The sequence below is a fragment of the Leptodactylus fuscus genome, chromosome 2 (genome assembly GCF_031893055.1).
Source record: "Leptodactylus fuscus isolate aLepFus1 chromosome 2, aLepFus1.hap2, whole genome shotgun sequence".
Taxonomy (NCBI): Eukaryota; Metazoa; Chordata; class Amphibia; order Anura; family Leptodactylidae; genus Leptodactylus; species Leptodactylus fuscus.
The window spans coordinates 240,003,132-240,075,220 of NC_134266.1; the positions used below are offsets into that span (position 1 = coordinate 240,003,132).

Here is a 72,089-nt window from a genome sequence, read left to right on the forward strand (position 1 = left end):
ATAGGATGTAAACAGTTTCAATGATTTTTTTATTTTTATTTTATGGCTATTATGGTCCTCACACTCTGTATAATCTACAGTACAAGGAGCTCAGTTATACAGGGTCAGAATTTGGAGAAGAAGAAGACCACTTCAAATTCTTCTTCAAGTTCCGTCTACCCATCTATGAGCACCGATCAAGGGTAGAACCTATTGATTGACTAAGGCTAAGTTCACATCTGCGCTGGGCTCTCTGTCGTTCAGATCCACCATGATGCCCCGAACAACAGAGAGCCTGACCACAAAAATAGTGCTTACCCGTGGACATGGCAAAACCCATAGACTGTATCCATTGGTTGTCCACCAATTTAATACTAAAACCGATGGAGACTCCGGAGCAGATGTGAACTTAGTCTTATCAGTAATATGATTGTTTTTCATGTTTTCTGTTTACAAGTGCTACAGTACAGATGGAGGGAATTGGAGGATAGGCGTAGTAATGGCGGATGGCGTGCCACCAGCTAGGCCGAGCACACTCAACCACTCTCCCCAGCTCTGTTCCTAGGCCACACAGCGATGAAGGGAGTCCTGCAGAAATACTCGATGTTGGTGGTAGTAGTTTCCCCCAGGGTGCTTCCACTTGGAGAGGGGTCCTCTTTACTTTGAGCCGGTGTGATGAAGGGATCTGATGGTAAAGCAGGAAAAACTCAGGCAGCCAGTTGTGCAGTTGAATCAGGATAACTATTTATTCAGCAACTGAACAGGTAATACAACAAGCAGCTTCCAAATGGGGGTTGTAGTTCTCCAGTGTCCAACTCCCCAGCTTTGGTCTGAGCAGGATGCCCAGGGATGTTAAGGCTCTAAGGATAAACTCCAATCCAACTATAACTCCTATCCTCCACCTCTTCCAGCATCGGGTACTGAGGTCTGTAGTGCACAGTAGTTCTGACAAGGATCTGGTTACCTTGTATAAGGTGCCAGACCAACTCCTCCTGTCATAGGACTCCACTGTTTCTCCTGGCACAAAGTCCAGTCTTTAGACAGCTGAACTCTCTAGCTCAGAGCTGTCTCTTGAAGAGCTTTCTTCCTCCTAGGGGCTGTCTGGAAAGCCATTGTATCTCAGTTCACAGTGCTGGCTTGCTCTACCTCCTCTCTGCAAACTGCTACTTCCACTTCTCAACTGTCAACTAGGAACTGACTGAGCTCCAACAGTTCCCCAAGAGACAAAAGTCTCCTCAGACCCCGGCCAGTGGCCTAGGATAGGCCAGGGCTGTCCCAAGTCTAGGGTTTAGAACACAGGGGGGAAATTCAGGGAACACAACATGGGATAGCTGCAGAACAATATGTACAGTATACAGAACACGGAATATAGAACAACAGGACATACAAACAGAACCCAGAGGCAGAAGAGACAAACAATAAAAACAGGAGCACTCTGAGACACTGCCAACCTGATAGTGTGTTTATACCTACCGATACACACAACTGACAAATTTCAATGAGCTTCTGCTCCTTTGTCAGGTGATCGGAGGTATGTTTACAAGTTTAAAAGTGTAAAGCAAGACTTGCCCAAAGTGGAGAACACTTTTCACTATTAGTTTTATAGTAGTTATACTTGTTAATATATTAGCAACAAGCCATTAAATGTGTAAATGTATATGCGCCTGAACAATTGAAGCAATAGGGTGTCTCTGCCTCACAGCTTGGCACTCATGCATCTTCCTAAATTACAACTTTACTTTGTACAGTGCTGCAATAGGAAACCCATAGAGGTAAACAATGCCTACACTGCACCTCGGCAAGCCTCCAATTTCATATGCTCTAAATGTGGCACCTTCTTCAGTGCCATGAGCAGCTAGCACACATGTATTTGGACAGATAGGGTGTTGCGGAGATGTATGCTGACCATCTATCTGCACAGTAGCTGAAGTCTGTCTGCATTCACAGAATACAAGTCCTTTTTCTACTGCTGGTATCTGGAGAATAGCAATGACTTGGATCTCCTGCAGCTGCTCTCCTCTATTATTTATACTCGGCTTAAATTGTCTTCTTTAGAGAATGAACAACAATTTGTTTTGCTATTGTTCATCTATGTTTTTATGTTCTTCTCTGAAAACTCTTAATTTATTACTTATAATTTATTGTATGGGCTGCAGCAATATCTTATTTACATTTTATTAATATATTTTTTTGTTTTATTTTTTATTAACATATCCCTTCCTCCGGGACCCCTCTGTGGTCTTCTGTTGGTGAAAGTACCCACCACACGCGAACCAAGGAACCAAGACATCACCCACATACGTCACCTGTGACGACCCGTGTCCTTTCAAAAGTCATGTGCGGTAGGGGTTTTGCGGTCAAAACAAGACCTGGGAGCAGCAGGACAGGACTATCGTAGGAGACACTGGGGACAGGTGAGTATGGGTTTTTTTCATTAGTTTTCAATGTTCCTGCATCTCCCATAAAAGTGAATGGGAGCTATGGAAACAATATATGACACCTGAGATACACTGTTTCTGTAGCTTCACAGTTACAGAAACAGAGTAGCTCATGTACTAAGTTATTTCTGTATCCCATTCCCATTTTGCTGAGATGGGAATAATCCTTTTGGGAGGACCATCCATCCTATTAATATTATAAATGTGAAAGTTTGTGGGTTTGTGTGTTTGGATGTTTGCATGTTCGGATGTTTGTTCCTCAATCACGGAAAAACCGCTCGACCGATTCAGCTGAAATTTCCACAAACGTAGTTAATACACCCAATTAAACAATAGGCTACTTTTCGTCACAATAGCGCACATACGTTTGTGCCAGGACCCCCACAAAACCCAAACTCACACCACCATCTCTGCAATCTCACACACTTTGGACCATAGCAAGCCACAAAATTCTTATTGCCCTCTGCAGCCTCGCCCCTAACCCCACACAATCTCATATACATATACTTTACCACTTTGCCCCTCACCTTACCAATACTCCAGGAGGCTCTCTTTAACGCTCCGGAGCAGCCATTTTTGCCGACCCCCACCGCTCTGACAATCCGCGACACCGCCCACCCATGTCAATACCCCTAGGCGGTCTAAAAAATGCAAAAAAATTTTTTAAAAAAAAGTAAAAAAAATATAAAAAAAAATAAAAAGGATTAAAAATTCAAATCACCCCCTTTTCTCTAGAACACATATAAAAGTACTTAAAAACTGTGAAACACATACATATTAGGTATCCCCACGTCCGAAATCACCCGCTCTACAAAGCTATACAAATATTTTCCCTGTTCGGTAAACGCTGTAGCGGGAAAAATGGTCAAAAGTGCCAAACTGCTGTTTTTTCACTGTTTTGATTCTGATAAAAATTTGAATAAAAAGTGATCAAAGCAAGAACATTTCACAAGTACACCCGGTCACGCAAAAAAAGACGCCCTATACATCCCCGTACACGCACGTATAAAAAAGTTACGGCTGTCGGAATATGGCGACTTTTCAAAAAAAAATTTTTTTTAAACAGTTTTGGATTTTTTTTAAGGGGTCAAAATGTAAATAAAACCATATAAATTTGGTATCCCCGGAATCGTAACGAAACACAGAATACACGGGACATGTCATTTTGGTTGCACAGTGAATGCCGTAAAACCAAAGCCCGTAAGAAAGTCGCAGAAATGCATTTTTTCTTCAAATCCACCCCATTCTGAATTTTTTCCCTGCTTCCCAGTACATTATATAGAATAAATAATGGTGGCATCATGAAGAAAAATTTGTCCCAGGAAAAATGAAGACCTCATATGGCTCTGGGAGCGGAGAAATAAAAAAGTTATGGGGTTTAGAGGGAGGGGAGTCAAAAACGAAAATCAAAAAATGCCATCGGCGGGAACTTCAAATACTTCTGTCCCAAAGTCACTAAGTAAAGTTTCTCACAACACCGTATAGCAGCTCAAATACAAATGAACTTCAACACAAAAGTCTCATGTATTGTCTGAATTACAGCAAAAACAAGATACAAAGTTACATTTCATATCCCATACCTTATACACAGTACGAAAACCTTACCCACGCCTGTATATACCCACTTCTACAATCACCGCAGACGAAGTCACGGGTACCAGCTAGTAGTCAATATAGCAATACACTGTAGATAATAGATACAGTTCTGTTATACCAATGCCACTGCTATAGTATATAGCCCATGCAGGGCCGCTTTAACCATAGGACTAACAGTGCACTTGCAGTGCACCAGGGAGAATTGTAATTTGTACAGGTCAGTTATTTCTAGGTGGTGGTGATGGGGGGTCCACTTATAAAATCCTTGCACAGGGCAATCCAATGTGTTACAACAGCCATGGGCCCATGAGCTGTAGAAGTATGTTTGCCTGTAATGTTGACAGTATACTGTAACACATGACATCCTTAAGTGAGATTGGTGGATCTTGTACGCTCACTCTGTAGATTCTGCAGAACCAGCTTCATGTCCTTGCTCTGTGATGCTCCATTTCCCCAACTGTTAAAGTTCCTCCAGCAGATACTTTACATTTGCTCTAATTCTGAAAAACAGATTAAATATATCATTTGTCTTGATGGAGAGCAGGTACTGTGTAAGCCTAGATATCGCTACATCCAAAAATGCCTGAACTATTAAACTATAAAACTATTTATCCCATACGATGAACACCTTAATGCAGAAAAAATCTAAATAATCGAGTTGCTATTTTTTGGGGGGCGCTTTACCTCCCCCCCAAAAAATGTAATAAAAATGCTAAAAACATCTCAGGCCCGATTCACATCTGCCTTCAGGCCATTCTGTTTCTCTCTCTGCATTTTTCATGCGAAAACCAAGCAGAAACCACAAAGACTCCATTATAGTCTATGAGGTCCGCAGGTTTCCTAAGGTAACAGCTTTTTGATACAGATTAGGTTTCCATTAGGGAGGGTCCCCAAGTGGACTCTCCGAACGGAAACCCATGCACAGATGTGAATCAGGCCTCACATTTCCCTAAATGGTATCAAGAAAAACTACAACTAGCTCAGGAAAAAAATAGCTTTTTTAAATTTGTAATTTTATTTTAATGGGATCCTATCATTGAGAATGATAGGATCCCATGGCCTAAGTAAGTGGTCATTTTCTTGTGGCCTGTGGGCATGCGCAGACGACTCTGCCCGAGGCCTACAAGTTTCAAAGCCTGCGCCGGAAGAAGACACACAAAGATGACGTTCCTGACGAAGATGGAGGTGGCGCTGTAGAGTTCTCTGGCAGCATTGGGATTTAACCTGTCAGTTTCCACTGTGAGGAACATAGTAAGGAAATGGAAGACCACAGGGACAGTTCTTGTTAAGCCCAGAAGTGGCAGGCCAAGAAAAATATCAGAAAGGCAGAGAAGAAGAATGGTGAGAACAGTCAAGGACAATCCACAGACCACCTCCAAAGAGCTGCAGCATCATCTTGCTGCAGATGGTGTTACTGTGCATCGGTCAGCAATACAGCGCACTTTGCACAAGGAGAAGCTGTATGGGAGAGTGATGAGAAAGAAGCCGTTTCTGCAAGCACACCACAAACAGAGTCGCCTGAGGTATGCAAAAGCACATTTGGACAAGCCAGTTTCATTTTGGAAGAAGGTCCTGTGGACTGATGAAACAAAGATTGAGTTGTTTGGTCATACAAAAAGGCGTTATGCATGGCGTCCAAAAAAACCAACATTCCAAGAAAAACACTTGCTACCCACTGTAAAATTTGGTGGAGGTTCCATCATGCTTTGGGGCTGTGTGGCCAATGTCGGCATCGGGAATCTTGTTAAAGTTGAGGGACGCATGGATTCCACTCAGTATCAGCAGATTCTTGAGAATAATGTTCAAGAATCAGTGACGAAGTTGAAGTTACACCGGGGATGGATATTTCAGCAAGACAATTATCCAAAACACCGCTCCAAATCGACTCAGGCATTCATGCAGAGGAACAATTACAATGTTCTGGAATGGCCATCCCAGTCCCCAGACCTGAATATCATTGAACATCTGTGGGATGATTTGAAGCGGGCTGTCCATGCTCGGCGACCATCAAACTTAACTGAACTTGAATTGTTTTGTGAAGAGGAATGGTCCAAAATCCCTTCATCCAGGATCCAGGAACTGATTAAAAGCTACAGGAAGCGACTAGAGGCAAAAGGAGGATCTACTAAATATTAATGTCACTTTTCTGCTGAGGTGCCCATACTTTTGCACCGGTCAAATTTTGGTTGAATGCATATTGCACATTTTCTGTTAGTACAATAAACCTCATTTCAATCCTGAAATATTACTGTGTCCATCAGTTATTACATATAGCAAACTGAAATGGCTGTTGCAAAGACCAAAATATTTAGAACTACACATTATTAAGATTAATAGGGGTGTCCAAACATTTTTATAGGACTGTACATCCGCATACAGCTGCAGGGTCACCTATTGATGTGGCCTTGCAGCCGTTGCAAAACTACAACTCCCATACATTAAATATTTTACCATTTTTTGCATGAAAAATTTTTTCCTTATGTTTTTCCTCTAAAACCTAGGTGCGTCTTATAGTCCAGTGCGTCTTCTAGTCCGAAAAATACGGTAGTCATTTTACCATATAGAGACAGTATTAAAAAACCCACAAGTATTGTATACAGTATAGTCCTATTAATATTATAAAGGTGAAAGTTTGTGAGTTTGGATGTTTGTGGGTTTGTGTGTTTGGATGTTTGAATGTTTGGATGTTTAGATGTTTGTTCCTCAATCACGCAAAACCTGCTCCACCGATTTGGCTGAAATTTTCCACAAACATAGTCACTACACTTGATTGCGCAATAGGCTACTTTTCGTCACAATAGCGCACATACGTTTTTTCCCAGGACCCCCACAAAACCCAAACTCACATCACTATTTCTGCAATCTCACACACTTTGGACCATAGCAGGTCACAAAATTCATATTACCCTCTACAGCAGAGGTCAGCATGCCAAGAGTGGCACTCCTGCCATATTTCACTGGCACACCAGCAGCCCAGGACTTGCAAGAGTTAAATGAAGTCCGAGTCTCTTCAGTGGGCTGCTAGAGCTCAAGCATAAGGACACTCCCCTTTGAGAGGGGTGCAGGAAACCCAGGGGGTGGAGCTTAATCGCTCAGGTCTGTGCCTGCTATAGTGGTCTGCATCCTGCTAACATTCCCCGAGGAGAAGAAGAAGTTGCTAGCAAAGTGACACTGAAAAACACACAGGTACATAGGATTACTGTTCTCATTAATGTCAGGCATGGGGTTATTAGTTTAGTGTTAGTAACTCCATGTGCCTCACATTAATAGGAATAACCCCCATCATGTCCCTCATATTAACCCCTGTGTGCCTCATATTAATAGGAATAAACCCCATCATGTCCCTCATATTAACCCCTGTGTGCCTCACATTATTAGGAATAAACCCCATCATGTCCCTCATATTAACCCCTGTGTGCCTCATATTAATAGGAATAAACCCCATCATGTCCCTCATATTAACCCCTGTGGGCCTCATATAAAGGTTACTAATAAACCTCAATAATGAAGATACTTAACTATTACCTCCAAGTCTCTCACATATCAGTAACTCTTACACAGGGGTTAATGTGAGGGACATGATGGGGTTAATTGCTATTAATAAGCGGCGCATGGAGTTACTAAACTGTCATGCACAGGGCCAGACTTTATGTGGCTGCTCGAGAGTATCCTGTGCCCAAAACTGACATGTACTGGCGGAAAATAACAAATCATACAATGTCGTATATCGAAGTATATTAACCTGAAATACCTCTGTCCCAAAGACACTATGTACAGTTTATACCAACACCGTATAGCAGCTGAAATACAAATTACATTCAACACAAAAGTCTCATGTGCTCTCAGAATTACAGCAAAAACAAGATACACAGTTAAATTTCATATCCCATACCTTATACACAGTACGAAAAGCTTACCCGCGCCTGTATATACCCACTTCTACAATCACCGCAGACGAAGTCGCGGGTACCAGCTAGTAAAGATATAGTGTTGTATACTAATCAAGACTAACCTAAGACTGTCTGCTCTTTCCATGTGTAATACAGTGGCCTCCATTTCTCCATCCATGTTTCATCTTGTATCTGCCGATCACTTCACTCCTCCTATCTAAGAAGTAAACAAGGAATAACTTTAGAAAGTAAAACCCCAGACCAGAGGTAAAACTAGAAGCCCCTGGGACCTCCACCTACCATGTGCCATGTATAATACTGGTGTCTACTTAGGATATTGAATTGTCTTTAAGCCGAGGCACCAGGGCCCTGACATGACAGCTACCTCTGAATCATTAGTTTTGCTGTGCTGTTCCATGTTCTTGTCATCTGTATACACAACCTGGGATCCTTCTGTGGCCAAGGCTGGCCTACAAACATAACAGTACCATAATCTACCCCATAAAGACAGTGAATGCCCAGATAGCTTAAGTGGCTCAGTGAGCAGCGCCATGAGATGGAACCTATAAAGAAGAAGAGTGTCCCTTTAAAAAGAGCCAGCAAACTGCCCCCTGAAACAATACTACAAGCAGAGTTCTCCTTTGATAAAAGTATCAGTAGAGTTCCTCTCTTGGGTGAGATTTCAATTAAAGGGAGATAAAAATTTCACAATAAATGCATAATGTATAGTTAAAATGGCTGGAGTCCTCACACTTGGTGTGATACCCACATATTCCACTCCCCTAATTCAAGGGGATGGTGGAATCTGGACAGAAAGATTGCACATTACATTATATTGAAGTGTCTACAACTTTATATGTGATGACCACATAAGTCGGAGGTGTGAACGTATTTTAAAGGGTTGTCCTTCACCAGAACCCAGCATTTTCAAAGAGCTAATTTTCATATTGAAAAAATCAGTGATATTTTGGCAATTCATGAGGAAAAAACACATGTTCAGATGACCCATCCTATCTATCAGCGCGGAATGGGTTGATATGCTGGGTTCTGGTGATGGACAACCCATTAAAATACGTTCACACCTCCGACTTATGTCTCTGGTCTTTTTTCCGGGAGACGGTTTGTTCTGGCTCCCGGAAAAAGAAGCGAGATGCTCATTCTTCAGGCAAGTTTGCCTCGCAACATCCGCCCGAAGACACTCTCTCCTCCGGACTAGGCCCATTCATGCAGTGCACCAGCTTTCAGTCGCGACTCCCCGGTTTTTGGTCCGGAACCTGAGGTGGCCTCCACCTCAGGTTCTGAACCAAAAAAAACCCCATATGAACTTACCCTAATACCTCTGCTAATTAATCATTCTCCTGTATATTCCCTTAATCTGTTGTAATGTGCAAATTATCAGCCGCAGGCTATTCTACCTATCAGTTTTAAGGCGCACTTCTGAGCTTAATAGAAGGGATATATTAATAAAAAAAAATATTAATAGTGTCATAAAATCTAAATAAAAGATATGATTGTAGCCCATACAATAAATTAAATGCAATTAATTAAGAGTGTTCAGAGAACAACATAAAACATAAATGAACAATAGCAAAACAAATTGTTGTTCATTCTATAAAAAAAAGCCAATTTAAGTCGAGTATAAATAATAGAGGAGAGCAGCTGCAGGAGATCCAAGTCCTTATTGCTATTCTCCAGATACCAGCAGTAGAAAAAAAGACTTGTGAATGCAGACAGATTTTGGTGTAGATAGATGGTCAGAATTCAGCGTCTCAACATTATCTGCCTAAATATGTGTGCTAGCTGCTCATGACACTAGAGAAGAAGCTGCATTTTTGCCCTCGGCCATCTGCGACCAGATGCTGATGCATCGGCATTCCATGGCGGCATCCCACTGCTGTTCAAGCCCAGATAAATGGGCCTAGTCAGCAGGGAGTCTTGAGCGGCAGAATCCAGAATCTGCGGCAAGATCAAGCAGGATGCTTCTTTTTTCCGTGTCTTGCTGCGATCTCTGCTCCCATTGAAAACAATAGGAGGTGGACAGGGGTGAACCTAGTCTTTGTGCCACCTGAGGTGGACGTCAGAAAGCCCCCCCCCGGGAGGAGGGGCGGAGCGGAGGGTGAGGAGCGGGTGGCATTAGCAGGCAGAGAGCAGGCAGGGAGAGGACCTGCTCTCTGCTAAGCGTGAGGGGCGGCCGCTGGAGCAGCGCTGCGTCCACAGGGCTGCCCCAATCCATCGCTCGGTGACGGTGACGCTAAGCCAGTCCAGGACAGATTGTCCTGGACTGGCTTAGGACAGCAAAAATGCCGCCCTACCCCGGAGCCTCGGTATAGCACCGCCTGAAGCGGTCGCTTCAGGTTGCCTCATGGGAGGTGCGGCGCTGCCAGGGCCCCAGGGAGGGTGGCATTTTTGCTTACCTAAGCCAGTTCAGGACAAGCTGTCCTGGACTGGCTTAGCACCGAGCAGTGGTTTGGGGAGGCCACTGGAGCAGCGCTGCTCCAGCAGCCTCCCCTCATGCTCAGGCAGAGAGCAGGTCCTCTCCGTGCCTGCTCTCTGCCAGTGAACGGTGCTAAGCCCCACCTCCTTCGTTTCACCACGCCCCCTCCACTTCACCACCCCCACTCCGCTCCGCCCCCTCCTCCCGGCGGGGGTGGGGGGCGGCTTTCTGTAGTTCGCCTCGGGCGGCGAAAGGGGTAGGTTCACCCCTGGGCCCTGGCATAGCGCCGCCTGAAGCGGTCGCTTCAGGTCGCCTCATGGGAGGTGTGGCGCTGGCGCAAGGACCTCCGGAGAGGTGAGGGGAGTTAAGTAGCAATGTTTATTATGTTGCTGCACTCCCCTTAAGACTCCATTTATAATACACTCTTATAATAATATCAAGGCAAACTCTTGAAACAAATCTTTATGTGTTCATTCATTTCTATGTGTTACATCACATGACCACTGGCAAACTAAATATTAAAATTCACTTCAGAACTATTCCTTAACTTTTAATTTATTCTAATTTATGTTATGCATCGAATAATAATTCCAGCAATATACAGCCCGGTTCTCCTGTCAATTGTCAATTCATTACCTAACCAGGGCTGCCTTTTGTATCCATCCAACTGCCTGTGAGAGGCGTCAGCCGGGTGCATGGTGATTGGCCTCAAGGAAGAAAATCCTTTCAATATACTTGTCATGTTCTTTTTATTTCTAAGACAATGGCGCTGTTATGATGAAGGATTGTTTATTCATATTCAGTCACAGGGCTGCTGCCACTTGTAATGATTTCTTTTTGATCCTTTATATTTGCATTGATATTCTATAAAGGCCATTAATGAAAAAACATATCCCCGAGCTCACAATGCAAATTACAGCTATTTCAGAATGTTTGTATCAGAAAAAATGTAATAAAAGCACAGATAAAAAAAAAGTTGACTGAAAGTGTTGCAATGGTGTTTTGATATTTGCTTTTAAATATTAAAAAATTGTTTCAGAATAGCAACTAGATAAGGACAGGAAGAAACAGCTATGCCCTATGTAGGGGTGTGATGAAAGAAGTCCACTTGTGTATATATTATTACTGAATCATATTGCTATAAGGGACAGGGACTGGTCAAGAGTGGGATATTTCCTTCCTATGTACATAGGGCCAGACTCCCTGTGGTTTTAGGACACAGTCTGGCAACAAGCTCTTTCAATAATAAAGACTAGGCCAGGTTCATGGCTACAATTAAGCTCAGAATCCAGCAAGGATTCAGTTTTCCAAGATAGAACTAGAACAACTCATCCCCCAACTTTCCCAGGTACTGATGAATTAGCTCATCATCCACCTTAGGGAGTAGGAGAGGAAGGGGCACCCTGGCAGGAGGCATGGCTAAGCACAAGCCAGGAGCTTTGCTTTACAAAGGTAATCCTTGGAACCTTTGTCTCATCTTGGAGCCAGCAAGGAAATTGAATGTACCCAATCCATTTTAGAGATCCTACATGATCTATGGAACTTTAAGGACTATAGTTTATCAAGTTTATGTTTTTCTCCTTTTATTTCAAAAACTGTTTTGTGTGTTAGATATCTTGTTGTTTGGTCTTTTTCATATACAGCACTGAACCCTTAGGGTGTTAACTCATTAAATTTGATATGTGTAGGGATACAGTAGTTGTTCCAAATTGTGAACCTATCTTGAAAATCAGAGATGAACTTCATACTAGGTAGGAGAATGAAGACAATCCGAGGCTCAGCCCGTATATCCCAGTTTGCCTCAAGGGAAACCAGACCAGGCCCGCAAAAAAAGGAAAAAGAATACACTAGGTGTCCGTATACAAGTGCTATGATCATGCGTGTGGCAAAGGGAAGGCGGGCCTGGTCTGGAGGCAGGGATATAGCAGGCATAGCCTCGGATTGTCATCATCCTCCTACATTTAACAGAGTCTGAGGAAGGTCTCAGGACCGAAAACGTTTACTTGACTTTACAATAAAATGGTGATTTATTAACACTACCTAGTGTGACGTTCATCTCTGACTCATTAAATTTGATGGGTGCGCTATGAACCTTTTTGAGGTGTGTTTGCATCTTACTGCTGGGAGCAGTAGCTTTTGTCTAGGACTCCTATTGATCCGGATTCTGAATATAATAGGTGCTGGTGACGTGTATTTGGGGTGCGTGTACTGTATTAGGTGCAATTTCTGCTCAATTTCAACCTGAGTGTAGGGGGAGTGTTAGGACAGTCCATATGTGATAAGGGAACAATAATTATGCTAAAAATATGCACAATATATACAAACAGACAAACGCACAGTATGAATAATGTACCTTTATCCTATGGATTGTTACAATTGTGGCAATACCAAATTTTTATACATGCAGATGTGCCATTGGGACAGATAACCTTAGCTAGAATATACCCTTAAAATAGTGAGACTCATGTACCTCAATGCATCTATGAAATGTATATAAATAATTATATATATATATAAATATATGGGCAAAGGTTTTGAACCCAGTAAGTCATCTTTAAGGAGAAGTAAACTTACTTTAGGCAAAACTTCCTGGGAAAATAGGCAAGAGGAAGAAAACCTTTTGGACTTCTGGCATGTCCACTTATGATCCCCTGCTCCTGGGTCTCCTGTTGGTATCTGTTTCAGCAGTACAGCTGAGAGTTTGTTACAGTGTATCAGTACAGTTTTAATACAGTACAGTATTAGTTGCTCTTTGATTGACAACTTGCCTTCCAGTCTTGTTTGGGGCGGATTCTGGGCTTCCTATATACAGCCCATTAGTCCACTCAATGGTGCTTGCTATTAGTCTCTCGGAGCGTGCTAGTGTTATACTGCTTCCCTTATTATTTTGTTCGGCCCTTTGCTTTTCTCTTTGACTGTTCTTTTGGTTTTGATTTTGTACTGCACTGCCCGATTTGTTCTGAAATTTGGCTCTCTTGATTACCTGTACCTGTTTGTCTGTCTTGTAGGCGTTTTGTGTATTCACTTGTATTATAGGAAGGGACCGTCTCCCAGTTGTCCTGTTGTAGTTGAGGCAAGTAGGTAGGGACTGGGGTGAGTTAAGCATTAGGATTGACTGTCTCTATCGTTACCCTTCCTGCCAGGTTTGAGCAGTAGTTACTGGGGAATTGCTTAACGGGCAATTCCCTAACACCCTAGTCTTCTAACTCCTGTACTAGTCATCCAGAGATGGCTAGAGTTAACAGAGAAGACAGAGTTGTTCAATATCAGACTAGGGTTCCTTGGCTCACCAAATAACCTGAATGGCATCTGCCAGTTATTCACAATATGTACATGTCCACTTTAAGTGCTTGTGATCTTTGTTGCTATCATTGTACACTTAGGACATGTCGCCAATAACTTTTGTCAGGTTAGTTAGAAATTATTCCATACAAAAAAGATCCTACTGGCAAGTTTTGGACTCCAAAGTCAATGCCACATGGCGTAGCCTTCTGCTGGATTATTGGAGCTTAATATTGTGGTAGAGCCAGTGCCCACTGGGGGATCCCTAGTAATACTTCTTATTCTACAATATGAAAGGTTAATTCCTTTGATAAGAAATGATATCTTCTATGCGGATAGCCTTAGTGACATGAAGAACTTAGCAGGAAAGTTTGTAGTCTTGGCTCCATTACCTCATCTAGATATTTTCAGCCTGAATGTTTTAGCAATGTCATGTGAAGTAATAAATAAAATAATACAGAATATTTATGAATCCTCTATTATAATGTGCAAATTGATTTTTTTCTTTATTAAAAATTTGACACTGAATTGTCAACATAATTTTATTACACTATGGATTTTGCAATATGTATGACAATTTCAAGGTTGGAGCAATGTATGACTTTTGGAAGTATTAACCCTTTAAAATGAATGAACAACCTTGGACATCATTTTAGTTACTTTTAACCTAACAAGGTCCATTTCACTTACTTCCTCCGGAGATTTATTCATCCTTGACCTGGTGGTTTCAGACTGGATTATGTGATTGAAAGCGGGACCCCGGTCCATCTATCTTCTCCCTCCAATCCCATTTTAACTCCTAGTTACCTGTGACATGGGGGCTGGCTTTATTATAGTCTACCAGTCCCCATATCACACTTATCTAAGAAGGGGAGGAAGGAGGCAGAACGATACAGGGAATGGGTGCTAGTTTTGAGCACATTACCCAAGGTTGAAACTAGACCAGAACCCCCAGGTGCAGGTTGAATAAATACCCAGAAGTTGAAAAGTTAAAAACAATTTTTTTTGGCAGGAACCATTTAAAAAAAAAAAAATACCTGTTTGGATATTGTTGTTACATACTTTTCATTGACACCCCCCCCCTCCAATGTTACTTTGATTCCCTCTAAGAATGTCTACCTTATGTGTCCATCTTATTAGAAGAAGCCATTAGTAGTGCAATGATTCTTACTAGCTAGGTTGCACAAAGGTAGACCTGTGTACAAGTGGATATAAGAAGGTGGCAATGGGCAAGGGCAAAACTAAATATTTATGGGATTTATATTTCTTTTTTTCTTAATTCTCTCCATATTGTTTATTGACAAGAATAAGGTAGTAGACATGTCCAAATGTGTCCTGTGTTCAAATTTCCCCATGCCCGGCAGCACTGTTGCCTTTAGGGGGCCTTACCGTATCCCCACTGACTTTTTAATAGACAGTGGAGGTCTGGTAATGACCCCTATTAACTTACCTATCCCCACTCCTGCTTGCGGTCTCCTCTTCCCTCTTCAGCCACCAGGGGGCTCCCATTCGCCACACATTACATCATCACGACTAGAGATGAGCGAGTAGTATTCGATCGAGTACCACTTGCTATTCGAATGGAAAAGTTCGATGCAGAACCAGCATTGATTGGCCGAATGCTATACAGTCGGCCAATCAACGCTGGTTCTTCTCCTACCTTTAGAAGTCTTCTCCGTGCAGCTTCCCCGCGGCGTCTTCCGATTCTGAATTCACTCTGCCAGGCATCGGGCCTGGGCAAAGCCGACTGTGCATGCCCGCGCTACAAGAAAATGGCCGTTTTGACTGTAAGCAGCCATTTTCTTGTAGTGCGGGCATGCGCAGTCGGCTCTGCCCAGGCCCGATGCCTGGCAGAGTGAATTCAGAGCCAGAAGATGCCGCAGGGATGCTGCACGGAGAAGACTTCTCGGAGGATCCAGCCCGACCCTCACTCGTGGACTTGGTAAGTGTAATTTGATCGAATGTTGCCTACCCCTGAAACGAGCATTTTCCCCCCATAGAGTATAATAGGATTCGATATTCGATTCGAGTACTCGAATATTGAGCGGCTACTCAAAACGAATATCGAACATTTTACTGTTCGCTCATCTCTAATCACGACCTGATATGTGGAGCACAGGTCACATTGAAGGCTGAAGTGGGGAGAGGAGGCAGTGAGCAGGAGCAGGGAATAGTAAATGAATGAATCCTGGTTCTATCCAGTTGCTGATACGGTTGTTAAAACTGGATCAGCAGAATCGGGGAGAAGTGGCGCCACCGACCTGGTTCTGCTACTAGTAAAGCTTGTGGGCTACAGGCCACATTAAGCCAGTGGCCTACAAACTGAGTCCCAATGGTCAACTGTCTGCTCTCCAGCGCCTCCTGCTTCTTCCTCCTCTGGGTGCACATGACATCACAACAGTGCACCCTGAGTCGGGAGACAAAGCATGATCGGGGAGCAAACAAGTGAGTAATGACCTTATGTTGCTTTAGGGGACCAGTGAAGGGGCCACTGTATGGCCCATATAGTGACTCCTTCACTATTCCCTCACACTGCCACTTCATTAGTCTAAGCATTCTGTATGCATGGGGACCAGGGATGGGGCCATTTTATTGTGTGGGGGCAGTGATTGGTGAAGAAATTAAAAGTATACCATTTGCAATCAAAAAGTCATAAAGTACTTCATTTGCATTTAATGTTAAAGAGGACCTTTCATGTCCTCATAGATGTGCGGTATTATATACCGCTAGAAAGCCGACCAAATTTGGCTCTGCCTGGAAATCACCTGGACACCCACGTATTAATACTTCATCTGCTGAAAGCATTTGAACAGTACTATGTATAGACCTTAAGATATTAAGAATACATGTATCACTGTACAGTACATGACAAATACATGGATATATATGAAACCTACTATTATATAACATAGTGGATTCTTGTAACTGCATCGCTCATGAACAAATCACACAGGAAAACAAGGATTCTTGACATTGTTCAGTGAAATGTGAGCTGTGTCAAGCAGGATCCCCATGGATGAACAATTTGATCAGGCCAGACCTCATTACAGATACATTCAAGGAGCAGGTGGTAAAGGTGGCAATGTAACAAAAGTTAATGAGCAAAGATCAAGCAATTGAGTGGAAAGCACAGGCAGTGTCAGAGAAGATTGCAGATCATCTACCGGAGATAATCAATGCCATGCTCAACTGTGGCATGAATTAGAAAAAGATAAGGACATAGCGACTAGATGTTGAAGTACAGAAACACATGAGTCAGTCCAGTCCCTGATGATGTAGCTGAGTAGATTGAGCATTGTGCACACTTCTATATCAATGCTAAAAATACATCAACATTCGTATAATACACAACTTAAGGCTAAACTGAAGTAGGTACAAAGAAGACCAACCAAGGTTATCAATAGATAAGTGGATTATACAAAGACTGGTTGTCAAAATTGGGGGTTGTACAGTTTGGAAAAAAAGATATCTATGGGGGGATGATCTTATTACAATGTACAAATATATTCAATGGCTCATAGTCAGATCGGTACTATTCCGTTATCGGGCCAGCAGCAGCGCATTTCAGCACCAGCTTTCGGGACAGCAGTTCAGTTCAGCAGCGGGAATTACAATGACATCCGAGGACTGCTGGCCCGATGCTTGTGCCCAGTAGCCAGTACATCAATGACCCCCCCTCCATCTCCTCCTCCTTCCAGTGCTGCCCCCCAGCTCTCCTTACATCTACCCCGTACCCTCTCCCCGCCACATGACTAAGCCGATGCTGGCCCGATGATAGAGGCCGTGCTTGTGTGTAGTAGGCAGTACATCGATCGATGCCCTCATCCTCCTCTTCCTTCCAGTGCTGCCCCCCAGCTCTTCTTACATCTGCCCCGTACCCTCTCCCTGTAATAGGCCTCACCGTAAATCTTGAGCAATGAATGCTACTAGATAGCCGCCGGACGCTGCAGAAAGTTTGTCCCTCCGGCTCGCTGTAGCTCACCGTTCCTATAGTCGGCGTGTTTCTTGTCAGGGCCTGGATTGAGCCCCGGTGTCTTTCCTTTCGGTCTCGGTACTAGCGCTGAGGTGAGGCCTAGTCGTGTGGCGGGGAGAGGGTACGGGGAAGATGTAAGGAGAGCTGGGGGGCAGCACTGGCAGGAGGAGAAGGATGGGGGAGGGGGGTCATCGATGTACTGGTTACTGGGCACAAGCATCGGGCCAGCAGTCCTCGGATGTCATTGTAATTCCCGCTGCTGAACTGCTGTCCCGAAAGCTGCTGCTGAACTGCGCTGCTGCTGGCCCGATAACGGAATAGTACCGCAATTTTTCCTTTAACCCCTTGTGAAGATGAAAAATTTGGGGCTACAGTGACATTTTATTATAAAAAAAAGTAATTTTTCATTTTCACATCTCAATGGTAAAAAAATCTGTGAAACACCTGTAGGGTCCAAGGGCTCACTATACCCCTTGATAAATTCCTTGAGGGGTCTAGTTTCCAAAATGGGGTGACATTTTGGGGGTTTCCACTGTTTTGGCACCTTGGGGGCTTTGCAAACGGGACATGGCGCCTGAAAAGTATTGTAGCAAAATCTGGCCTACAAAATCCAATTAGCGCTCCATCCGTTCTGAGAGCGATCGTGTGCCCGTACATTAGGGTACCAGCACATATGGGGTATTATCGTGTTCGGGAGAAATTGTGTAACAAAATGTGGGGTGCAGTTTCTCCTTTAACCCTTAGTAAATGTGTAAATTCTAGGGCTAAATGAATATATTAGTGACAGAAATTGAAAAATGTAAATTTGACCTCCATTTTGTTGTAATTGTTGTGAAATGCTGAAAGGGTTAAGAAACTTTCTAACTGCTGTTTTGGATTCTTTCAAGAGTGCAGTTTTTAGAATGGAGTGATTTTCGGGGGGTTTTATTAGAGAGGCCTTTCAAGTACCCTTCAGAACTGAACTGGTCCCTTGAAAAATGTGTTTTGGAAATTTTCTTGAAAATTTGGAAAATTACTGCTTGACTTGTAAGCCTTATAATATCTGAAAAAAATGAAAGGGTGATTAAAATTTGATTGCTACATAAATCAGAGACATGGTTAATTATATTTATGAAAAAATTTGGGTAGTATGGATTTCTATTTGAAAGGCTTGCAATTTCAAAGTTTGAAAACTGCATTTTTTTCAAAATTTTCACCAAATTTCCTATTTTTTCATAATGAAAGACAAAACATATTGACAAAAATTTACTACTGACATGAAGTACAATGTGTTCCGAAAAAACAATCTCAGAATCACTTGTGTAAGTTAAAGCGTCTCAAAGTTATTGCCATTTAAAGTGACACATGTCAGTTTTGAAAAAAGAGGCCTGGTCCTCAAGTCACTTTTGAGCTGTGTCTCTATAGGGTTAAACAGGATATATTAGGGAGTGTTTTGTATTGGTGAATCCTGTTATTTGGCCCATATTTTTTTAAGAAAACTGTACAACCCATTTAAAGAGATACCATGCTGGGGACCTGGATTGAGAAAGGGAGCCATGCTGGTAACTAGGAGTGACAGGAAAGCCATACTGGGTGTTAGAGAGATGGTATGCTGGGCATCAAGAATGAAGAGGCCATGTTAACTAGGAAATGTGTAGATCTCCAGGGGCCTCCTGTGGTTATGTGTGTGGGTTGCACCAACTTGAGTTGGAGTACAGTAATACTGCCGTTTTATTGGTCCCTGGCAAACCCAAGTCTGTGTAGTACACTAATGTAATACCAAGCATAAAGTATATGTTTTTTCCTCTACAAAAGGTCTATTTCTGTGCAAATTGTGGTCTTTAAATCAAAAAGTTTACTGCATATCTCTATATACCAGAGCAGCAGAATATCCACTACATGGGAATGCTGGAACTGGAAGGAATCACATTTCGCTTTATTGTATATTGCACCTGTAAATAACATATAGTCATGATAGGAAAATAATTCTCACTAGTGTTCAGCTCCATGTACCAAGGACAACCATCTCTAGCAAAGAAGATTCCCCCAACGGGTCGGCTGTCATCACGTCAGTGATCATACAGTTCGGCCACTTTGTCCAATGAAGTTATAGAGGTCTTCCTATAATGGACAGTAAGTACTGACCCTCGGGATAGGGGGATCAATGATTTATTATTGGGGATGTCACTGCTTACAGTCTCTAGAAACATAGTCTTGAGCCCCTTTTCCGTTGACTGCAGTCAGGATTTAAGTGGAGCAGAGGACACGCACGTCTTAGATTCAATGTCTATGGGGCTGACTGAAACTGTACTCTGAAGCAAGCAGCCCCACACATGCAACACCACTACTCTATTCAGCCATGTCATGAAGAACATGGACCCCCCCCCCCCCCAACTCTAGTGATTGGTAAGGGCCCCAGTGATAACATGTATTTATATCTACCTATCTATCTATCTATCTATCTATCTATCTATTCTGTGGATAGGTGATAAATATCTATTGTAGGAAAGTCCCTTTAAAAGGCGTTGTGTTGTTGAAGCCAAAAGGACACCCTAGACTACCACCATGAATGGAGAGCTGCTAACAATCATTGGCCCACGCTAGCACACCTGGCCTATGAATTACAAAGGACGGCCATTTGTTTGAATAGTTGCCACGTAAAACTATATTTCTTTTCCTACATGGCGGACTACAGGTGAATGTTTTGCCAGTTATGGCCTTTTCCAGTGAGAAGAGGTGACCATTGGGATAAAGAGAAGCCAGTACCACCAACTCTAACAAAATGTGCAAGGAGTACAAGTACCGCAGCAATGGTGGTCATCAGAATATAGCAGTGTACCAAACATTTGGTCCTAAGGACATGAGAGGGAGGACCAGTAAGAGTTTGTTCATCATGTATACACAGGACAGGTTAGAAATGGGCCCCATTGGTTTTGCCATTGATGAGACCCTTATAATAGGGTTAGGTCCTAATCCTCCAAGTTTGTGCAAAGGCAATGAAGTAGCAATGACCAAACGTGCCAGTCCCATACACCCTATATACAGTATACATGGTAAATGTATTTTAGGAAAACCCATTTATCCATAAGAAAGTAAGGGAAAAAAAAGAAACAAGTACAAAGTCCATGAAAAAGTCATCCAACGATTAAACTCTGTCATTTAATATGTAACACAAAACATCTCTTTAATAATAGTTATTTCTCTGCAAAAATTAACAATAATTTGATAATTGTTGTATTCTTGATTGAAGCCATAATATCTTTAAAGGGGCTTCCCGAACTAAAAATATTGCTAATGATAGGTTATCAATATCAGATCAATGGGGATCTGACACCTGGCATCCCCAATGATCAGCTGTTCTCAGCGGCGAATACACAGGAAGCAGACAGCTCCGTTCTCTATGTAGTGGCTAAACGGAGTTACTACAGCTTAAATCACATTCAAGTGAATGAAGGCTAATATGTAACACCCTGGTCTGGTCACTATGCAGAGATGTTGGCTTCCTACTTCATTTGCTGTGTGTCATGGGGCTGTCACGTATCAGAAACCCATCGAATTGATGATCTATCAATATTTTTAGCCAAAAAATCCCTTTAACGTATCATAGGACTCAGGCACGTGGCTCTACACAACCTTCTTTGTACGTACTGTAGCGGTTTAGAGCACCTATAATAGTCTATAGGGCATCTCTATACACATTTTTATGCAAGGGACAAAATATAAAAAATGGTGTCATGCCCCTTATCTTGCCGAGATGTTTTCCTGCAGAATTATTAAGAATCTCTCCATAATATGGAGCTGAACAATGGTATCAATCAGGGACAAACCATAGTCGTATAGCTTTCTAGTACAGAGTTGTGGGGACTGTCTCCATATAGGCTTAGTAACCTTCCTTAAAGGGGTGATGTTTGTGCCTGCATATAGGGTTAGTAACATTCCTTAAAGGGGTGAATGTGTGAGGATGTTATAATATTAATGGATATATTCTGCTTTGCACTTATATGGCTGTACATGAATGACCAGGAGATATTACAAAGTAGATAGGAATTTTTTTATATTGCAATATGTAAAATATAATGTTGAGTACACACATACATGATGAACTCGGCTCTTCGAAGGTGACAACTATATCGATGAAGCTGTAAGAGCAATATGGTTTTATAACCAGGAGAAGCGATAGTTAAACCTTACAAATCTTTAATCTTCAAAGTCACTTTGATTTTAAAGGGAAACGGGCCCAACCGAATTAAATCTTAAAACCGACTTAAAATTCAGAGTCTGATCTTTCTTTAAAGCCCGGAATAAATTAAGTTTTAAGTGTTTCCAAAAGAAAATCATGTCCGGATATTAACAGCTGCCCACTCGGTCTCTGGGAATGAGTCTAAGTTCTGATCCGTGTTTAAGGAATACATTTCCTAAAAAGGAAGCAAAAGAAAAACATCAATGTGAATAAAGTGCAAATATACTGAAGGAATAAAGCTAGCCCTTTAAGATGGGATGAACAATTTGGAAATGGAATAAAGTAATATTTGCCAAGATCAATTTTTCTCTGGGTAACAATGACAACGCTAATGTCTGCAGTTCTTAGAGCAGCCGCCTCATTTACCACCGAGATTGGAAGAGAAGCCGAACACCTCTGTTAACCATTTGATCACTGCGGGCCGGGACTGTAGCGTGATCAAAAGGAGACTGCCCCTTTGATCAGGTTACAGGGATACAACGCATAATGTAACAGTATAAAGCAATGTAAGATTAATATGTAAAATAGTAATACCGTAATAGTGTAATGTCTTAAGAAATGAAAGATCATAATAAAGCCAAAAAAGTCTTACTTAGTATAAAAATAAATTTTGTTTTGCATACAGTACAATTACATACATTGCAGATCAGACTTGTGGTTTGGGGATTTGACCACTCAGACCTACAAATGAATGCACATGTGTGCATGCTCCAAACACTTCTATGAGGCTGCCAGGAATAGCCAAGTCCAGGTCCCAGTGGTCGAACCCCCACTGATCAGCGGGCTATTTACAGTACTATCCTAAGGATGGGGCGGTAACATGAAATAACCGGAATACCCCTTCAATAGAAGTCCATCAGGGTGAAGAGTGGGAAAAAAAAAAGAAGAAAATACTGGGCTTTTCTGTAAATTTATTTTATAAATATTCATTTTTATATAATATATATATATATATATATATATATATATAAAATTATAAGTCCACTGAATAGCGCAAAAAAATAAAACTAGGTTCATATAACCATGTCAATTATATAAAAAACTCTAACTGCTAAAAGGCAGAGAGGTAAAAACAGAAAAAACTGTGACTGAAGACACCTAGACTACTCTATACTTAATGGGGTTAAAATTTCTGCGTGCAAGGCTGAGTTTACACTACGCTATTTCCATCTTTTTTTTTTTTTTTTTGCAATGTAGATTGTGAGCCCCATATAGAGCTTCCAATCTACGTTTTCCCTACCACTATGTCTTTTGGAGTATGGGAGGAAATCCATGCAAACACAGGGAGAACATACAAACTCCTTGCAGATGTTGTCCTTGGCAGGATTCGAACTCAGGACTCCAGCTCTGCAAGGCTGCAGTGCTGACCACTGAGCCACCGTGTTGCCCCATACCACGTTATTTCCCTGATGAACTGCTTGCATTTTTTAACTGCAGTAATACATAGTAAATACTACTATACACTCCACCCATATACGAACAGCCAGTATCAGAGCAGGGGCGTAGCTATAAGGGGTGCAAAGGTAGCAATCGCTACTGGGCCCTGGAGCCTGAGGGGGGCCAAAGGCTGGTCTATAATGCAAGACGAAACCTGTATTATGGATAGCACTTGGTAAGTCGGGGCGCTGCTACAGATGTTGTATTGGGGGTCGATGAATTTCAAGTTAGTTGCTAACTACAGCTTGCGCATGCGCCGTACCTCAGGCACTTGTGCAGTGTACGTCCTCAGCCTCACTGAAAAACTGTGCAGGCGGTGGGCTGGGAGCACCAGAGAGGAGTCCAATGAGAGTCATCGGACCCATCTTTAGGTAAGTATAAAGGTTTTTTATTTGTATTAAATGTGGATTTAAAATAGTGACCCTGCACCCCCATTCTGGTAGTTTAGTGTCCAAAATCGGACTAACAGGTTCCCTTTAAGTTTTAGGAATATTATAAAAATTGACTTTGGATCTACAGAAGACGCATGAACTTATTTTAGTATTTTACAGAGCAAATACAGGCGCTGGGTTCCAGCCCATTTAATGCTGGAGAGGTTCATTACACAAGCCAATGACAGGTATATTAATTACACAGTAAGGAACCTCAATTAATTGGTTCATGCGTGTAGAAATTACATCTTCATCTAAATCTGATCTTGTGAAGCTCCGTGCCCACTGTTGCTAAGTTGCACCCTGTTGCTGCTGGTACTAAATTTTTAATGGCAATGTGGAAAAACCATCAGGATGAATTCTAAATTACCCAGGATCAAAAGGTCTGGAATTCATTTCGAAACTCGCATGAACACAGAGATAGTGTCGGCTGAAGTCAATTACCGGATCATCCGACAAGCAAATAAAAGTACACAACGCCGCATACAGTAAATGAGGACGCGGACACGTCCGGGTGCCGGGAAACTGTAAAATATCATCTAAACTGTAAGCTCAAAATCATGGAGAAAAAACTGCGCTAAAGATACCGTCTGGTAGTTCACAAAGAGTCAACGTGATAACAATTTCATATGGAAATGAGAACAAAACCATAGAAACAAGAAAGGAATATGTAACACATAGCACTGGCTCATATTCCCTTTGTTCTCTGATATCGCCTTTGTCACTATTAGGCTGTTTTTTAATGGTGTTTTTGGTGTTCTTTAAATGCCTTTTTCACAGCGAAAAACACGGCGACCAGATGTTACCGGTTATTCTAGAACAAAATTATAAATAACCTTTAAAAAGCAAGGAAAAAGATCAAAAAAGCCATAGAAATGAGGATGTTCACACAGAATTCTTTGCATGGGGATTTTCAGATTATTTTTTTTTTAGACAGAAAAAACCAAACACCTGTAACCCCCCCCCCCCCAAAAAAAAAATAAAATAAAAAAAAATCCTTAACAAAAAAACACCACCCAACTTGCGAATGTATTTCAAATGGGGGGAGGGGGTGTCAGGCAGATTTTTTTTTCCTGATCCCTTCATCTACCAAAAAAATTAAATAAATACCAATCTATCTTCAGACGGATTCCACCTTGCAAGGCCCATTGAAGTAAATGAATTGATGCTCTTTGTAGCCACCTCCTAAACTAATAACTTATTTATAAACAGGCACGTTTGGACTTAAAGGGATCCTATCATTAAAATGCTATTTTTTCTGGCTAACACATACAGCCAACTGCACATGCCCACGGCCATTTTTTTGTGGCCGCTTACGCTCTGTACTCCGTTGAACTACAGGAGTGTACTGCGCATGCGCAGTACGCTCGCATAAGCGGCCCAAAAAAAAATGGCTGTGGGCATGTGCAGTCGGCTCTGCCCAAGGCCCAATGGCAGAGCCGACTGCACATGCGTAGAAGTTTGACCCTAGCGCCACTGGAAGAAGACGCAGGGAGAGGCCATTCCAGACGAAGATGGAGGCGGTGCTGGAGAGTTCTCTCGCAGCATTGGGGACGCCCCCAGTGCTGTTTGAGCGCTAGGGACTGCCCCCAGTGGTGCGAGAGAATTCATTTGCATACCGAAGTAAACCGTGATTTCTACGGAACAGCGGCGCAGAGAAGACATCTAAAGGAAGGAGAAGAAAAGCCTTTCTTAAGGCTATTACTATGTGTTAGTCAGAAAAAAATTGCATTTTAATGATAGGATCCCTTTAAGTATAATTTTTTTTGTGTGTCTGCGTGTTTCCTGCATCGCCTTTCAAGGGCCATAATTTTAATGTTCTGGACTTGTTTATTTGTGGGACGATGTATTTTTCAATGTTTTCAGGAGCACATAACTTTCTGAAATAAAAAGGAAAACAAAACCAAAAACTCCAATTCCGTTTGTTCGTTTTTCCATTATAAATTTTGTGTTTATTGTGTAGCAAAGGAGCCATTGTTATCCCATGATGGGGGATGAAGGAGGAAAACCCTTCCATGGCATTCAATGGGTTATGTGTTTAGAATTGTTATCTCGGATCCCAAGCATTGCAGGGGGAACAGGTTCAAGCCAGCCATAGCTCGGCTTCCGCAAAAATCTTACAGACACAGGTCCTGTGACGTCAATGACGTAAGTTATTTTGTGTTAAGGTGTTCTCCAGGGGTACTTACTTCATTGCAGATGAATCATGGATATCCAGTTTGGTTCTGACCCTGGGTTATGAGATTGGAACCAGCACCCAACCCTATAGACGCTCTGCTTCCTCTCTCCTCGCCCATGTTCTCAATGTACCATAGGGGCTCCCATTATATTACTATTATAGTGACGTATTCCACCAACCATGAAAATAGATCACAAAGTAATTTTCAGTCTGCATGTTCCGTGTGGGCAGCACGCGGAGAGCATACGGACCCCATTATAGTCTATGGGGTCTGTGTGTTTTCACTGCACATCGCTTGCCAATGCGTTTGGTATTCCGTTGGGGGCTCCCATGTGGACTCCCCGAGTGGATTACCAAACACAGATGTGAACGAGGGGTAACATGGGAGAGGAGATAAGCAGCTAAGTTCTGGATTCGATTCCTTGACCTGGGACTGGAGCCAGGTCAGAAACCCATGGTTTGCCACAAATAGATTCCGGGGGAGTAAACAGGTAAGTGTACTGTATTTTTCGGACTATAAGATGCACCGGACCATAAGACGCATCAAGGTTTGAGAGGAGGAAAATAGGGAAAAAAATTTTGAAGCAAAAAATGTAGTAAAATATTTAATATATGGGATATGCTTTGTAATAGCTGCAAGGCTGTCACATTGACAGGAGACTCTGCAGCTGTACAGGGATGCATAGGGCATCTTTTTTTTTTTGCGGGGTCAGATGTACTTTTTAGTTATGCCATCTTGGGGAATGTCTATTGCTTTGATCACGTTTTATTCAAATCTGAGGCAAAACACTGAAAAAAACGGCAGTTCGGCACTTTAGATTCTTTTCACCACTACTACGTTCTCCGTGCAGGAAAAATATTGTATAAGTTTGTAGACCAGGCATTTCCGGACATAGGGATACCTACGGTATATATGTTTCACAGTAATTTTCTACTCTTATATGTATTCTAGGAAAAGGAGGTGATTTACAGCTTTTTGATTTTTTTTTAACTATTTTATTAGCCCCCCTAATACAACTGTATTGCGGTCTATAGGAGCTTCTATATATTACTATTGAAGCTGGTCATAGGACCAGCCGCAATGGTAATATTACTATGACAGGGCTGGGAGCCTTTATTAGGCTCCTGGCTGTCACAGATAAAGGTTGGTTCCTGTGATCTCGCCACGCAGGAGCAGGCCTGCCACTTTAGAAGTAACCACTGGCCATGGGGGACAGTTTGGGTGGGCTTACTGGTAGTAATGCGTGGACTCCTAGTAGTGACCGCTCTGCAGAGTGGCTGCCATTTTCTTTACAGCTGTTGCTATGACGGTGGATGCCAGGATGGGTTCGCAGCGCTGTGACACCTGCTCCTCGCGCACAGGGCCCGCAGCATAAGCCCACTCCTGTCGTTGCAGGAAGCCAGCGGCAGGAGTACGGCAATACATGCGGAGTATAAGAAGCACCCCCCATTTTCCTCCCAAAATTTTTTGGAAAAAAAAGTGTGTCTTATACTTCAAAAAATACGGTATATTCTTTTATTGTTTTCCACAATTACCCCCACTCAGACAGTTTTCTTTTGAAACCAGAACAAGGGTACAAAAAAATAATGTTTGAAGCAGCAAAGAGTCACTTTAGAGGTTAATTCAGTATATTTTGGATCTCCAGCCCAGGGCAAGCAGCCCAATGCTATCCGATCGCACTTACCGGCAGTCTGCGCTGGATTTAATCCTACTCCATCTGCAGAACAAAACAGGAATTAATGAGTGAATAAATCAGAATAATATCAACTGGTGATAATGTGAGAAAAGAGATGTAGTTCAGGGTTCACACCGAAAAGGAGCATTCACTGCAGCTGGGCCAACACCATTACTGTAACAGCAAATACTGTCTGGAATGGAGTCCGTGCACCCCTGAACCTACATTGCATTAATTCCATTTAACAGGGCTTTCCCATCACAGAAAGTGACTGCGTGTTGCTGGGATCATCACTGTCTTATCGATGGCAATGAAGGGACTGCAACACTGGTACAAAACATTGCTCTGATCGATGGACATGTGGGCAGTACTAAGAATGGAGGGACCATAGCATTGGTACAAGGCATTGCTTCTGGATACCAGTTGTGTAGTGACCAATGGGCCACACTATTAAACCAGTATTATGCCCATTCATTCTCATAATAGTGGGGGTCCCAGCAGACAGAATTATACTAATCAGAAAGTGATGGCATATAATGTAAGAAAATGTGAAAAACCCTTTAAAGGGGTTGTCCCACAACAGACATTTCTAACCTATCAACAGGAGAGGTGACCAATGTCTGATCACCAGGGGGTGCTAGTCACGGGAATAGAAGGTCCAAGAGCCCGATTCCTTCTCACTGTGCAACTGCAGTGAATGGGAGTTTAAAGAAGGTTCCCTCCTGCTTTATTCAGTATGGTGGTGGGGCAGCAAAGAGTTGACTCTGTACCCTCTGCCAGTTCCAAAGGGGCAGCACTACAAACGCTTGACCACGTGAGGCTGTATAGTGTGGATGAGAGGGGTGCTTGGGACTCCTAATCTAGTGAGCAGTAGTTCTTCTATATACAAGCAATAAAGGCTCACTGTGGGACAACCCCTTTAAGCCTACTGAACCCTTAAAGAGGACCTTTCATGTTCTCTGACATCGGAGGTATTACATACCCCTAAAAAGCTGTCAGTTGCCAAAACAAAGTTTTCCCTCCACTATCAAAAGGGTGGGCCATTGGGTTGTGAGGAACGACCCCCCCATTCTTAGGCTACTCTTCCATAGCATTGTACTGTCGGGGAGATGGACGTTCTCATAACAGCACAGCTTTCTAGTGGTATATAGCATCACCAATGTCAGAGGATCTTGCATGTGCCATGTTACATAACCCTGCCAATCTGACCGTGTGCTGAATTTGTGCAGTTTTCCAGGTATGTGCGCCAGTGCCAGAGACATCGGTGCCATTAGTTTTGGTACTGATATCACTCCACTGTCACAGAGGCTTGTCCATGACATTGGGAGATTTTTGATACTATTGCTGGAGCTACTGAAACGAATAGGGAAAAAGACTGGAGACCACCGCAGCCGAGGAGGGGGTAATAGTTTTTTATTTTACACTATTCCCTGCTCTTATCCTCTCTTTTTCACCTAGCGGTTAAGGCAACACTGCGTTACCTAGATTTTGCAGTTTCAGGCCTCAGTCTGAATGGACCACTTCCTACTTCTAGATACCATCCACTATTATGGCTTCTACCTTATTGTTAACTGTCTGTGTAACTAGAGATGAGCGAACACTGTTCGGATCAGCCGTTCCAAACAGCACGCTCCCATAGAAATGAATGGAAGCACCTGGCACGGCGACCGGCCACCGGCAAAGTGTACATGCCAGGTGCTTCCATTCATTTCTATGGGAGCGTGCTGTTCGGAACGGCTGATCCGATCAGTGTTCGCTCATCTCTATGTGTAACGGTTTTGACCCCATCACTACGTTCTAGTAATGTTATGATATTCCTGGGGTATCCGGCACCAGCAGATGGGAGCTTATTAGAGATGAGCAAATAGTATTCAATCGAATACTACTATTCAATCAAATACTCGTATTGGTCGAATACCACGCAGGAAAATTCCATTGAATTCAATTCAAAAACCTCCTTGTTCTCCTTGTCCTGCTAATTCCTGAATTTGGAGGATCCAATGTGTTGAACTTTGATTTCCATGGAAACCGGAACAACATTCCCATGGTATTCGATATTCGAACGATTACTACTCGCTCATCTCTAGAGATTATATGTGGGCACTAGAGCAATCGGCTGGGGAACACGGACCTATGGGATGATAAGTGACCGTGGTAAAACTGTACAAATGCAACTGAGATTTTATCTACTATGAACTGAATACTGAAGCTCATGGCAGATATTTTCTTTGCCATCTCACTAAGCAATGTGATAAGTTGCACAAAAGCGGCGCGGGCGAATACCTGATGTTGTTTTCTTACGATTATTATCTTTGCAGTAAATGAGCAAGAACAATGACTTACCATTTGTTATGATGGCGGTGGTTTCCGCAGGGACCTTAAACTAACGGAAAAGAAATAACAGAGCGTTTTATCATCTAATAACCATTTACGACTGCAACGCTACGCTACTGTACTACTCCTCATAGCTGCACTTTTCGTTTCTTTCAGTACCAATGGGACTTCACAACATTAAATAAGTAGGGATAAGTTCATAAATGTGAAGAGAACAAGGAAACAAATATGGATTGTTTTTCACTGCTTGGGCAATTATAGGGGTAGAATTCAACAAATGCAACTAATTACTTAAAGGGAAACAGTCACATTATATACAGTATCTACAATGATACAAATTTCCAATATACTTTCTGTATTATTTCCTTATGGTTTTCTAGATCTCTGCTTGCTGCCATTCATTCTGCTTACTTCCAGTGGATAAAATAATAAGTCAAGGTCATGTGATGTACAGTCCGTGGTCATGTGATCTACAGTTGCACAGATCATTACTAGGCAGATGTCAAATTACTATGCTGTGAGTGTAACGAGCTGTGCACCTGTGTGCCCATCACATGACCATGGACTGTATATCACATGACCATGGACTGTACATCACATGACCATGGACTGTACATCACATGACCATGGACTGTACATCACATGACCATGGACTGTACATCACATGACCATGGACTGATTCTTATGTGAGTCGCCCCAGCTCGGCCTATGTAGATTCACGGTGCGAGCAGGCCCGACACCGGGGGCGGCAGCGCCTTGAAAAAGGGGAGTTTTAAGCAAAAATGGATTAAAGAAAAATAAAAGTTTGTCGTGACGCCAGCTGGGGTTTCGGCTTGAGGTGAAGCCGGGCACTGTAGATAGGGCCTCAGGGAATAGGTGGTGATGCAGTGCCAGATGTTATACCCTCCCCAACCAGGGCAGGTCCCAGGGCCAGATGATATAGGTGAGGAAGGGATGATTTCCAGGAGGAGTAACAGAGGATCGATGGAAGAATACAGTCCAGACAGGGGTTAACCAAACACTTACAGTTTACTTCTGTAGTCAGCAGGAGATAACAGATGTTACAGGAGGATTCACCCTGCTTCAGTATAGTGAGATGCCAGGCCTCCCTTTTACCACTAGTATGATTCAGCCTTCCATTGCTGCTCAAACTCTCTAATAGATTTCCTCTGGTCCTGGGTTCCAGGAGCTCAAAGGTTAATTACAACTGGGTAGATCCCCCTTCTGGACAGCAGGTAACGCAAGTTCTTTGGGATGCTGGATACACTCACCCCAACTCTGTATGTTACTGAGCCTCCAGGAATACTGCATTCACTAGGCCTCAGTCCAGTGAATCTCTCAATTTTCTAAGTGTTTCTCACACTAGTTAGGAATTGATGGTCCTATAACTGCAGCTCCGTCCCTGTGAGGTCTCATCTCACCTCTGCAGGTCTCCGGCCTCCTGTGCTGTTCTATCACACCATGAGGCTTGCAGCACGCACTGCACCTCCACACAACTGCTCCTCTCTCCTACACACTCCTGCACTTGAACTGAAAGAGAGAGACCCTCTTCCAGTCTGTAGCTCCACCCCTTTTCTTAAAGAGATAATGGCTGTGGAACTTTGTGTATGCTGACAGGTTGACTGGATCTCACTATACCTTCACAGTACACAGTATAGATCACATAAGATGACATTTGTAGTGACCCACTCTGTGGGGCGCTACATTCCCCCCTTGTTAAAAGTAGCACGTCTCGGGCTACCCTTCCGGTGAACTAAGAAGAGGGTTAGTAGACGGTAACATGAACATCATAGTGTTTGAAGGACATTACATACAAGTGTAAACTTCATATGTAAGTAAATTCCCTAAGGAGAAAAGTGCAACTTACTCAAGATCAATTTGAACTTTTACAAAAACATTCAAGTAAACACAATTTTTGTAACGCATTAAAGTCTCTGGTTGTGTATTCCTTACAACCCAGCAACATTCACGGTTGCTTTCCTTGCGGATTACAGCCCCAAACCGCTTAGTCCACCTCCTTAACTCCGAGTGCAGCTGCGGAGTATTTTGGAACATTCAAAATTCTTCACTGCACAGGCTGTTTTGATGGCTCCTATCCGACAGGCCGCCATATTTGAAACATCCCCCAACCCCCGGGAGCGTTGGTGCACCTGCATAAATTGCATTCCATGCACTTGAAGAGGTTGGTAGGCAAATGGAAGTTTTAAAAGTTTCAGTACCACAAGAAAGTTATTGTGGCAGGAACCCTGAAAAACTAAACATGTTAAACACTGGCACAGTTCCTTTAGTCCATTCTCTCTTGGTAATGCCATGCTCAGGAGAGTAAGTAGTAATGCACAGGTCGTATGTCTGACTGCACTGTAATTAAACCTTTAACGTCGCATAAACTGAATTGAACATATACAAATACAACTCAACTATCTGTAAACACATTGGGTTAGTACACCTTTACTGACTGTCCCTGTAACGTATGGGGAGTTGTCCCTGTGTATTGCGCTGAGATCTACACAGAAATGGGATTCCTGGCAGTCTTCTCCTACTTACTGGAGTCACCAGGGAAACGGTAGACATACTTTCACTAGGAATCGGGCTTACTGGAATTTGCGCTGGTACATCATCAGGAACTGGGATTGGCTGTTCTTGAGAATCCGTTATCTCCTGAGAGGATGTTTGTGGGAACCGCATTACTGGTACTACTAAAGCACCTTCAATTTGCGGCCAAGAACTAGGAAACGGCCCAAGTATGGTCTGAACTTCTGTCTCAGATTTTCCTGATTGTTGAGGATTTTCTTCCACTTTGCTTCCTGCTTCCTCACGTAATTGAGACGGACATAGTTTCAGATTGTCTCTGGATACAGTTATACAAGTCTTTCCGCCATCTTTGGAAATCTTACATACTTTGCTGTTATCGCTATTAGATGGTTGGACAGTATAGGGTTCAGATTCCCATTGATCATCTAGTTTGTGGTGCCTTCTCTTTCTTTTCAATACTTGCTCACCAACTGGTAAAGGGGAAGCTGGGGCATGTTGGTTGTAGCTTTTCTCTTGTCTTTGCCTAGCTTGGTCAAGGCTTTGCTCTACACACTGCTGAACCTTTGTATACTGCAACTGTCTTTCAGCAATCCAATCAAGATGAGGTGAGTTGGGCACTTCCTCAGGATTTAGGACTCCCATCTCCAAGTCAATAGGAAGTTTACCTGGTCTGGCACGCATTAGGTATGCTGGAGAATACCCTGTGGAGCTAGTCGGGACATGGTTGTACATTTCAATTAAGTCAGGCAATTTTTCAGGCCATTGGTTTCTCTCTTCCAAAGGCAAGGTCTGCAACAAACTGATGACCAGGTGATTCATTTTCTCACAAAGTCCGTTCCCTTGAGGGTGGTATGGGGTTGTTCTGATCTTCTTACATCCATAGAGGAAGCAGAACTCTTTGAATACCTCCGCTTCAAATGCTGGACCTCTGTCAGTCAAGACTTGGTCAGGATAACCATGGGGCCGACAGAAATGCTCTTGGAATGCTTTTGCAGCTGTTTTTGCAGTCTGGTCCTTAACTGGAACAACAACCAGGAAGCGGGAGTAATGATCCACAATGGTAAGAGCATAGGTGTATCCTGATCTACTGGGAGTCAGCTGCACGTGGTCTAAGGCCACTATCTCCAAGGGTTGCTTTGTCTGGATAGGTTGCAGGGGGGCCTTTTGAGTAGTAGTGTCTTTTCTCCTGAGATTGCACGTACCACATTCTCTGCACCACTGCTCAATGGATTTTCTCATACCCGTCCAGAAGAAACGGTCTCGGATCACCACTTCTAGTTTTTTCCACCCGAAGTGTCCTGCTTGGTTGTGATAAGCTCCTAGCACCATAGGTATGTCCTTTTGGGGTACTACGATCTGCCAAAGTAGTTCATGGGTTCTTGGATTGATAGCTCTTCGAACCAACTTCCCTTCAAAAACAAAGAGCTTCTTCCTCTCTTTCCAGAGCTGTTGAGCTTCTGGTGGTGCATCCACAGGTAAAGAGGTGTTTTCTACTCCAAGAAGTTCTTTGACAAGGTGCACAGCTGGATCACTCTCTTGTGTTTCGGCCCAGCCATGATGAGGTAATGGATTCAGGGAGATCTCTTGAGTTGCTAGACTTCTTCCAGTCATACAGCCAGAGTTATGGACCATTCGATTGTTGTAGAAGGCTGGCATTTCTACCTCCTCTAAGTCATCAGATTCCTCTGGATCAGGAGGGTTGGGCATGCGGGACAAGGCATCTGCATTCAGGTTCTTCTTGCCAGCTCGGTACTTGATGACAAATTCAAAATTGGATAGGCGGGCAAGCCATCTCTGCTCCAGAGCTCCAAGCTTAGCAGTGTCCAGGTGTGTCAAGGGATTGTTATCGGTGTAGATTGTGAATCTTGAAGAAGCCAGGTAATGCTTGAACCTCTCTGTCACTGCCCATACTATTGCTAGAAGTTCCAACTTGAAGGAGCTATAGTTGACTGGATTCCTCTCAGAAGGACGAAGCTTCCTACTTGCATAAGCAATGACTTTCTCTTTGCCTTGCTGTTCTTGAGAGAGGACAGCTCCAAGTCCATTGTTGCTTGCATCTGTGTACAGTATGAAGGGCTGACTGTAGTCAGGATAGGCTAGGATCTCTTCTCCAGTGAGGGCTTGCTTTAGCTTCTGGAAAGAGTCTTCCAATTGGGGGTTCCACTCCACTAGGGGGCTCTTGCCTTTAGACTTGTTGGATTGGCCGACAAGGAGATCCTGCAAGGGGGCTGCTAGGGTAGTGAAGTCCTTGATAAATCGTCTGTAGTAGCCAACTAACCCTAGAAATTGGCGGATCTCTCTGATGGTAGTTGGGGCTTTCCAGTCCTTGATCACAGTCACCTTGTCTGGGTCTGGGGCAACTCCTTCTGCACTGACCACATGTCCTAGGTACTGTACCTTTGGTTTCAGGAGGTGGCATTTGGAAGGCTTGACCTTCAGGCCAAAGTTGGACAAGGCCTCAAAGACTTCAGCCAGGTGTTGCAAGTGATCCTCATATGTTCCGGAATAAACAATCACATCGTCTAGGTACAATAAGACTGTCTCAAAATTCTTGTGTCCTAGGCAGCACTCCATCAGCCTTTGAAAGGTTCCTGGCGCATTGCATAGGCCGAAGGGCATGACATTAAATTCGTAAACACCCATGGGAGTCGTAAAGGCAGTCTTCTCCTTATCAGCCTCTGCTACAGGAACCTGCCAATACCCGCTGGTTAGGTCCAGGGTAGAAAAGTACTTAGCCGTCCTGAGCGCTGCTAGTGACTCCTCTATGCGCGGCAAAGGGTAAGCATCCTTGTGCGTGATATTATTAATTTTTCTATAATCCACACACATGCGCATTGTCCCATCTTTCTTGCGAACTAACACTAAGGGTGCTGCCCAGGGGCTATGGCTTTCCCTGATTACCCCAGCACTCTTCATGTCCTTAATCATGTCCTTAGTACACTGATAATGTGCGGGTGGAATGGGCCTATACCTTTCTTTAATTGGTGGATGGTCTCCTGTGGGGATGGTATGTTGTATTACCTTCACCTGCCCAAAGTCCAAGGGAGTCTTACTGAATACCCTTGCATACTCTTGTGCTAACCGCACAACCCCATTCCTTTGGTATTGAGGAGTGCTGTCAGTGCCAATGTGTATTGCTTGACACCAGTCCTCTAACTGTTTTGGGGAATCATTAACATCTGTCTGATCAGAGGAAGTCAAGGGCTCTGTTGGCTGGATGTCATTGTTACTGACAGTGAACAGTTTAGCCACTGTGGCATACCTGGGTAAGCAAGCCTCCTCCTCCCCACAGTTCAATATGCGCACTGGTACTCTGCCCTTCTTCACATTAACTATCCCTCTAGCTATCATAACAGTGGGTCTACAGTCAGAATAGACAGGTTCCATCAGGGCCTGGTAGTCTTGCCCTTTGATGCCTATTGCTGCTCTGCACCAGACAATGATTTCACTCCTGGGGGGAAGCATGATGGAATTGGGGTCACTTACCCTCACACTGCCAATCTCTCCACCTGCTAACTCCACTTGTTGACGCTGGATAAGGGCTTTAATCTCCTTATTCAGAGCATATCTTTCTTGGTAGGGGGTAGATCTCAATGCGTCCTGTAAGATGGCAATTACCTCATCTAGACAATTCTCCAACACATTAGTCCCCAATGTTAACACATTAGCAAATTCCCCTTCATCCACATCAACAATTATTAGACCTTGGGATTTAAGATCCGTGCCACCCACTCTCATGGTGACCTCTTTATATCCCACCTGGGCCAGGGGCTGACCATTACTAGCAATTAGTACTAAGTCCCCATTTGGATGCTGGGTAATATCAGCATCAGTCCAGTACCTGCGAAACAAAGTCTGAGGAATAGTGGTTACCTGTGAACCAGTGTCCAGTAGCGCTGTGAAAGGGACACCATCAATTGTAACTGGAATTATAGGACGTCCACCTACATACCTGCTTTTCCAGCTAGTTGGACCAAATCGTCTTACTCCTGAAGGTTGGTCCTCTACTCCAGGAGTTGCCCATTTAAAGGGCACTCTCTCTCAACATGACCAACCTTATCACACCGTCTGCAGATGGGTCGGCCAGAGGGGTCAAACTTGTCAGTGGTCCTCCTGCCGTTGCGAGTCAGTCGCTGTTGAGGAAACAATGTTCTTCTTGAACGTCTCCAAGGTAGATCCTCTGGGCTGGAAGCAAGCTGGATCTTTGCTGGAGAAGAAACTTGGAGATCTTGAACAGTTTTGGTTAATGCAGCTACATGTTTAGTTAGCTCAGTCATTTGTAACCGCAGCTCTGCAGCATCATCAGATTGGATCTGTGCACACTGTACAGTAGATGGAAAAGGTGCAGCATTTGCAGGGCTCACAGGTGTTTGCCTGTGGAGAGCAACTTGTTGCTCCTCCGTCTGTCCGCATGGATAGACAGGTTCCCTCAGGATACGGATGGATCTGTCCTTGAATTCAATAAAGCTCATATCAGGATTCTGCAGGGCCATCATGCGCAGTTGGGCCTTACCGGATTCTGACAATAGGCCTTCTACAAACTGTTCTTTTAGCATCCTATCCTCATCCTGAATACTATCTGGATCTACTTGTTTAATAACCCACAAGGCTTCTTGCAGATTAAGGGCAAAATCTCTCACAGTGTCCTGCGGTTTTTGCTTACAGCTGAAAAACCGCATCTTTATCTCTGATGTGGTGCGGGTGTCAAAGGTGATCCTGAGTTTGGTAAAAATGTCCTTTACAGATCTTTTATCATTCAATGGCCAGGATTTCACTTCCCTTTGTGCTGCACCACCAAGTTGACTTATTAATATTGCGACCTTTTGCTCCTCTGTCATAGGGTATAGGTCAAACAGGCTACTCAGCTTTTCTTTAAAGTCTCTGAGGCTATGGGACTCGCCTGTATACTGGGGCAGCCAGGATGCACCTGGAATGTATGGCATTGTTAAGGGTAATATAGGTGCCATAGTTACTTGGTTGTGACCATGGTTAGAGTCTATGGGGGAATCAGAGGGGCCTGGGGATGAAGATGAGGATCCACTTACTTGATACATCACCCCCCCCTTGTTAACCCCAGCAAGGCCACACTCACCGCACTTGATACTGTGAAGCGTTGATCCGGATGGATGGATGGATGGATTGATGCTGGTCTGGCTGCTACAGAGACTTCTACAGTTGGCAGGGGTAGACTGCAATTGGGGATGATGCAATCTGTATCTTTCACTGCTTCTTGCACAGGCATGTCACATGTTCTGCACTCAGTGTGGCTTGCAAGAAAGAGACACCAACCCTGCAGCTCAGTGTAACTTGAATCATACAACTGCTGTTCATTGCTATTTTGGAAAGCAGGGAAAATTTTGAAAAATGCAACAGTCTTTTGAACAAAAATAAAAGTTTTGCGCACTTTCGCTATCCTGTTCGTGACGCCAAAAAGGTGAGTCGCCCCAGCTCGGCCTATGTAGATTCACGGTGCGAGCAGGCCCGACACCGGGGGCGGCAGCGCCTTGAAAAAGGGGAGTTTTAAGCAAAAATGGATTAAAGAAAAATAAAAGTTTGTCGTGACGCCAGCTGGGGTTTCGGCTTGAGGTGAAGCCGGGCACTGTAGATAGGGCCTCAGGGAATAGGTGGTGATGCAGTGCCAGATGTTATACCCTCCCCAACCAGGGCAGGTCCCAGGGCCAGATGATATAGGTGAGGAAGGGATGATTTCCAGGAGGAGTAACAGAGGATCGATGGAAGAATACAGTCCAGACAGGGGTTAACCAAACACTTACAGTTTACTTCTGTAGTCAGCAGGAGATACCAGATGTTACAGGAGGATTCACCCTGCTTCAGTATAGTGAGATGCCAGGCCTCCCTTTTACCACTAGTATGATTCAGCCTTCCATTGCTGCTCAAACTCTCTAATAGATTTCCTCTGGTCCTGGGTTCCAGGAGCTCAAAGGTTAATTACAACTGGGTAGATCCCCCTTCTGGACAGCAGGTAACGCAAGTTCTTTGGGATGCTGGATACACTCACCCCAACTCTGTATGTTACTGAGCCTCCAGGAATACTGCATTCACTAGGCCTCAGTCCAGTGAATCTCTCAATTTTCTAAGTGTTTCTCACACTAGTTAGGAATTGATGGTCCTATAACTGCAGCTCCGTCCCTGTGAGGTCTCATCTCACCTCTGCAGGTCTCCGGCCTCCTGTGCTGTTCTATCACACCATGAGGCTTGCAGCACGCACTGCACCTCCACACAACTGCTCCTCTCTCCTACACACTCCTGCACTTGAACTGAAAGAGAGAGACCCTCTTCCAGTCTGTAGCTCCACCCCTTTTCTTAAAGAGATAATGGCTGTGGAACTTTGTGTATGCTGACAGGTTGACTGGATCTCACTATACCTTCACAGTACACAGTATAGATCACATAAGATGACATTTGTAGTGACCCACTCTGTGGGGCGCTACATATACATTAGGAGTAAGCAGAATGAATCACGGCAAGCAGAGATCTAGAAAACCTTGAGGAATTGATACAGAAAGTATATTGGAAAATTGTAGAACTTTTTATTATACAAACAATAACATTGGTCTCTTAATATTGGTATGAAACTGGCCAACCCCTTTAATCCCATAAAACTATATATCAATCTGCCAACTCCTCCTGCTCTAGGAGTAAACCAGGTATAGCCAGTCCTCTTATCATAATCATGCCTTGCTCTGGTATTGTATTTTATGGGCAATACTGGTATTTAAAATTGACAAGAGGGGAGACAGGTGATCTTTAAGGTTCAGAGTTATATGCTTGGATAGGTCATGAATATCTAATCAGCGATGGTCAACACAGGTCAGTTAAGAGACAGCAGAATTTGGGATACTGCTGTGGCCTCTTCACTGTATACCATGCACAGCCTTGTATATTGTGAACCAAAAGTAGCGCTCCACCTACCTACTGCTGCTTCAAGAAGCTGATTTATGGAGGTCCTGGGTTTTAGACCCTCACCAATAAGGACTTTACATAGAATATATATATATATATATATATATATATATATATATATATATATATATATATATATGTGCACGCGCATGTGCAGAGATATATATGTATTAGGCTTAAATATGGCTCAGACAACTCTACTGTCATTACAATTACTATCGCTCTATAGTTATGTAACCATAGCATGACCAGGACTTATTCATTATATATACTACATGTAACAAAAGCAAAATATATTAGAAAACTGCATAAACTTTTCATTACACAATGAGTAAGCTTTGACTGCTGAAACCAGAGTAACCCTTTAAGAGGATTTTCTATAAAATAATGACGCTGGGTTCACACCTGCGTTTGGGGTCTCCGTTCTATGGTTTCCGTCTTCTGCATGCCAGAAGACGGAAACCATAGACCGGGTCTGGCCGTGCGCGGCGGTGAGCGTTTTAGGCTCTCCGCCGCGAAACCGGATTTTTTTATCCGGACACAGAGTACTGCATGTCCGACTCTGTGTCCGGATTATAAAACCCGGAGTCGCGGCGGAGAGCCTAAAACGCTCACCGCCGCGCACAGCCGGACATCTCTCTCACCCATTCAAATGAATGGGTGAGAGAGACTCCTGCAGGTTTCCGTCTCCTGCCTGTGTTTTAGGCAGGAAACGGAAACCTAAGTACGGAGACCGGGCCGCAGATGTGAACGAGCCCTGACTGATACAAATCACCCTGGTCCAACAAATACTTCCTCCAAATCCCTACGTGCGAAATAAACCTACAATTTAGAATTATACATAATTCAGAATCTGTAGATGACAACATCTGGGGGCCACATCTGTGTCTGACAACACCTAGGGGGCCACATTTTTGTCTGACAACACCTAAGGGGACACGTCTGTGTCTGACAACACCTAGGGGGCCACGTTTGTCTCTGACAACACCTGGGGGCCACATCTCGGTCTGAGAACACCTAGGGGGGGGGGGGCACTTTAGTAGATAAAACATGGCCACACCAAGTATTAGTTGGGAGAAATAGCTGTCACATTAGCATGTATGTCCAGTAGAAATGAGCGAGTAGTATTCGATCGAGTAGTCGAATATTGAGGTCTACTCGAATCGAATATTTCACTACTCGCTCATCTCTACTGTATACGTTTTTCTCCAATGCCTACGTTGTCCTAGTTCCTGTCCCACCTCCCCTACATAGTTATTGGTGTAAAAAAAAGCGCCAGGGAAGGTGGGAGGGGAATCGAATTTTTACTGCGTTTACCGCGTGGTATTCGACTAAGTATTTCGAATACTGTAGTATTAGATCGAATAACTACTTCATCGAATACTACTCGTTCATCTCTAATGTCCAGCTTTAATCTCTGTAACACGGCATATACTTATAATAGTGTCGTTATTTAATACATTTCTTTTCTGGATATTTTTATTATTATTATATTCCTTTGGATTGGCCCCATATCTGATACCAAGATCTACCTGGTGACTAGCATGGGATGGGTAGGGGAGATAGCCTGTCAGGGTCCTCCCGCCATCATCACAATAAGGATTGCTATGGCAATCGGCTACTACACGGACATTTTAATCAGCCGACAAAACGGAGCAGGAAACAATCTTTTCCAGCTGACTTCCCTCATTTTACTTCTTCCATCTCATACAACCGCATTGTGGAGGATTCAGAAATGCAACAGGAGAAAATCCACAAATTGGAAAGAGTGTCAGAAATGCAACGGAGCGATGAGTTCATCTCTATAATATTCAGAAATTCGAGGGACTGGCAAGTGAATGTGACCAGACAATCACCGAGGTTTTACTATCCTGGGGTGTCATATGCAACGGTTCCCTAAACATGAGCAAGGGACCTACCTCCTCCGCTGCGAACTTCAAAACCGCCGTGAACGGTGTACACTCCGGAACACACAGCCTGTAAATAGGATTTTAAGACAACCTTAAAGTTGCATGTATTTTATATCTTCCTAATAATACATACTTGCATGAAATAAGAAAAAGTGGAGTAAATGAATATTTTTCTAGTAAAGGGATTGTAAGAGAAATTCAGTGTCATTGATCGCTGGGTACGATTCAGTCTTATTCTGCTGAGCTGTAATTAATACAAGACATAATGCACAGACAAAATAAAACATATAAAATAGAAAACACCTTTTCTCATTTCGCCTATAGATCACTTAATGGGATTAGGAATACTGGGAATAAGAACATTAGATTATTCAGTTGCCTGGTCCAGTACAGATATTCTGCAATGGTCCCAATTCTGTGCGTTTCTAGTCTCAAAGGGAGTTGGTCAGGGTCTCACAAATAGGTCTAGGTGATTATGAGGGCAAAATTGGTTCTAGCCCAGGCCCAGCTGGGTGTAGGGGACAAGAGTATTTGTTGGGTGAACCTCATGAGGCTCACCCGGTGGTTTCTTTCAGACCAAACACATCTGAAATGGACCTCAGGGAAGGTGAGCTCTGTCTCAGGTCACCGTCCTCTTCCAGCCCTCTGAATGAAATCAGGGGCCAAAACACAGGAGACTGGAAAGGCCCAATGAAGAGCACAGGGGAGGTGAGTAAGGCTGTGTCTTATGTTTTCGCACTTACCTTGGGCCTCCGTTTATTATACTCAGATGTCTATAGCGACCCCATAATATAATAATAGCTGTTCTGGCTCGGATCAAATATGTTCAAACCAAAAGCGCTCTAGGTTCTGGACCTTGTGAATACTGTCGAACCAAAATAAGCCAACAAGCACAAAATCAATTGTTTTCCCAGCCGTATTCCCAAGCCAATATTAGTAGGGGTCTTTAAAAGGAGTAGGAATCTACCACTGTGGCTGCAAAGCAATGAAGCAATGCAGAGATAATCATCTTTCAATGGATATGCAAATCAGAATACAAGTTCTTTGGGGGTGGGTCCTGATTTATTGCATTTGCAAGTCCCTTTGCTCTCCTCTGGATATGATGCCCAATTTCTCCTCTTTAGACATAATAATAAATTTTATTTATATAGCGCCAACATATTCCGCAGCACTGTACAATTTGTAGGGTTCAAATACAGACAGATACATAACAAAGAACGTCATTTCACACAATGGGACTGAGGGCCCTGCTCGCAAGAGCTTGCAATCTATGAGGTAGAGGGGGTGACATGATTGACATTTTCAGCCTTTGACCGCATCATTGAATTAATTGTAGTCAAATCAGTTAAATCATGCTCCGCCCACAATGCACTTGCAGATATTCATTTGTATATCCATAAAAAGATGATTACTTCTGTATTACTACATAGGTTTGTGGCCACTAAGGTATATTCCTGCTCTTACTAAAGTCCCTACACAACACAATAGTTAGTTTAGGAGGCATTTTGGACCTGACAGACTCCCTTTTTAGACTAAGGCCCCACGTTGCGAAAAAGCTGCTTTTTTTGTTGCAGTTTTTTTTGCGATTGTTTGAGCCAAAACCAGGAGTAGATTGAACAGAAGGGAGCAGTACAGTGGGGCAAAAAAGTATTTAGTCAGATACCAATAGCGCAAGTTCCATCACTTAAAAAGATGAGAGGCGTCTGTAATTTACATCATAGGTAGACCTCAACTATGAGAGACAAAATGAGAAAAATCCAGAAAATCACATTGTCTGATTTTGTAAGAATTTATTTGCAAATTATGGTGGAAAATAAGTATTTGGTCACCTACAAACAATCAAGATTTCTGGCTCTCACAGACCTGTAACTTCTTCTTTAAGGGTCTCCTCTTTCCTCCACTCATTACCTGTAGTAATGGCACCTGTTTAAACTTATCAGTATAAAAAGACACCTGTGCACACCCTCAAACAGTCAGACTCCAAACTCCACTATGGTGAAGACCAAAGAGCTGTCAAAGGACACCAGAAACAAAATTGTAGCCCTGCACCAGGCTGGGAAGACTGAATCTGCAATAGGCAACCAGCTTGGATGAAGAAATCAACTGTGGGAGCAATAATTAGAAAATGGAAGACATACAAGACCACTGATAATCTCCCTCGATCTGGGGCTCCACGCAAAATCTCACCCCGTGGGGTCAAAATGATCACAAGAACGGTGAGCAAAAATCCCAGAACCATGCGGGGGGACCTAGTGATTGAACTGCAGAGAGCTGGGACCAATGTAACAAAGCCTACCATCAGTAACACACTACGCCGCCAGGGACTCAGATCCTGCAGTGCCAGACGTGTCCCACTGCTTAAGCCAGCACATGTCCGGGCCCGTCTGAAGTTTGCTAGAGAGCATTTGGATGATCCAGAAGAGTATTGGGAGAATGTCCTATGGTCTGATGAAACCAAACTGGAACTGTTTGGTAGAAACACAACTTTTCGTGTTTGGAGGAAAAAGAATACTGAGTTGCATCCATCAAACACCATACCTACTGTAAAGCATGGGGGTGGAAACATCATGCTTTGGGGCTGTTTCTCTGCAAAGGGGCCAGGACGACTGATCCGGGTACATGAAAGAATGAATGGGGCCATGTATCGTGAGATTTTGAGTGCAAACCTCCTTCCATCAGCAAGGGCATTGAAGATGAAACGTGGCTGGGTCTTTCAACATGACAATGATCCAAAGCACACCGCCAGGGCAACGAAGGAGTGGCTTTGTAAGAAGCATTTCAAGGTCCTGGAGTGGCCTAGCCAGTCTCCAGATCTCAACCCTATAGAAAACCTTTGGAGGGAGTTGAAAGTCCTTGTTGCCCAGTGACAGCCCCAAAACATCACTGCTCTAGAGGAGATCTGCATGGAGGAATGGGCCAACATACCAACAACAGTGTGTGCCAACCTTGTGAAGACTTACAGAAAACGTTTGACCTCTGTCATTGCCAACAAAGGATATAGAACAAAGTATTGAGATGAAATTTTGTTACTGACCAAATACTTATTTTCCACCATAATTTGCAAATAAATTCTTACAAAATCAGACAATGTGATTTTCTGGATTTGTTTTCGCATTTTGTCTCTCATAGTTGAGGTCTACCTATGATGTAAATTACAGGCGCCTCATCTTTTTAAGTGGTGGAACTTGCACTATTGGTAACTGACTAAATACTTTTTTGCCCCACTGTATAAGAGCTTCCTAGATATTTCCCATTACTTCTGTATCCACTACTAGGTTTGGCTCAAAGAAACACAGCATGTATGGCCATCAAATATGGGATGTTAAATAATGGGCTAATGGAACAAGAGGCACTACAAATGGTTCGGCACTCAGTATAATCAATGGAGGTGCTCTGAACAAGACTGTATCCATAAATTCATACAAAGAAAATTCCGGCACACTGAGATATCACAAAAATGAAATTTATTTGAAGTTTAGATACAAATTGATGTTTGTACCTTATTGACCAAAGTGTAAATTTTATTTTTTTTTTTTCATGATATTTGAGAGTATTGGAATCTTCTTTGCAGTCATATGAGGGAAGTAGGTTATAAAATAAATAAATAAATAAAAACCATCTAAAAAAATTATTTCCACTTACACTTTGTAAGGAAGCCGGGGGTCCGACGTAAGCGTAATTTTGAATGTTACCTTTGACCTAACATAAGAAGAGCATTACAATAATTACTGCAGTGACATTTCATTTCCATCTACAAATTCCTATACTTGCATTAAAAGCGGCTGACATTTAACGAGCATCTGACAACATCGCCCAACGTATAATAACATTTCACCGGGAATAGTTCATATACAAGGGAAACTACTTTCATACACAGTGGAATTTGCACTAATAAAATCCCTAAAACAGCCAGCCTAGTATAGGGACTGCACTGAATATAATCATCCATACATACAAACATAAAAAATTATACCTATAGATAAAATTCTTTTATGTGTCCATATTGCCCCCACTATTCACTAGCAACAATGCAGTGGTCTAAAGCAACCTTTTCAAGTAAAATACCCTATAGTGCGAAAAAAGTCCCAATCGAGTACCCCTAAAGTCACAATCACTTAGAAATGTTAACAAAATAAGGCTTTACTTGAAGCCTTCATCAACACTTATATAATGGCATCCTCAGTGCCCCCACATGTAGCAAAATGGTTCCCTTAGTGTTCGCACATGTAATTAAATGACACCTAACGGCTCCCACATGTAGTATAATGGCGCCCTTCAGTGCCTCCATATGTACTAAATTGATCTCTTCAATACCCCTACATGTGGTTAAATGGCTCATTACTGCTCCCACATGTAGTATAATGGCCCCTTCAGTGCCTCCATATGTATTAAAATGAACCCCTCCAAGCCCAACATGTAATATAATGGTCTCCACACCCAGTGATTTCTCAGGAGCGAGCGGTGAGCTGCATTCAATACTCTGCTCCATGCTTCTTGGCACCCGCAGCCGATAGGAAAAGGGGAGCAGAATGGAGAGTAATACATTTAGCCCACCACCCATTCCCCAAGATGTCTATAAGCGCGATGAGCACTAGAGATGAGCGAGTATATTCGATGGAATACCTCCCCTGCATAGATATTGGAGTTTAAAAAAAAAAAAAAAAAAAAAAAAAAAAGGGGAAGGTTGGAGGGTAGAGATGAGCGAACACTGTTCGGAACAGCCGTTCCGAACAGCACGGAAGAACATCAGTCCTCTGTTTGGAGGCCTCCACCAGTGATGTCATGTCAATCCTACATGACTGCAGCAGCCAATCACAAGCCTCAGCGGTGACCTCTTCATGAACAGCACATCACAGTAGTCACCTGCCATTTGTGAAGAGGTTACCACTGAAACCTGTGATTGGCTGCAGCCAACACCTAGCACAGATGGGACTTCACTGCTGACTTCAGCTGCGGAGCATGTAAATAGAAGACCGGACCTGGCGTGGCTGAAAAAGAAAGGTTAGAAAGAGGGGAGTGTTTTTTTTTTTTTTTATATTGACGCCATCAGCAGCAATAATACAACTTAATAAATAAAAAAATAAGTCAGACAACCCCTTTAATGTAGTCTCCTATACATGGGATAGGGTATAATATTCTTACAGCTGGGACCCCTACCAATCACGAAAAGAGGGGTCCAGTTGCCCCATCTGAATGGTGCGGCAGGCCAGGCATGAGCAGTAAAACTCATTCATTCCCTAAGGCACTGCCAGAGATCGCCAAACAGTACGACTGTCCCATAATCAGTGAGTAGAGTGTGAGTGTCCCTACTTGTGCATTCAGATGGACCCAGAGGTCGGACCTCCACCCATCAACATATTATCTCCCATCCTATGGATACGGAATAACATAAAAACTCTGTGAAAACCCAAGCAGTCACCCCTCAAAGCCGTTGCCACTCCCCAAGTATCCATCACAACCAATCACCGACCGTACCAATGAGGCGTCCATGACACTGAGGTCGTCACTGGAGCAAGAACAGAAAGTGGTTACATGGGCGAAACACAGAATGGTTGGCACTGGCGTGGATGGGGATTGGTAAGGAATCTTTTAGTATTTTACAATGTTCTAAACATCTTATGGGCCCCTTTGTTATTGGATTAACCACTTCCTAACCTCAATATATACCATATATAATAAATTATATATATATATATATATTGTATATATCTACAAAATGTGGATAAGAGGTCACTCCTGTGAACCATTGGAAACCTATGGCAAGATGGCAGCAACGCCTGCAACAACCTGCTTAGAGTATGGGGTCCCAATGAACTAAACAGGGCTGTCTCCTTTAAGGACTCCACATCATGGCACCCCAAGGAAGGAAATATGTAAAGCACCATGGAATTAATGGTGCTATATAAATAAATAATAATAAATACCTACCCCAGCACCACTAGGTACATAACCATGGTCAGCACACAGCTGATACCAGGGAGCTGCTAAGCCAGCTGAGCCTACATGATCTTAGTCTGCACTGTGTATACAGCTCCCAGCAGCATATGTCACCACCATGCCTGTATTACTTACATGTTGTACGTCCCTGTCCAGCTCCCTGCAAAGTATCGATCACTGAGCCCAGCACAGCAGCAGCCACACCGAGGTCTACGTCACCTACACACAGGGCTGCCTATATGAATGCCTGTACGAAGATGCTGCACCATTTCATCCACAGAAAAAAACTATCACAACACATATATTCTTTATTACAGGTAGTCACCAAGCTAACACAATTGATAACATATTTCGAGAGAAAAAAAGATTACACTTCATATGTGTCTGGACAGGCACCGATGGCGTCCCGCTCTGAGGGGCTTGAGGTGTAATTACGTGTTCATTGGATTATGAGTCAGGACGTGAATGACGTCACTGCTTGTGAGTCACCCGGCAGCCATGTTAAGTGAGGGCAGCACAGTGTATTGAGCGAATTACAGGTATAAATGGCTGGAATGTCTATAAAATGTAATTCTAAGTATTGTAGTAAAAGGGATAGGCTGACAAGGATGGAGTAAGATTCGGTACTATTCCGTTATCGGGCCAGCAGCAGCGCAGTTCAGCACCAGCTTTCGGGACAGCAGTTCAGCAGCGGGAATTACAATGACATCCGAGGACTGCTGGCCCGATGCTTGTGCCCAGTAACCAGTACATCGATGACCCCCCTCCCCCATCCTTCTCCTCCTGCCAGTGCTGCCCCCCAGCTCTCCTTACATCTTCCCCGTACCCTCTCCCCGCCACACGACTAGGCCTCACCTCAGCGCTAGTACCGAGACCGAAAGGAAAGACACCGGGGCTCAATCCAGGCCCTGACAAGAAACACGCCGACTATAGGAACGGTGAGCTACAGCGAGCCGGAGGGACAAACTTTCTGCAGCGTCCGGCGGCTATCTAGTAGCATTCATTGCTCAAGATTTACGGTGAGGCCTATTACAGGGAGAGGGTACGGGGCAGATGTAAGAAGAGCTGGGGGGCAGCACTGGAAGGAAGAGGAGGATGAGGGCATCGATCGATGTACTGCCTACTACACACAAGCACGGCCTCTATCATCGGGCCAGCATCGGCTTAGTCATGTGGCGGGGAGAGGGTACGGGGTAGATGTAAGGAGAGCTGGGGGGCAGCACTGGAAGGAGGAGGAGATGGAGGGGGGGTCATTGATGTACTGGCTACTGGGCACAAGCATCGGGCCAGCAGTCCTCGGATGTCATTGTAATTCCCGCTGCTGAACTGAACTGCTGTCCCGAAAGCTGGTGCTGAAATGCGCTGCTGCTGGCCCGATAACGGAATAGTACCTAAGATTCTTCATTTACTGATAATGCTGTAACCTGAAGATTTATTACATGCTAAAGCTATGAAAGATTTAAAATATGTACAAAATATCATTGTAATAAAATATAATTACTGTATACAATACAAATATTAATGAACAGTGAATCTGGAATGAGATCCATGTCTTTCATGACCACATTTAGGGTATCACCACAACCCTCAACTTTCAAAGAACAGGAGAAGAGACAGAATGTGTGAAGAGCTCTGCGCCCCAGCAAATACAGCCCTGTCCACTTCTATGTGACTCCGCCCATTCCCAACCATTGCTCTTGTGCCCCCACACAGTATAATGCCCCTACAGTCACCCAAGCATTATAATGTCATCTTTGCGCTTTCACAATTTACTGTTCCCCTTCAGCTACCCCTACAGTTTACTGTCTCCCTCCATCTGCCCCAGTTTAATGTCCCCCTTCATCTTCCCCAAGTTTAATGTCCCCCTCTTCTGCCCAGCAGCTTCATTTCCCCCTCCATCTTCCCCCACAGTTTATTGTCCTCATCTGCCCCCCCAGTTTAATTTTTCCCGCCATCTGCCCCCACAAATTATTGTCCTCATCTGCCCCCCCCAGTTTAATGTTCCCCTCATCTAGCCCTCCAGTTTAATGTTCCCCGCCATCTGCCCCCACAAATTATTGTCCTCATCTGCCCCCCCCCCCAGTTTAATGTTCCCCTCCATCTGCTCCCACAGTTTATTGCTCCCCTCATCTGGCCCTCCAATTTAATGTTCCCCTCATCTGCTCCAACAGTTTAATATCTTCCTTCATCTGGCCCCACAGTCTAATGGCCCCCACATCTGACCCCCCAGTTTAATGTCCCCCTCATTTGCGCCTGCAGTTTAATGTCCCCCTCATCTGGCCCCCCCAGCTTAATGTTCCCCTCATCTGTCCCTCAGGTTCAATGCTCCTATACATCAGACCCCCAGTTTAATACCCTGCTCATCTGACCCCCCCCGTTTAATGTGGCACTCGTCTGCCCCCGCAGTTTAATGTCCCCTCTTTTTTCTCTGCAGTTTGATGTCCCCCTTATCTGCTCCCTTCCCCCGAGTTCAATATTCCCCTCATTTGCCCACACAGTTTAATGCCTTTCTCCTTCTAACAAAACACTGATACTTACCCCTCCTCGTTTCCCTGCTACTCTGTCTGCAGTCTCTTCTCCCAGAGTCTTCAAGAAGATGCAGGCTCGATGGTTGACGCCATTACATCGCGCTTACATCATCCAGGGCTGGAGCACACAGACTCTACGCTGATTATGCCCACTAAATGCATTCAGTGCTTGCAGGGCTTTTCTCTCTGCATTTTTCAAGCAGAGAGGGCTATGGAATCCCTGTATGGAGAGCCAGCGCTGGTGTGAACACAGCCTCAGCGGCGTTGGCTCCGGGTTTTAGTGAACCCCTTTTGGAGTAACCCATGTGCAATTTAGTGGGTTTTTTTTTGCTGAGGCAGACCTACTGGAGTAGGTGGATAAAACCTGTTCAGACATCAGAAAGTAAAGAGGAATTTTAAGCAGACATCTGCCCAGATTCCTCTTTATTTTCTGCTCACGGTGGTGGATACTGAGCATCAGCAGGCCTTTGCGGCTTTCCACCACTGATTAGGCCCAAATAAATGGGTATAATCAGTGCAGAGTCTCAAGCCACGGCCTCCAAAATAGCTGCAGAATCTGCAGCAAGATCTTTTTTTCAGTGTCCTGCACTAATTTTTTTCAATGGGAGTCAGAATGAGGGAAGAATCTGGCGCTGATTTGGGGGCGAAATCCACTGCAAAACCAGCACCAGATTCCATCAAGTGAACAGAGCCTGATTCTGTTAACTGTGCAATGAATGCTTTCATCTGTATTAATGCTACAGATACACAGATACATATACAAATATACACACAGGCAGGGTATAATAAATATATACAGGGATGTGGCGTCCTGCAGCAAAAAAGCGCTGTGTGAAAAACAGCGGCGGTGACGCATCACATTTCTTCCTGCAACCCTTTGCACAGAAAGTTTGCAGAGGTTTCCTCTGTGTACCTTCTGCTTCAATTATATCTAAACCGCTGGCGTTTCCATAGATATGTTGCGATTTCTAAAATGTTTTGGAAATTACAGCATGTCAATTATACCTACGAAAATACTGGCAGTTTCCCTATAGGTATAATGGAAGCAGAAAGTCCGCAGAGGAAACCTCTACGGACCTTCAGTGAATTGTGCTGTGGGAATAACCCACAATGTGTTTCCGCTGCCGTTTTTCCTGCAGCGCTATTTTGTTTCAGCCTGCTACGTGGACCTTAGTCTTAATAAAGCCCAAGTGTCACCTTAATTAAATTGCTCCCTTATATTATGCCACTGATTCCTCCTGACATAAGTACTGCGCTTCTAATGACCCCTTATATCAATGACCACCCCACCCTCTTATGTTCATAATGCCCCCTAATATAAATAACTCCCCCCCTTATATTCATAATGCCCCCTCCCTTATAGTTATAATTCCCCCTCCTTACAACCTCTTATACTATTAAAATACCCATAACTAAGCTAAAAAAATTAGCTCATTTGCATAGTGACAAAGACTATGACATCTTGGTATTTCGCAAGGGGAAAGCACATTGTCATTCAGGTGTCCCTAACCTATCTATCTATCTATCTATCTATCTATCTATCTATCTATCTATCTATCTATCTATCTTCCGATTTAGGTAGATATATCGAGTTCTGGTGACAGACTTCCTTTAAGAACAGCCAGAATTGATATTGGCAGGTTTTGGACACTAGATCCTGGCTACATAAGGACATGCTGGTGTTTTAGTGACCCCAAATCTTAGGACAGGTTCCTTTAATTGGAAAAGTAAATTCTAATGTGGTTCTTTGGGGATTGGAGCAAGTAAATGGTGGTAATTAGGGTTGAGCGATCGGGATCGGAACAGATTGGATTCTGATCGGGGATCGAGTAAATTTCACGATTGCGATCAGAATTCCGATCCCGATCTTTTCCAGCAGGATCAAGGTCGGAGGTTTTCTCAAGATCGGCTCACCCCCAAAAGTGACTTTTCCCATAGAGAAGCATTGACTAGAATTGAGCGATCGGGATCGAAAAAGATTGGATTCCAATCGGCGATCGAGCAAATTTCACAATCGGGATCGGCTGGAAAATTATCGGAAATCGGATTTTAAAATCGATCCTGAAATCTCAAGATGGGCTCAACCCTAGTGGCAGTTTTTGTACTGCACTGCAGAGTGTGTTGGTGCTATGAGCAAAGGCAATTGAACACAACTAGTTAATGAGGTTTCTCCAGATATCATCTTCTTACATTACCCTGATAGGAATAAGAACACAAAGTATATTAATATCCATAACACATTGAAGGAAACTCCACACAGCAATATCAATCTCTAATAAATGGATTAACTACTGTTAAATATCAAGCTCAGCCTGTATCTCCCTCCTGAAACCGCCATGATATAGTGTCAGTAATGCATTCTGGCTCCTCGCTTGGAAGACTTAGAAATCATTCGGGTGTTCTTAGCAATGACATTTCTTTGAAATTGAAGAAGTTTAGAAATTGTTTCCAGCTCGGGTTCATCGCAGGAATTAAATATGCAAAACCTGGAGCGACGAAACATCAGCGAGTGCTGATAAGAGAATTAATATACCATATGTCTCCATATTTCATGAAAAGCAAACATGCAGTAGAGGATTAATTAAAAGCAAGGTTTTATTATAAGATAGTCACAGGGCATATAAATTATATTTAAGGAGCCGGCCCAGTGACAGAGTAAATATGAGGAAGAGATATCGCTCTGGCTGGATCCATTCTGAGAAGAGGCACGTGTTGTATATTCTACATGCGGATTATTGCGTTCGGAATAACTCAAGTGTGGAAAGCTGGTTCTTCTCTGCACTATCTTCTCATAAAATACATTGCATTTGCATTGTTAGCTAGAGGTGCATATGCTCAGATTCTTTTACATAGATGTATACGTTGTCTAAAAGCTCAATGGAAGCTCACAAGTGTTTATAGTGTTATAGGCCTTTATGGTATAGCCATAGAAGATGCCATAAATGTCTGATAGCTGCAAGTTTAACATCTAAGGCTTGGTTCACACCTGCATTCAGGTTTACATTCAGGGGGTCTGCTAGGGACCCCCTGAACGGAAACCTAAAAGCAGTTACCTTAGGAAACCCGCGAACTGCATAGACTATAATAGGTTCTGTGTGGTTTCCGTTCAGTATCAGCCCAAAAAGGGCAAAAAATGCGGAGAGGGGAACAGAAGCATAGATGTGAACCGGGCCTTAGACCTTTACCTAGGTGGAAAATGGTGGTCAACAAAACCCAATGTGCCTGATGACAGCAGAGAATGGATGAAGAGGTGGCTGTGCACTTCATGTGGTAGCGGCTGCCACAGGGCCCGGGACATTAAGGGGCCTGGAGGACCCCTGATGTTTTTATTTTTTTTTAATAAGCCGTTACCTGCTGGATTAACCCTGCAGGTAACGGGCCCTATTTACTTACTGATCCCCGCTCCTGCTCATGGCCACCTGTGCATTCCCTTCTGCAGAGGTGGCAGGGATCAGTAAGTGAGGCCACGGGCCTGCAAACCCCACCAAACACAGCTATCATTATACTCTGGAGTCTTTTCAGACCCCAGAGTATAATGATCGGAGGGCCAGAGGAGACGAGGAAACATAAAAAAACAGTGTCACTTACCTCTCGTGCGCTCCGGCAGGCTTTGGGCCTAGTTGGTGACATCCCAAATGTCACCTGGGCCAGGCCAGCGTCATTATGCATTGCGATGAAGGCCTGGCTCACATGACACCTGGTCGAACATTGAAGATGGCCAAAAGTATCTGGGAGTGAACCAGAGCCAGGGAAAAGTAAGTAACATTGTTTTTATGTTTGTATGTAAAGACCCCAGAGTAAATCTGCCCCCAAATATGTGGCAAATTGAACACACCCTTATCTGGATTGGCTTGACTGACAGGACTCTTTCCTATTACAGGGTCAATGCTGCAATAATATCAGGACATAGTTTGCTAGCAGATGTCCTACTATATTCGGTATTCAGCTTGTATATGGTAAAATATTCCAGTTATTTAAGCTTTATGGTACTCCTTTATAAATCTAAGCTTCCACTCTTTGGGAAGGCTTTCTACAAGATTTTGGAGGGTGTTGTTGGGTTTTGTTGCCCATTTACTCAGAAGAACATAGTGAGGTCAGATGCTGATGTGGGATGAGGTCCTGGCTTGCAATCTCCATTCTAGTTCATCCCAAAGATGTCCAGTAGAGTTGAGGTCAGGCTGAACTGTTGCCACAAAGTTGGAAGCAAACAGTTACTCAAAGTGTCTTGATATGCTGAAGACTGAACTAAGGGGTCTAGGACAACACCTTAAAATGAATTTCATAGCAATATCTCTCCTCCACCAAACTTTATAGTTGACACAATGCAGTCAGACAGGTAACATTCTCGTGCTATTCACCAATCTAGAAATGTATAATTTGTCACTCCACAGAACACATTTCCACTGCTTCAGAGTCCAGTGGTGGCATTGTTCTGAGTGATCTAAGACCTGTATTCAGTTGCGCAGATGTGGAAACCCATGTCACGACGCTTCCGATGTCAGAGGAAGTTTTTTACTCTGCAGTTATTGAGTTAGCAGACTGTTATACCCTATGTGCCTCCACACTTGGTGACCCCGCTCTGAAATCTTACATGTTCTGCCATGTCGTGGCTCATTTGCTGTGGTTCCTAAGCACCTTTACTTTCCAATAATAGTTGGTTGACTGTGGAATTTCTAAGAGGGAAAACATTTTATCAAGAATAGGTGCTGGATTTTATACACCTGTGACAATAGGACTGAATAAAACACCTGAATTCAATGATTAAGATGTGAGTCCTACTCAGGCTAAGTTCATACGTGGTTTTTTTGGTCCGGAACCCGAGGCGGAGGCTGCCTCAGGTTCCGATCCAAAAACCGGGTAGCCGCGACTGAAAGCCAGTGCACTGCACCAGCATCCAGCCGCGCGATCTGCTCCGGATTAGGCCCAATGAATGGGCCTAGTCCGGAGGAGGGTGTGTCTTCAGGCCAAATCGTGAGGTGACTCCACCTGAAGAATGAGCACCTTGCTTCATTTTTTCCTGAGCCAGAAAAAACTCCTGAGCGGCTCCCATTGATTTCAATGGGAACCGTCTTTTTGGTCAGGAATTTGAGGCGGATATGGCCTCAAAATCCTGACCAAAAATCTCTGTATCAACTTACCCTAATTCTGTAGCTGACATCAGCAGGGAGAAAGTAAAGGTCCGCAGTAATTTTTGTCTCCTGCTTTTCCTGTTTGAAGCATAGAGAACTATTTGGTTTATCCTAAATTAAAACCTCTAATTTACCCATTGAGTTTTTACTTATTAGAGCTTCACTTTAACTAATTTTACATATTCTACATGGTTAATGTATATAAATATCTTGTTAGTTAACTGTATTTCCATTTGTGCAGGTTTTACAAAGACGATTCTGTATACTGGATATATTGTATTTTTATACTGTACAGCACTGTGTTATATTGTTGTAGTTCATCTTTGCAATTGATTGTTAGATTGTCAGATTGTTGTTGTAAAGAACCTTTAGATCTTTATCACTTCTGAAGCTTTTGCACTCTTGAACTCTTTCTTAATGTCCTTGACTGTTTCTTGCAGCCTAGTAAGGTGCTGGGAGTTCTGTTGATGCCATATAAATAATACATAATAACAGAGCCATGGTCAGAAGGATCGTACAGTACAGAAAAACCTGATATATTGTTCTATCTATTCTATTTATTTCTGCTCACCATTGCAGCATTATTGTGTCATTATTTTGTTGTAAATTACAGTATAACTACATCAACATATACCAGGTATATATAGTGTGTTTATTTCTGTTCTATAGCAAACTTGATAGATAGATAGATAGATAGATAGATAGATAGATAGATAGATAGATAGGAGATAGATAGATAAATAGATAGATAGATAGATAGATAGATAGATAGAAGATAGATAGATAGATCGATAGATAGATAGATGATAGATAGATAGATAGATAGATAGATAGATAGATAGATAGATAGGAGATAGATAGATAGATAGATAGATAGATAGATAGATAGAAGATAGATAGATAGATAGATAGATGATAGATAGATGATAGATAGATAGATAGATAGATAGATAGATAGATAGATAGATAGATAGGAGATAGATAGATAAATAGATAGATAGATAGATAGATAGAAGATAGATAGATAGATCGATAGATAGATAGATGATAGATAGATAGATAGATAGATAGATAGATAGATAGATAGGAGATAGATAGATAGATAGATAGATAGATAGATAGATAGAAGATAGATAGATCGATAGATAGATAGATGATAGATAGATAGATAGATGATCGATAGATATATAGATAGATAGCAGATAGATAGGAGATAGATAGATAGATAGATAGATAGATAATATGTTTAAAAGGCCACAAACTTTTGGCTGTTATTATTTATAATGTTATTGATCCAAAAGAAATCAACAATATATCATTTGGAGGGGTTGTTTTCTTACAAATTGCTCTGAATGCATTAAATTGTCATAAAAGTAGATAGAGGTGAAATCACTGCCACCCTGAAGAGCTGGACATCACCCAAAATGTGGGACTGTCCCACTTGATCCAGGATGGCTGAGGGGGCCCCCGAAACCATAGGGCCTGTTGCACCTATGGTTAAAGCAGCCCTGAGTCCCATACTACAAATAAAGAAATGGAAAGGCATTCACTTGCTATAAGTCCTGTTATTTATTCACAGCACAAGAATAGTGCCGTGATGTATTTCGACTATAACACCAGCCTTTATCAAACACACATTTTGTTGGGGACACAACTGTAGGCTGTGGTTTGTGATATCTAAGAAACATAGCTGTATTCAGCATTTTACTTTATTGTAATTTAGAGGTTTTTTTGCTATTTTTACAGTAATTGAATAAGAACCTTTTTAGTTTACCTTAAAGAGAACCTTTCACCACATCCAGCAAGTCCAGCTCTTTATATCAGTTAGTAGCTGCTGCTCCACTGATTCTGGCACAGTTGGAATTTTTTTCTGTAGTACCACCATTCCTGAGCAATCAGTGCTGTTAGTTTTGGTGCCTGATATACTATTTAGTCTCTGTACTGTGAGGAGGGTGGTGTCAGGCAGGAGCAGACAAGGGATGTAATTCTGAGCTCTGACACTTGCTGCCTCTGATTGGAGCTCTGAATCACACCCCCTGCCTGACACCACCCTTCTGACATTACAGAGCTTAGATAGCATATTGGGCATAGAAACAAACTGCACTTGTTGCTTAGGAATGGTGGGGGCTAGAGATAAAATTCCAAATGTACTGGAATCAGTGGAGCAGTGCCTATTAATATATGCTAAGAACTCAAAGTGGTGGAGGTGGTGAAAGGTCCTCTTTAAGAATTGTAAATCTGTCCAGGACACATTTTCATCTTCAAGTATATAATATCTGTATGCTGCCCATGCCTCTATGGCCCCATTCATTTTAGTCAGTGAAAATGGGCTGCAAAAAGGACAGGTATAGGACTTGTGCTGAGTTTAGCCCTGGGCACACACACCCATATACAGGCCTGTTATAATACATAGGAGTGTATATGGAGCCATAGAAATGAATGTGTCAGTTGCTAGCAACCTGATAATGCGCACAGACGTGTGGATGTGCACTTAGGGGAGGTTAGGAAGTCTCACTTTATGTAACCTAGAAGTGTTAGCTATAATGATATACTGACATTCACATAACACCGCACCTCAAAGAAGAATTGTTAATGGTATAACTCCTAGACATGCAAATTTGTCCTTGAAATAGTAATATATTACCTCTTAAGAAATGCTACATATTATATGATATTTAAGCTTGTTGGATAATATGAGTCACTAGCTGTACCCGCGACTTCGTCCGCGAACCCCCCATCCTTGCGCGAACCATGTGCAGTGCGGCCCATTGGCCCCCACGCCCCTTTTCTTGTGGCCGCCGCAGGTTCCTCCTACACCCTCATGTGGCAGGACCCCACAGCCCTGCTGCTGTGGCCCCGGCTCCCCCCCTAGCAGCCACTCATGCCCCCGGCTCTCCCCTTACCTCCCACCTGCGCCCCCCCCTTTAGAGCCTACAGTGACCTTTCACATCTCCCCCCTGCCCCCACCACCACCCACCCATGACCCCAGTCACCCTCCCCCTTCAACCTGTGCAATCGGCCTCCCTCCTACTCACCCTCGGCCCTCTGGTCCCAACCCCCCCACCAAACAACCCTCCCAGGCCCCCTCCCTAACCCCCAGCACAGCTCCTCCTCCAACCCACCAACCCCACCCTCTTCCCCCTACCCACCATGTCTCCCCCCCAGCCCCCTACACACCAACTCTTGTAAAACCCCCACCCCTCACTAAGGAAACTGACAATCACAGAACTCCCCAGCACTCACCTTGTATATGCTGGGGAGGTCTGTGTGTAGTGACCGCGACATGAAACGGCATGAGTGCTGTCTGTTCCCGGCCGCACAGTACGCTGGTATGGGCGGCTGTGGGCTTGAGGCCTGGTCGCGCTGCTACATGTTATGCCGGCAGGAGGCAATGCGTGGCCGGCATGTCAGCAGTGTTGGTAACAGTGGGTACAGGCGGCTGTGCGGTTGCGGCCTGCTTGCGCTGTGGCATGTAATGCCACCATTAGGTGATGTGTGGGCAACCGGCATGTGAACAGCGTTGGGAACATGCAGGCAGCTGCCATGTTCAGGCAAGTGTCCTCGCACGCTGGCCTTGCCCACATTTTGGCGGTAATCTATGGGTCCGCTGTGCTGTCTCCCTATCCCGCCCCCACACCGCCGTGCACCAATCGGAGCTACGTGTCACTACCTGCGCTGACGTCATGGCAGGGCCGACAGCGGAGCCGTAGCAAACTTTTGAGGGTCGCGGTGGCGATTTGGGGTGAGTGAGACACTTTCAAAGTAGCCTATGTATCCTTCCTGGCCAATATGTAGGTGTGTGTGAAATTTCAAAGCAATCCATTCAGCCATTCGGGTGTGATTGAGGAACAAACATCCAAACACACAAACCTACAAATATCCAAACACACAAACTTTCACAAATATTAATAGGATTTCTGGAGACTGTTTCCTTGAAATCTTCTTGAACTCTTAATCTGATATTTTCCCTCTCAGCATGAAGTTCATATGAGAGGAAACTGCACCAAATATCTTCTACATCAGCTTACTGAAGGGCAGACTGTGACAGGCAGATGTATAGAGGACCTTAGAGAGTTATCATTTAGGAAATGACTGGGACTGGTCCATCAGCAAAGTAACTGGGATCCTGCAATGAGCCACAGGCAATACAGATGTCATAATCCAAAGGACCTTTCTGACCTCTATATCATGGTAGTGCAGGTCCTGACTTGATCATGGATAATATTCACAGTAGGGATCATGGGGATCAACAGTGTTTCTAGCTTTTATATTCATATTATTAACCTTAACCGTCCCAATTTATGTCTAGAGATAATCTAACTTGTTGTTTTATTCCAGTATTCTGTTTTGTGCCACAAAATCAAGAAAGGTTGCCCAAAATTTTCCCATACATGTCCTCCGGTTATAAGTGGCATTGTAGTCCAGTTTATAGACAGTATGCTATAAAGCAGGCATCCCTGGGTACATTGATAGATAGTTTATGGGAAAAGGTTCAGTATCTGCTCTTTCTTGGTTTAGGAGTCCAATGAGCCCTGAACAACCCTTCGGGCTCCAGGGTAGAGAAATATGGGTGAGCTGAATTATGCTGAATTCTTTTCTTTTCTTTTTGACTATTTTCTATAGTCCCTGGTTATACATTGTGCATTACATTGCATCTTATTTAATTAGGCTGCTCGCTTCTTCAGTTGCACGTCTGTTGCCTGACTTGTTATGGCTTTTACATCAGATACTGACAAACAACTCCGAAGGAACCTGAGTAGTATCAAGTAAATATTGTTCAAGTCAAGTGTATGTGTAACAGTTGTGTTCAGCTTATAGAACTGAAAATGACACCAGAACTAGCAGGATCGAGGTCCTTTGAGGAAAAGTCTAGAAGATTCTGGAGTCTAGCAGGTCCCCACACATATGTCTTCCACCATCTGTCATAAAATAGATAATCCCCACTTAAAGGTGTGAAATGAGACTGGATACTTTAGAAAATGGAATTTAGCAAAAGATTTGATCCTCGTATTAAGATTTGATCCTCTTCTTACTTTTTCTATAAATATTGCTGTGAGCAGACCCTCTACTATAAAGTAAGAAACTAGAAAATGCAAATGACAGTAAATGCTGTATGGTAAAGTAATACAACCATGCATGACACTAGGGTTGTCTAGTTGTCTTGATGTTGATAAGTTATGTCTTTTCTCCTAAAATATCTGAGTGTAAGCCAAGGGTCAAAGGCAGAGAAACAAAGCAGTACCAAATCATATTCCAAACGAGTAGTCACAGAGGAAGCTGCAGGTCTGAAATCAGTAAGTAAAATACAATAGCAACTTTCGTTGACATTAGCCATGACAGAAATGAGGACATGCTGGCTGCAGACTACTACTGCTCTAGACAACCCAAAGTTGAAACTTTTATTTAAATTTATTCCAAAAATCCAAAATTGAAAATATTTCTTAAAAGGTCTCTTATGCCTGCCCTTATAGGTTAACTAGAGAATAAGATTTCCAAACAACTTATGGTTTTTAGCAACATTTGTGTCATTAGTATTTGAGTTCCTTTTTGTGAAATCCTGCATTGTTTCACTCTTTCTTTTGCTACTCTTTTGAAAGCTATCCCTGCTTCACATTGTGTACAGAGTTTGGGACTGGGTGACATGAGGGGAATATGAGGCTGAGGTCACTTCAAATGGCTTTATAAATTGTAGAAACTTGCTTTTGGTGTCATACAAAAGAGGAAAATCTTTCTTATGATACTAAGAATGCATTATACACTGACGATTTACAGAGATATCAATGGTAGAAAACACAGTTGGGATTGGGATATTTATATGCAGCTGCAAGGTAAAAGAGTAAAAAGGGACATGAGAGAGGAATAATGTGAATAAAAGCAGAAAAAGGAGAGAAGAAGGAAGATATAGAGGAAGGAGGGAAGCAAGAGGGAGGAAAGGAGACAAGAAGAAGGAATATGAGGAAATAGGGAAAGAAATGATACAATGAAAACCAAAAAAAGACAACCAAAATAACAAAAAAACGGCCCCAGAACCAATCGAAATATCCACCAAAGAATAACCCAGAGCACGAGAGTACACTAAAAATAATTATAATTTTATTGATAAATAGCCAAAATTTTTTATTTTTTTTGTAGATTGTGAGCCCCACATAGAGCTCACAATGTACATTTTTCCCTATCAGTATGTCTTTTTTTTTTTTTTTTGGAATATGGGATGGAAATCCATGCAAACACGGGGAGAACATACAAACTCCTTGCAGATGTTTTTTTGCCCACGGTGGGATTTGAACTCCAGGACTCCAGCGCTGCAAGGCTGCAGTGCTAACCACTGAGCCACCGTGTGGCCCCCAAATAGCCAAAAAAATTAACAGAAACGTATACATAAAACGGGAAGACAAACAGGAGAAGTAAATCTCCCACAATGTGGCAGTTGGTAACCGCAACCCTCCCACGGATGAAGACTGAGTAGACCCCAAATGATATAAAATAAATTTATCAGAATAGGAAGAGTAAGAAGTAGAACTCTATATGTGAAGTCACCATACAGATACTACATAAACAGTAATTAGGTAATAGGTGGTAGTCTAGGAACAGCCTAAATACTGGCTAATCCTACCATTGCATATCCAATAATCAAATAGATTACATGCTATTGACAAAAGTGTCCCAATAGGAACACTAGTAACACTAATAAATACCTGTCGGTGCAGACATGCTTCCTATTCATAGAATGCAGCAATAAAAGTATGGGGACTCACAGTACATCTTCAGTGAGACAGATCAAAATCGCCTGACGCGTGTGTCGCCTTCACTCGGCTTAGTTAATTTTAGCCTTGCCCATGTGATTGACAGCCTGTCTTCTTATCAGGTCTGGGGCAGGTTCTTCCTTCCTATTTACTCTTTGCTCACATTCACATAGGTGCTTGCTATTGCCTTGTCCTTACTGGTTGTTACTCTTACTGATTTGTTATCAGTACACATATTATTGACCTCTGGCTTTACCTTTAACTATTCTCTTGGATCTCATTTCTGTACTGTGTTGCTTGACTGTTACTGATCCCTTGGCTAGCTGACCTCCCTTTTGATGTTGTTTGTCTTGTCTGCGTTCTGTGTCATTACCTATATCAAGGTAGGGTTTTGCCACCCAGTTCTCACCTGTCACTTAGGACAAGATAGGCAAACAGTAAGGGACAGTTGCGGGGTTCAGCTTGCAGTGCCCCTCCCCCAGGGTTCGCCAGCAGCTACTGGGGAATTGCTCCTCTAGCAATTCTCTTACAGTTCCTGCATTCTCGGTCATATCCATTGGCCACTGTTCAAGACAAAAGATCGGAAACCTGGCAGACAGTGTCTGGCCATGAGCGCCTGTGAGCGTTTTGTGCTCTCCGCGGCAAAACCGTTTTCTTTAACTGGACACGAAGTCCTGCATGTCCGACTTTGTGTCCGGTTAAAAAAAAAATGGTTTTGCGTGGAGAGCACAAAACGCTCACTGGCGCTCATGGCCGGACAATTCCAAACTGATTGCAGGTTTCTGTCTCCTGTCCAGTTTCTCCTGCAAAACGGAGATCGGGCACTGGTGTGATGATTAGAGAAAATCTTTAAAACTCTGTTAAATGCTGAATTATTAATATTTGCAATAATGTTTAATTGCCTACAAATTTTAATATGGTTATGTTCATGTTTGAATTTCAGAAACCACCAATGTGTAATAATATGTAGATTCCGAGAACCCAATGCACACTATATGTTGGAATCCTATCAGTACTATTGTTCGACACTGCTGTAATGTAATTGTAATCGACTTTGTAGCAAAAGCCTATGATAAGTGAATTACAGTCACGCCGTATTCATTTCTAGAGCTCCAAAACACCTGCAAATGAAAACCTGTGATCAATGTCATGCCCATATTTAATGTCATCAGACTTTGTTAGTTCTGGTATGTGATATTTGCATGTAGTAAGCTATGGAAACAGCCTGATATACCGACAAATAATTAGCACGGAAGGGAGAAGATGACAATCACAGCTCGGGTGACATAGAAGTGACAGGAAACAGGGAAAGCAGCTGTGTACAAAGACAGACCATTATCACTTATAATGACCGTTTACAGTTTCTTGGTGCTCCTTCTGCATCTCAAGAAGCATTTTAATGGCTTTTTAATCTAAGACTAGATTAAAGCTAGCCCTCAAGTTCACTTTCTCTGAAATAGCTATGGGTAAACCATATGCGTCCCTTCCTTTCTGTGCCTTTATCTGCTTCACTACAGAAATTGCTTATATCAGCTCAATCCATAATTTCATCATCTAAGATTGTTGCGACTTTTATTTTTATGGAACGCAGCAAGTAATTTGATTATACAGATGGGAGTAAACACTGTCAGATATTAGTTATGCTAATCTAATGCATCAAGCAAATCACAAGAAAAATACTTCATTTTAAGCCAAACATGCTTTATTATACTCCATAGATTAAAAGAATGATATTGTCATCTCTAAACCTGAACACAGACAACATCTATATAAGATATTATACAGTTACTAGTTAGACTGGGTTCACATAGAGTATATCATTTGTGTCTGGCTAGTCTTATGCCCGAGATAGGCACAGCTGATGACACTTTGGCTATCAGGTTTTTATAGGTAATAAGGTTAGCTTCATAATGTTACATGGGCCTATGGGTAGCGAAATAACACACAGGCTAAGACAGACCCTTGTGTGCCAGGTGGGCCCACAGCTCACCCTGACATGGCACAGTTCACTCATTGTACTTCAATCTGTACAAATATTCTTCTTCGCTGGGTCCCATCTTCTCAATCACATTGCAGGGGCCCCAATTCCCAATTGCCTTGCAGTTTTTTTGCTGCTTCCTGTGGTCTGCTGTTGTGTGTAGAGATGAGCGAACAGTAAAATGTTCGAGGTTCGATATTCGTTTCCAGTAGCCCCTCAATATTCGACTACTCGAATAGAATATCGAACCCTATTATAGTCTATGGGGGGAAAATGCTCGTTTCAGGGGTAGGCAACGTTCAATCAAATTATACTTACCAAGTCCATGAATGAGGGTCGGGCTGGATCCTCTGAGCAGTCTTCAACTTGCAGCGTCCCCCGCGGCGTCTTCCAGCTCTTCATTCACTGCCAGGGATCGGGCCTGGGCAGAGCCGACTGTGCATGTCCGCTTGTAGTGCGGGCATGCTGCAAGGAGAAGACTGCTCAGAGGATCCAGCCCGACCCTCTCTCGTGGACTTGGTAAGTATAATTTGATCGAACGTTGCCTACCCCTGAAACGAGAATTTTCCTACCCCGAGGCCTGGCAGAGTGAATGAAGAGCCGGAAGACGCCGCGGGGAAGCTGCACGGAGAAGACTTCTAAAGGTAGGAGATGAACCAGCGTTGATTGGCCGACTGTATAGCATTCGGCCAATCAATGCTGGTTCTGCATCAAACTTATACATTCGAACAGCGAGTGGTACTCGATCGAGTACGAGTATTTCGAATACCGTAGTATTCGATCGAATGCCTACTCGATTGAGTACTACTCGCTCATCTATAGTTGTGTGGGTACATATACCTGACTCTCAAGACAAGAGTCAGGCCGAGGGATACTGACGGGACACCAGGACAGAAACAATCAGAGTCAAGTCTAGGTATAGCAAGATACCGTACTACTGATAAAGAAAAATGATGTTGGCGACATTTTAGGAATTTGTGAACGAATATCAGGTAACGTTTGTATGTAGCTGCACACTGGGCCCCTAGACTGGATTCTACTGGTGAGTCTTAAGCACTCCAGTCTGACAAAGAGATGAGCAAGTGACTAGATACATGTGAGTTTAGTATTAAAGATACCCATTTGGCATATATACAGCCTCCCCATGCAGTGATATTTTAAGTTATATATTAACAGCACCCATGGTGATCAATTTGTAGTGTGCCTATTCCATCAGGAGTGAAGTAGACTCAGAGTTGTCCTATATCCATGTTGGAAAAGCTATGGCACGTGTGCCAGAGGGGGCACTCAGAGCCCTCTCTGTTGGAACTCACACCGATGCCCTGATCGCTCCCTAATGGGGAATCTGGTATAGGATTCCCCGTTAGTGCACGATCACTTCTTTCAGCTGTATGTGCAAATGCAGTGTAGGCCACAGTTTCACAGGACCACAGCTTACACTGACTGCAGAGTGTGACCTCTGCCCAGATGCAGGCGCAATGACATCATTCATCAGCGCCTGCAGTAAAAAAGAGGAAGTACACCTGGCTGATCTTCGTGGTAGGTAAAGTAAGTAGCATCTAATACTGAGCGAGTGCCCACTACGGAGCATATAATACTGTGTCTGGGCCCACTATGGAGCATATAATACTGTGTGGGGGCCACTGTTGAGCGTATAATACTGTGTAGGGTCCACTGTGGAGCATATAATACTTTGTGGGGGCCACTGTGGAGCGTATAATACTGTCTAGGGACCACTGTGGAGCATATAATACTTTGTGGGGGCCACTGTGGAGCATATAATACTATCTGGGAGCCACTGTGGTGTGCATTGTACTGTCTAGGGGCCCCTTCACTATCTGTTTTATAGCAGACGCGATATTAGTACAGGCTGTAATAACATTGCACAGTCACTATAAAACAGATCCTGTGCAATGTAAATAGTGAACATTAATTGTTCAAAAGTACCAAATGCAGAAACTATTACCTTTCAGTACAAAGTTGTTTGTATCATTGAAACCTCTGTAAAGCCCCATTCACATGGCTGTATTTTGCGGGTCCATAACTGTCCGTAATTGTAGATTCATACAGCATCAAGGTTAAATTGCCATGTTGGCACTTTGCGATAATTTAGTGGATTTTGGATTGCAGTTTGGGCTCTCGGTCTTTAAAAGGTTCGCCATCACTGTCCTAAATCATAATGCAATTTATACCCAGACTGTGTTTCTTATTTTATTTTACCTAATTTATTTCCCCATTATTCTTTACCACCACGTAAAGGAGCAAATGTCATATTTACAGATGTAGCATAGTTTAACTTGACTTTTTGCAGACAAAAAAGCCATTGACATGAGTCGAGTTAACACTGTGCGCATCATAGTCTTCTTAATACGTCAAGCTACACTTTGTTATTCCATAGAGAAAGCTGTGTCACCATTTACATAGTAGTATGCAAATAATATTCCATATTAGTGTAAAAACAGTGGCAGTAAATTGGAAACATTCCATTCCAAGTTGTGTCCTGTTCACTGTTATTCCTATATGAAAACATGTTTTAGAATGAAGTAGAAAGGCTCAGAATTATTGCGCGGCCCGTCTGCCTTCAGCAGTCATTACCTAGCAGGAGGCATAACCTAGTCATTAATGGAAGGCAATGGAAGAATATGGAACATTTTGTTCTCGTACTAAAATTGTATTTTCCCAGCTGTACAGCAGGTTCAGTACTGTGTGATCACGTAACCAAGTCTGCTTTTTTGGAAATAGCTTTATGTGCTTAGTTATTAAAATATTAGAGGACTTAGTGTTTCCTATTAGAATATATTAGATCGAATAAAGCTGATTTAGTGAAGCTAGTTACAATATATCTCCCACAAAATGAAGTTTTTGTTTCTTAAAGCGTTTTTACCACTAATAATATTTCACTGCTAACTGACTGCTGTAACCCCAACAATCAAAAGAGAGGGGGTCCCCAAATGCCCCACGTGAATGGAACGGTGGTGTGCGTGTGATCACCCTGCCTTTTACTTCTATAGGACTTAGGACTGGGTGATAAGGATCTAAGTCAAAATCACAATTAATTGGACATTTTACCTTGATTACGATTAATGGTGATTATTTAAGCCACACCCCTTTTAAACCACACCCCCTTTTAAAGTATGGCTTGGTGTCAGGTAAAGATTCACCTGGCAGTTTCGGTCGGACCGAAGACAAACTAATTCATACTGCAATTATACTCTATGGTCTCCTCAGACCCCAGAGTATAGTAACTGGACGCCCAGTGGAGGGGATCAATCCAAAATAACTGATGTGAGCAAAATCACTTTGATTTTGCTGGTTGATGTTCAGTTTCGGTAACTTTTCGATAAACTTCTGGATTGGCAATCTCTATCTGTTCCATCATGACATTCACATGGGTCACTCAGGAGTTCAATTCTTCATTAAACCAATTCTGCATAATAAACCAATGAACTGGAAAAACCCTACAATTAACACCTCCTATTGGGTGACTAGCATAGGCGTATAAGATAGTTAGCATATCACTTTGAGACAAATTATTACAAAATGATGTCGCTTCTAGAAAAGCAGCTTAGGCTGGGTTCACACCTGCGCTTGTGGCATTCTGTCCATCATTCCGTTTACGATTTAGTGGAACTTTTTAAGCAGGACTTTTCTCTCCGCATTTTTTAGGTGAAAACCTGGCGGACCCCATTATAGTCTACATATTATAGCCTAGTTTCCGCAGGTAAACACTTTTTTTAAGCAGATTAAGTTTCCGTTCATGGGGTCCCCAATCGGACCGAATACAGTTGTGAACATAGTGTTAACTTGTGATACTTATATCTTGATATATCCAGTAAAGAGGACAGGAGAGGAAGAAATGTTGCCCCACTTTAGCATGGAAAACTCCACTCGGCCTCAAAGGGGTCCAGTTTTTATATATGTGGTATATGTATATGGTTATATTTCTGCAAGGAGAATCAATACCTTCCAAGAGGCAGTACATATGGTGCTTCACTCCACTAACCAGGAGCTTCAAACTGCTCTTTGTAGATGTTACAGAATGAATTACTAGTTTTCCTTATACAGTCCTATGAAAAAGTTTGGGCACCCCTATTAATCTTAATCATTTTTAGTTCTAAATATTTTGGTGTTTGCAACAGCCATTTCAGTTTGATATATCTAATAACTGATGGACACAGTAATATTTCAGGATTGAAATGAGGTTTATTGTACTAACAGAAAATGCGCAATATGCATTAAACCAAAATTTGACCGGTGCAAAAATATGGGCACCTCAACAGAAAAGTGACATTAATATTTAGTAGATCCTCCTTTTGCAAAGATAACAGCCTCTAGTCGCTTCCTGTAGCTTTTAATCAGTTCCTGGATCCTGGATGAAGGTATTTTGGACCATTTCTTTCTACAAAACAATTCAAGTTCAGTTAAGTTTGATGGTCGCCGAACATGGACAGCCCGCTCTCAAATGATCTGAAAACAAAGATTGTTCAACATAGTTGTTCAGGGGAAGGATACAAAACGTTGTCTCAGAGATTTAACCTGTCAGTTTCCACTGTGAGGAACATAGTAAGGAAATGGAAGACCACAGGGACAGTTCTTGTTAAGCCCAGAAGTGGCAGGCCAAGAAAAATATCAGAAAGGCAGAGAAGAAGAATGGTGAGAACAGTCAAGGACAATCCACAGACCACCTCCAAAGAGCTGCAGCATCATCTTGCTGCAGATGGTGTCACTGTGCATCGGTCAACTATACAGCGCACTTTGCACAAATAGAAGCTGTATGGGAGAGTGAAGAGAAAGAAGCCGTTTCTGCATGTACGCCACAAATAGAGTTGCCTGAGGTATGAAAAAGCACATTTGGACAAGGCAGCTTCATTTTGGAAACAAAAATTGAGTTGTTTGGTTATAAAAAAAGGCGTTATGCATGGCGTCCAAAAAGAAACAGCATTCCAAGAAAAACACATGCTACCCACTGTAAAATTTGGTGGAGGTTCCATCATGGTTTGGGGCTGTGTGGCCAATGCCGGCATCGGGAATCTTGTTAAAGTTGAGGGTCGCATGGATTCCACTCAGTATCAGCAGATTCTTGAGAATAATGTTCAAGAATCAGTGACGAAGTTGAAGTTACGCCGGGGATGGATATTTCAGCAAGACAATGATCCAAAACACCGCTCCAAATCCTCAGGCATTCATGCAGAGGAACAATTACAATGTTCTGGAATGGCCATCCCAGTCCCCAGACCTGAATATCATTGAACATCTGTGGGATGATTTGAAGCGGGCTGTCCATGCTCGGCGACCATCTAACTTAACTGAACTTGAATTGTTTGTCCAAAATACCTTTATCCAGGAACTGATTAAAAGCTACAGGAAGCGACTAGAGGCTGTTATCTTTGCAAAAGGAGGATGTACTAAATATTAATGTCACTTTTCTGTTGAGGTGCCCATACTTTTGCACCGGTCAAATTTTGGTTTAATGCATATTGCGCATTTTCTGTTAGTACAATAAACCTCATTTCAATCCTGAAATATTACTGTGTCCATCAGTTATTAGATATATCAAACTGAAATGGCTGTTGCAAATACCAAAATATTTAGAACTAAAAATGATTAAGATTAATAGGGGTGCCCAAACTTTTTCATAGGACTGTATTTATGGACTTACGGTACATTACTTTACAACTGTCATTCTTAGGGTCATAACTAAATTTTTAAAGGGATTCTACCATTAAAATCACATTTTTTCTAGATAACATCTTCTCCTACCTTTATATGTCTTCTCCACGCCGCCGTTCGGTAGAAATCCCGGTTTTTGTCTGCATGCAAATGAGTTCTCTTGCAGCACTGGGGGCGTCCCCAATGCTGTGAGAGAAATCTCCAGCGCCGCCTCCATCTTCTTCAGGAATGGCCTCTCTGCGTATCTTCTTCTTTTTCCGGAGCTGGGTTCAAACTTCTAGGCCTCGGGCAGTGCCAAGTGCGCGTGCCCACAGAAAGTGGCCGCTTACTTACAGTCAGTCAGCTCTACCCGAGGCCTAGAAGTTTAAACCCAGCTCCAGAAGGAGACGCACAGAGAGGCCGTTCCTGAAGAAGATGGAGAGTTTTCTCATAGCATTATGGACGCCCCCAGTGCTGTCTGAGTGCTGCGGCCCGCCCCCAGTGCTGTGAGAGAACTCATTTGCATACAGACAAAAACCGGGATTGGGCGTGGAGAAGACATCTAAAGGTAGGAGAAGAATAGCCTTTCTTAAGGCTATTCCTACGTGTTATCTAGAAGAAATGTGAATCCCTTTAATTGACCCCTCTCCCCATCGCAACAGATGCATGTATGTGTATACACAAATGGGACATACACGAAATAACATATATATGTAAACACGTGCACTTCTCTATGCTTTAAGAAAAGTAGAGGATCTCTCAGTAACTTATACACCAGATCAATGATTGATAGGCTATTCTAACAGTTAGCACTTTACCTTCACAAACAAGGAACTTCTGATTGTCTATCGGTGAAAGAGATCTAAGGGTGGTTGCAGCCAATCGTGGCACAAATAGCTGGCTGTGAATTGAAGGCATGGGCAGTGCATGGGGGGACACGCAGTTGTCACCTCTGTGCTGCCCATGCTTATGCGGCCCCTTTCATTAAATGAATAGGAACCACGAAAGCAGGACTGCAAAATAGGACAGGAATAAGACCTGTTCTATATTTTACAGCCCGGGCAGTTGGCCCACATAGTCATGTGTGCAGGACCATAGAAATGAATGGGTAAAACACAGGGAAAAACATCTGGGAAAAACTTGGATATTATACTGATCTCAGCCAATAGCAGTGGGCATCTGACACTTGAGCGACCACTTTATAACTGTATTGTCATACTGTTCAAAGACATGCTTGATCTGTGAGAGACATTTTTTGCACCTAAAAAGTATCAAAAACAAGTTATTTCTCTTATAATAGTCTTGTCCTTAAAGGGGTTTTCTGGATTAAAAATGTTTGGTCATCAATATCAGACTGGCGGGGTCTGAAACCCAGTGCCCCCAGTGATCAGCTGCTCTCAGCAGCAGAGACATAGAGAATGGAGCAGGAAGCAGACAGCACTACAGCTTATCCCACATTCAAGTGAATGAAAGCTGATCTGCAGTAACCTGGTGTGGCCACTACACAGAGAATGAAGCTGTCTGCTTCCTGCTCCTTTCTCTGTGTATCTGCAGTTGAGTAATGTGTGTGCCAGGTTTCAGAACACCCCCTTCCCAAATATATCATATCGATGACCTATAATTAGGAATTGAGCATCAATATTTTTAAGGCGGAAAATGATACCACTTCTCCCCCAGCCGCAGAAGACAAGAGCGAAAACTTAAAAAAAAACCCCTTCCAGTGACTTTTGTTTTATTGAGCACGGCTGACACTCTTATGAGTTGCTGTCTGTAAGACAGACTGAACTATCTATATTTAAAAATACATTAAAATGTAAGGAAAGAGAAATCTAAAGAAATAGCAACATCCCGATACAATATTATGTTATTTTGTATTGAAAAAAGCCTCAATTTATCAAAATGACAGAAGTATTGCACAACAGCAATAAATCAGCGCAAGGCCTGCCCTTGTAATGTAATAAATGCGGCATCACAGATTTGTCTTCGGGAGATCACGCTGCAAAGTTTATTTAAAGCTTTGTGCCTCGGAGTTTGGTAAAAAATATTTCTGCTCATCTCAATACTAGCAAGAGATAGTGGTATGAAATCATATGGCAAAAATATATTTTATAATGTTTATTATAGTCTATGGGGTCTGTGGGTTTCCGCGTGTAACCATTTTTTAAGTGGATTGGGTTTACCTTTTTCAGGTCCCCAAGAGAACCCGAAGAACAGAAACCCTAACACAGGTTTAGCGTAAAACAGCTTCCACTCTTCTGGGAAAGCATATGACTTTAAAGTGTATCAAGAAGATCATTTGTGAGGTCAGACACTGATGTTGGCCATTGAGAGGGCCTGGTTCATAATCTCCATTCTAGTTCTTTCGAAAGATTTTGGATGGGGTTGAGGTCAGATTTTTTTCAACCACTCAAGTTCTTCCTTACCAAACTCACCCCACCATTACTTTATGCAATGGGGCACAGTAATCCTGGAACAGAAAAAGGCTTTCCCCAAACTGTTCCCACAAAGTCAATAGAGTATAATTGTCCAAAATCTCTTGTATGTTGAAACATTAAAGGGGATCTATCAGCAAAATTATGCTCAGTATGCTCAGTTCCCCTGCTACTGTTCCCCTGCTTCTGCGCCGGCGTGGGATAACAAGCAATGACGCTGGAAGAAGAAGACGAGGAAGACGAGACCCGAGGACATGGCTGCAAGAAGAAAGAAGATGTAGGAGTGGCTAAAGATGACGTCGGGCCGTGCATGCCCGCCCAGTGTGCACGATACGGTATGATTATCATATTTTTTTTTAGGGTTTTATTTTAAAATTGGGGGGTAGTTTAATATAACATTAGCAATGCCTCAATGGCCTTTTTAAAGGCTATTCACACATATGTGGGGCTCTATCAGTA

The 72,089-nt window shown here is 43.0% G+C and overlaps 1 protein-coding gene across 1 annotated transcript; it reads right to left on the reverse strand.

Annotated features, from left to right (window-relative positions):
- Positions 1-21,882: 21,882 nt before the first annotated feature.
- Positions 21,883-47,386, reverse strand: UFM1 (ubiquitin fold modifier 1). The gene is made up of 6 exons (XM_075265926.1): positions 47,307-47,386; positions 44,877-44,933; positions 41,244-41,301; positions 29,878-29,917; positions 27,544-27,576; positions 21,883-21,986 (listed from the first exon to the last, which is right to left on the reverse strand). Coding segments are annotated over exons 1-6 (258 nt in total). The 5' UTR covers positions 47,309-47,386; the 3' UTR covers positions 21,883-21,918.
- Between the last annotated feature and the right edge of the window lie 24,703 nt (positions 47,387-72,089).

Excerpts from the sequence above, each read along its gene's own strand:
- UFM1 (XM_075265926.1), bottom strand. Across the intron at positions 29,918-41,243 it reads TGAAGTTCGCAGCGGAGGAG|TTTAAGGTCCCTGCGGAAAC; the intron begins GTAGGTCCCTTG and ends CTTTTCCGTTAG. Across the intron at positions 21,987-27,543 it reads AAATCCAGCGCAGACTGCCG|GAAATGTATTCCTTAAACAC; the intron begins GTAAGTGCGATC and ends CTTCCTTTTTAG.